The sequence below is a fragment of the Coenobita brevimanus genome, chromosome 96 (genome assembly GCF_032717465.1).
Source record: "Coenobita brevimanus isolate Jiangsu-jjx chromosome 96, ASM3271746v2, whole genome shotgun sequence".
Classification (NCBI taxonomy): Eukaryota; Metazoa; Arthropoda; class Malacostraca; order Decapoda; family Coenobitidae; genus Coenobita; species Coenobita brevimanus.
In genome coordinates, this window is record NC_137049.1 from 15,532,006 (window position 1) to 15,604,094 (window position 72,089).

Sequence of the window (72,089 nt, forward strand, 5' to 3'; positions counted from 1 at the left end):
AATCTCGTGTGATAGCTCAGCATTTAAGATACCGGTAGATGGCAATTTTAGGCCAAGTTAAAGTGGACGGAGTATAGGTCGTTATGTTAAGAATTGGTGCACATCTGTGGTCTGTCTGGAACTCCATTCTGTTTATCATGGTGCATGGAGAACTGCCATGGGATATTATATCTGAGTTGCCCTGGGAGTTGCTGATTGCAGATGGTGAGGTTGTAACTGCTTGTACCAAGGAAGGTGCTGTGGAGAAATATAGGAATTACAATGCTGTGTGCAGTCAGCGGGTTGGCCTGCCATATTCTCGTTGACAGAAGAGAGTTTGTGGCATTTCTTCCCTAGCAGTTTCCCTTGCATAGAACATATTACAGGTATTTCTAATTCATTGTTTATATCCTACTGTTATCAACATGGTTTACAGGAGTATTATACAATAGGATATGGAGGTGTGATGGGCAAAATAAATCACTGAGGGAGAGATGTTATGAAATTTCCCAGGTCAGCAACGTGAATGAATGTCAGGACAGGGTATGGTTGGTGTTGGAGAGGGATGCCCTCATGTGGTGGCACTGATATAACTAAGCTGGTCTGTTGCTTGAGTACACACATGTCCCACAACTCCCCTGATCCTGAAAGGAGGATGGTGAGCTGCAGGAAGAGAGCAGCTTCACTCTGAAGTCCACCAGGTTCACGCTGAAACGATCCTCGGGTTGCGCCAGCTATATATTACTTCTACAGCCTACGCCCTACTTCTGTAGGGAGTAGGCTGTAGCACCAGCCGATCAGGGTGGTACTCTCAAGGGGAATGGGATTGCTGGTGAGGGACAGCTGGAGCCTCTGTTTCACCAGCGACCAGGATATCCTGACCATCCTCCTTTGCTGACCTTTTTCAGTGTGGTACTAACATGGCGGGTATGTGAACATAACTCCCACCATCCATTTCTCAAACTATCTCATGCACTACTCAACTCTATGTGCACTATACATGCCACACAACGTACCCCACAACATACAGGGGTTAGCACCAGCAAGGGCATGCAGCCAGAAAACACTGCCCCCGCTACCAAGTGGTGGACCTGAGGGGAGGTCCACCACCAGAGTTTGGGGGCGGATAAGACTGGCCACAGTCCAACGGCCTGGCTCTGCAACCCAGGCCAAGACTGGCCACAGTCCAACGGCCTGGCTCTGCAACCCAGGCCAAGACTGGCCACAGTCCAACGGCCTGGCTCTGCAACCCAGGCCAAGACTGGCCACAGTCCAACGGCCTGGCTCTGCAACGGTGCCAGAGTAGAGACATTGCGGTCATTTCCTTTTTTCATCATTACCATCATCATCAAAGCCAACCCATGTCATGATTCAACATCATTACCACCATTGTCCATATCATTTGTAAAGAACCAAGATTTTATCATCGTCATCAATTTCAATATAACTGTTTTCATCACAACAAAATAACGAGCATCACAACCACCATCACAGCCATCACCAACACAGTCATCATCATCATCATCATCATCATCATTTTCTTTCATTGTGGTTGTCTTTGCCTCTCCATTATAGTACATCATCACAAGCAACAAGAGAGGCAGGAGGCGAGATGAAGTAAGGTGTAGCGGCCTGGCACTCAACTAAACCTGTACCGAGTTCAACCCTGTTTCGGTCATTTCTTTTGTCATTCACACATCCTTTCTCCTTTTTTCGTTTTTGTTTAATCAGTGTTTATATCTTACTCTTCTTACACGCGTTTTCTCCTTTTCCTCCTTTCTTTCTCTTTTTGATCTTTTTATCTTTTTTTATTTTTTTTACATTTTTCGTTGCTTTCGCATTATTTTTCTTAATTTTGTTCTCTCTCTCTGTTTGTCACCATTTTATTTTTATTTATTTTTTTTTCATTTTCTTTTCCTTATTTTTTTTTTTCCCCTCCATCATATTGTCATAACCTGCCACACGGGCAGCAGGAGGTGAGATGAAGTGAGGTTAACATCATCATTATCATTTCCGTCATGTTGCATAAAATTTCTTGGCGTTCAATGGTATAATAAGACTACTATTGCTGTACATCCTGTCCATAGCACTTCTTCATGACTATCACTATATTCTAGACTCGTTTGTTACAGCTCAGCATTCATGATGGAGAGATGGCAGTGTTGTGCCAAGATAAAATGTACAGAGTATTAAAGCATTATAAACAGCAAGATGGGTAGGAGGCGATATGGAGGAAGGTAGAGCCGCTGACACTACTACACGTGTCCTACCTGCCATCTACGCCGCCCACATCTCCTGCCACCACTTATAACTGTTGACTTTTTACTTGTTCTCTTCTTCCTTTCTGGTTTCACACTTTGAATTCTCTCATTACTGTTTTTTGTTCTTGCCTCTCTTTGGTTCCCTTCTTTGTTTTCTTTTATTCTTTTTCATGTTACTCTTGTAATGTTTCTGTTACACTCGATAGCGTTCGTTTGCCATATTATTTTTTCTTTATTTCTTCTTTCCTACTTGTTCCTTTGTCTTTTATATGCTTATTCGCTTCCCCTTTTGCTTCTTTTTTCTTCATAATTTCTCTTTCTTCCTCCTTAAGTTATTGTTCTTTTCTGTTTGTTTCTCATTTTAGACACTTCCGTTTTTCTTATCCTTTTTCATAGTAACCATTATATTACATCACAGCCTACAAGAGTGTTAAGAGGCGATATAATGTAAGGTTGTCGTTACAGCTAAACTGATATACATCACAACCACCACCATCATCATAACCACCATTAATATCCATGAAATTAGCAATATTCTCAACAATGCTAAACTAGATCAACTTCACCTTTTCCATCATCATCATCATCATCATTACAGCAACTCTCACCACCATGGTCAGGTACTTAGATCTGGGCAGTATATTACATCATTACAAGCTACAAAAGCCAGGAGATGAGATGTAAGGTGGAGCGGCCTGGCACTCTACTACACCTGTACCCAGTTAACACCTTTACCATTCATACTTCAGTTTAATTCTTTACACCTTTCTTTTTTCATATTTTGTTTCATTTTGTCTTTTATTCTGTCAGTTTTGTCTTCCTCTTTCTTGCTCGTCTTTCTGTTTCTCCATTCTTTCTCTCCCCTTCATTAGTGCTGACTTTTTATTTTTCTTTCTCCTCTCTCTCTCTCTCTCTCTCTCTCTCTCTCTCTCTCTCTCTCTCTCTCTCTCTCTCTCAGGTTATGCGTCATTGTTTGTTCTTTATCTCTTTCTCATTGTTCTTTTTTTCTTCTTCCTGTCTTCATTTCATCGCACTATTTGTATATTAGATCTTTTCCTTTGTATTTCTTTTTTTTCCTGTTGTGTCTACATTTTTCTGTTCTATCTTCATTTCCTTTTCTTTCTTGCATTGAGGTCTTTTTATAAAGTATTTTCATGCTTTCTGCGTAGTAAAACATCATCACAAACTACGAGAGGTGGGAGGCGATAGGAAGTAAAATTATCATTAGTACTAAACTATACCAGCGATACCATCACTACCATCGTCATTGTCATCATCATCGCTGGGATCACTATCCCTTTTATCATCATATCCACCATCACAGTCATTGTCATCATCATCGCTGGGATCATTATCCCTTTTATCATCATATCCACCATCACAGTCACTGTCATCATCATCTCTGGGATCACTATCCCTTTTATCATCATATCCACCATCACAGTCACTGTCATCATCATCGCAGCGATCACTATCCCTTTTATCATCATATCCACCATCACAGTCACTGTCATCATCATCTCTGGGATCACTATCCCTTTTATCGTATCCACCATCACAGTCACTGTCATCATCATCATCATCTACAAATATTAAGGCAATAAATGATAGCATCGCAAGCTACAAGAAGGCAGGAGGCGAGATGAAATTAGGTGGAGCGGCCTGGCACACTTCTACAGGTGTAACAAGTTCAAGCCTTTGGCTTTTTTTTGTTTTCTGTCGTCGGTCAGTCGTTCTTTTTTCTTTTTATTACTAAAGATTTCATGTTCCTTCTTGTCTCTCTCAGTCTTTCTTATTCGTTTTCATTGTCTCCCTTCCTTTTCATTTTGTTTTTCACACATTTTCTCTCTTCTGTTTACACATTATTTTTTCTTATTATTTTTCCTTTACTTTGTCTTTCCTTCCTTTCTTTCTTCGCTAATAAGAGAGTCAGGAGGCAAGATGAAGTTAGGTTATCATCAAAGCTAATTACATCACCATCATAATCACAGTAATTATCACATCATCATCATCATCATTAGTGTCCTCCAAACAATTATTATTAACATCAAAGTCAGCTTTATCTTCTTCACTAATACCAATGTCATCATCACAACCACCACCACCATCATCATCCTCCAGTCAGTTAGCATCAGATCGGCATAATCATCTTTACTAACACCATTATCGTCATCATCATCATCATCACTATTATTTTCATCCTCCATTCCGTTAAGAAATCGGCTTAACTCTCTTGACTGATACCATAATCATCATCACCATCATCCTCAATAGATATATCAGATGCCATGCAGCAGTATATCAGGGCATCACAAGGTACAAGAGTGGTAGGAGACAAGATGGAGTAAGGTGTAGCGGCCTGAGACTACCACAGGTGTACCCAGTTCAACCCTGTGCCAGACCACGCACACTCTCCTTCCTTTCCATCCTTTCTACTTCACCTTTTACTTTTGTTGCCTTTCTTTATTATCTGCATTTCTCACTTCTTTCCTTCCGTCTCCTCCCGTTTCCTTTGTGTTCTTTATCGTTTCTCGTGTCTTTCTTTACTATATTAGAACATCAGAAGCTATAAAAGAGGCAGGAGCGAAACGAAGTCAGGTGCAGCGGCCTGGGAGTCTACTACACCTGTACTGAGTTAACACCTTTACCATTTATAACGCATTTTATTTCTTTACCCTTTCCTGCCTTTATTTCACGTTTGGCTTCATTTTTGTCATCCTTTTCCCTTTTTCATTATCTTTATATCCTTTTTGTTTGTTTTTCTTTTCTTCCATTTTTCTTTTCATTTCCTATGTTGTTTTTTCCTTTCATTATATTTTTCCCTCCATCGTCTTTCTCTCCTTTCTTTCTTTACTATATTTTTTACATCAATAAAGCAACAAGTGAAGTAGGAGCCAAGGTGAAGTAAGGTGCAGTGATCTGGGACTCTTATAAAGGTGTCTTCAGTTCCAACCATCACTACTGCTGCGCTCCTCCTAGGTTTTCTTTCTCATTTCCTTTTTTCTTTCTTGTTTTTCGTTTTTTCTCTGTTCTTCTCTTTCGTTTTCTTCTCAGTTTTTTTTTATTTATCCTTTCCAATTGTAATTTTTGTTATTTCATTGTATCTTTTCATTTACTTTTCATTGTCTTCCATCCTTCCTTTCCTTTATTGTCTTCTTTTTCCACTTACTAGTTTTTTTTTTCCTAATGGTCATTGTTTCTCATTCTCTCTATCTATCCATCTTATATCTGTCTGTGTCGATCTTTCTGCCTATCTATCTATCGTTATCACCACCAGCACCACCATAGTTACAAGATATCTAGGCTACAATATTATCACCACAAGCAACAAGAGAGGCAGGAGGCGAGATGCAGTAAGGTGGAGCGGCCTGGCACTCTACTACACCTGTACCCAGTTCACACCTTCACCCTTCCTACCAGATCTCGCCTTTTCTTGCTATTTTTCACCCATTTCTATTTACATACTGTATTTTTTTTGTTCTTGCTCTTATCCTATCTCGTCTTCTTTCTTGCTCATTTTCGTGGCATTAGTATGTTGTCCAATTTACGTTGCTTCTCAGGATGCCATGACTCACTCTGAACTGAATACAATCGTTTGGCGGCAGCTGGAATACAATACTGGAAAGTAAAATAGACACAGTATAATATACAGACAGAATGGCTGAGAGAAACAGAGTAAGAGAAAGTATCATGAGTATATTACGTAAGGTATTATAAAGTATATGATGAAAACAGATATAATTAAAAGAATATGATAAAAGAATGATAGTAGTAGCTTAATATTTGTATCCCCAGCCTTAACATGACCCTGGTGGACTGCTGTGGTGAATATTTTGTTTGATATACAGAACGACACTACGACTACAATTCATGGTAAGAAGTGGAATATTAATATAGGGAAAAACTGCTTTACCTGTAGATGAGCAGTCTAATAAAGTACAGCAGCGGTGCAAGGAGTATGGCTACACTACAAACTTGTCAGGATAAATATTTGTATAGTCAATAAGTAATGGCGTGTGTTTAATGCAATGGAATATACTACAGCAACAGTTGTTAGTGCAAGAACTATAGATACATTACAAACCTGGCTGGGATAAATATTTGTAGACTAGTCAATAAGTAATGGCGTGTGTTTATTTCCAGGCTGACGTGTATCCTGACAACAGTCACACGAGCAAAGTCCTTGGACCTTGCACACGAGTACAGTCAGCCTCGTCTTTCGCGGTACTCCACTTTGCCGGCTCCGGTTTTTCCTGGGTGAGTGAACCATCACAAATGCACAAGTTTAAGCTGTATTGGCAGAATTTAGCAAAGTGTGTTGGGAAATCATCTCAAAATACATTTTAAGAAGTATATAGTAATGTCTGGTGATGTTTATGGCCACTACATAGGTTTTTAGGCCATTACATAGTAAATTATGGCTGTGGCAGACATTTTGTAAAGGTTTCATTACTTGGCGGAAATTAGTTTCTCGTGGGTGTGCATGTAACGTAACCCCCATAAAACACAAGGCCTTACCCTACTTATCTGTGACAGTATTCTGCCTTTGTGTGTGGTCTTATTTTAACAGCTGTAGGTTACAGATTTCATACTGTACTGTATTTCATTTCTGCCTCTCCTAAAGAAACTTTTTTTTTTTTTTTTTTCTTCAACGAACAGGGTATTTTTCTTTCTCCTGCCTTGTGGTCGGAGGGTGTGGTGGGCAAGGGAACGTCTTTTACTGTTCTATACTTTTCTCTTTTTTTTCCCCAACAGATAACCTGGATAGAAGCCAGTAGGCCTCCTGTTATCTGTTCTTTCTATGTACTACTATATTTTAATCTATAGTTATAACCACCACCACCACCACCACCACCATCATCATCATCATCATCATCATCATCATCATCATCATGGTAACTCAGCACCACCACCACTGGCTACATTAGATCAAAGCCACCACTATATAACGCCATCACAAGCTAGGACAGAGGTAGGACACAAGATGCAGTAAGGTGGAGCGGCCTGGCACACTACTACACCTGTACCCAGGCCAACTCTTTGGTCTGACCGTCTACTTTTATTCCTTCTCTTCTCTTTCACATTTTACTTCATTTCTCTTTATTTTGCACATTTCTCACTTTCTTTCTCCTTGTCTTTCTTTCGCCCTTTATTTCTTTCTTTTTCCTTTGTTTTCACTGTAGTACAGCATCACAAGCTACGAGAGGTCGCTGCAACGAAGCCATCGACGTCCTACTCTAGGTGCTGCCTCATTTGCTGATCATCATCATCATTACATGCACAAAAGTCATTATCATCACCACCATAATCATCATCTATACATGCATATACTGTAGGTCGACCTTACCATCATAATCATTACCTGCACAAAGGTCATCATCGCCACCGTAATCATCATCATCATCATCCTTTCCCCCTTCTATATAAGCGATGGGCACTGTGTTGGATCCAGAACTTAAAAGGAAGAGTGAAAACCAGGAGATTATTACACACTTATAAAAGCTGTTCAGTAACACACACACACACACACACACACACACACACACACACACACAGATACCTGTTATTCAGTAAAGCCTCTTCACAAACCTTACCAACACTCACACAACTGTTATTCAGTGACTCATTCACTAAGTGCTGTTAACACACACACAATTTTTAATTGCTGATTTACAATATTCACCAACACCCACACAATTACTATTCACTGATTCACATATATTCACCAAACACCAACACCCACACAGTTACTATTAAGTGATTCACATATATTCACCAAACACCAACACCCACACAATTACTATTCACTGATTCACATATATTCACCAAACACCAACACCCACACAATTACTATTCACTGATTCACATATATTCACCAAACACCAACACCCACACCAGCTCACGTCTGTTCTGCCTCCCAACACTTGCATAAACCATTGTCTTTTTTCGCCTCTCATTTGTTAGGAATCTGTTATGGTTTGTGTACAGTTGCGGACAAAAATATTGATCCACCTGCTTTATATTTATCTGAAACCCAGTGATTTGATCTTTCAAGTCTAACTAGCTTTTCGGAATATTATACGGTATACACGTTGAATAATTGTTCAACTGAAAATTTGAGCGATATTATCAGCTACAAATGTACGGTTGATTAACAAAAAATCGAGCAGGATGGGTGCGATGATATCCAAACTGTTCGATATAGCTTGTGAATTCTGTTTGTCTGTCTATCTATCTATAGCCAGACGCCTTAATCCCTCAAGGGATGGCCACAAACAAATCGCCTCCATGCCCCTCTGTCCCCTGCCATTTCGCTGCCCTGTCCCCAACTTACACCCCCCCTCTCTACTGGACAATCCCTGTCCATTCCATCCCTTCACTTCATCCTCGGTCTCCCCCTCCCTCTCCCCCCTCCACCTTACTCACATACACTCTCAAGAAGATTAATTGCTTATCATCTGAGTATGTATGATAATAACTGGAAATTTGTCCCAGGCAGGTTATGTATGTGGTCTGTGAAAAAAAAAAAAAAAAAAAAGTTTGCCAGCGTTGTGAATAAGCATTAGGTATTTTCCAGTATCCGTCGTCCATGGTGTCAAATTACTTCGTGCTGAGTGTGCACCCATACTTTTGTGATCGACTGTACCTGGTATTTGTTTTTCCAATAGGATTATCATTAGTAAAATATCAGTACTGAATACTATACCCTGTTTACTTTAACTTGGCCTAAATTTACCATCTATCCATCATGAATGCTGAGCTGTGGTAAGAGACTAACACTTGGATATGATGCTAGTCACGAAAAAGTGCTGTGGAAGGAATGTAGAGCCGTAGTATTGTCTTATCCTGCCAGTGAGCTACGGGAAACATGCTTCATAAGGACGAACCTCTGGGCCAAGTTGAGGTGAATGAACTATAGGGACGATGGCATCCAGGTGATTGATGCTTCTGTACTTACTTGCTTAAAAGCAGCCTTCGGGGGCCTCCGCTTGATGTCAAAAGGCCAGAAATGAGTCATAACTCGGGAACCGGTGCCCGACTGGACTGGAAATTGTTTTATTCTCCAAGTTAGGGCATTTTAACGGTACCTTGCTCTAACACAACTTGCGATACGTTGCGCCGTTTTTGCTGTGTTACGGTAACAAACAAACCAACAAACATACATAAACCGGATCATAATATAGTTGGTAAGCGGGTGCGTGTTAATCGCTTACACTCGAGGACACAAGATTTATTTTATCCTTGATGCAAGCAGACGATTTCAGTCAACTAAGGAGATGCTGTAAGTGGTGAAGGAGATAATGAAGCTTATATCTAACCCCTCCATTAGAAAAGGTCGCTACTGTGCTGAGTAAACTTGTCTAGAGAGAGGGAACAGGAAATGAGCCAGGGCGTTGGTTGATCTGGTGACCTGCGTCGCCCCATGAACCCATCAAAGAGCGGGCAGAGTACTGGCCTTGGTGAGCAAAGCAGTGGGTGGGACGGACTGGAATGTTGGTGGGCGGTGGGGCTGGGGCAGGAGAGTGTACCCTGTGGAAATGGCTGTGGCAGGATTACTGGTTGCAGTGCAGCCAAGATTAATGCCAAAGACTCCTCCAAAAATGAAAGACGAGGGGGGGGGGGATAAAGAAACGGGCGTGGTAGATGAAGTTGGTGGGATGAGGTAGAATTGTGGGGGTGGGGAGAGGCCAAGACAGTATACACAATGAATATGGCCGTTTTGACATTAATGTTTTGACAGTAGTATAGGATTATTTCAATATTTTCTTCATAAACATGAGGTAAAAAAAAAAAAAAAGTCATTGCTGTCATTTCTGTAGCGTGTTGAGAAGCAGGTAAAAACCCCTGCTGGGCTGCCAGGTGTACAAATGCTGGTATAGTTTGTTTGCCTTGTGTCCGTGTGGCGCATTTCACTGGCTACTTTGATGGCAGTTTATCCTGCTGCTGTGTTTTACTGGCCCGGGTTCTGCAGCCTGTCTGGTCTGTTTGTCATGGCCAGAAGGACCTTAGTATTATGATGAGGATGATATTTGGCTGAAGTTGATGATGATGATTATTATGATTAAGATCATTCATCATCACCTTCTTTCTTTCTTTCTTTTTTTCTTCTGCTTCTTCTTTATTTCGTTCTTTATTTTTTTTTTCTTTCCCTGTTCTTGGCTACTGCTGAGCCTGTGTACGGAAGACTTTGAGGCGCAGATGCTTTGTATAGGAAACGTCGTTACACATCTTCCTGAGCGATTTAGGTCGCAAATTACGACTCAGTATAATTTTGTATGCTATTTATCTTTATAATTCCACAGTGTTTGCATCAGTATATACAAGAGAATACAAGTACGTAATGGTCAAAATAAATAGATTATGAATAGGTGATGGGAAAGTTGCTAAGAGAAGGAGAATACGACCCATTGCGTTTGTAGACTGAACTGTAGGTGAGAGGCGGGGCACAGATAACGATAACAGCCAGTGGCATATCACCCCCGTAGTGGTGTTGGCACCCGAGGCGGGGCACAGATAACGATAACAGCCAGTGGCATATCACCCCCGTAGTGGTGTTAGCACCCGAGGCGGGGCACAGATAACGATAACAGCCAGTGGCATATCACCCCCGTAGTGGTGTTGGTACCCGAGGAGGGGCTGGCATAATATAGTACATTTAAGGCCTGAGTGTTGGGCGTGTATGACAAAGATCCTTGCAATTATTGACACCATAATACAACATTGCAAGCAGTAATAAGCAGTATGCTAATACGCTGTCACACTGTTGATAAAGCAACATTGCATACAGTAATAAGCAGTATGCTGTTTCACTGTCGTGAATACAACTCCAGTGACACCGATTTGCCAGATGTAATTTTTAAAACTAAACTGTCACGTAACTACTTCGTCTTTGACATGTTTTCATCCATGTACTATGCACAGTATGTGTGTTGTGAACTAACTTTATATTTCAGCACTAAGAAATGCTTTAGATATAAATGTCCCATCCTGTATTTCATGTAGCGCTTTCCATCACCACAACTTTATATTTCAGCACTAAGAAATGCTTTAGATATAAGTGTCCCATCCTGTATTTCATGTAGCGCCTTCCATCACCACAACTTTATATATCAACACTAAGAAATGCTTTAGATATAAATGTCCCATCCTGTATTTCATGTAGCGCCTTCCATCACCACATCCAACAGGAAGTGTGTGCCAAGTTTTGACATGAGACCTTTTGCAATCAGAATATTCGTTCAACTTCAGCCCAACCTCGTCTATAGCCACACAGTCAGGCATCTAACCACGCAACCTTGCATCCAACCACACATCTAACCACACTACTAATCGTTTAACAACACAAGCACGCATCTGACCACACAAATACTTACCTGATCACAACACCATGCATCAAACCACGGAAACAAGCATCTAACCACGTAACTACTTACCTGCTGACAGCACCACACGTCAAACTACACAAACAAGCATGTGACTACGCAGCTACTTAGGCGTATCTGTTCACAACACAACGCATCAACCACACAAACAAGAATCTAACCACACACACACACACACACACAAGCACATATCTAACCACACAACTATTTTTGTTGGGCCGGAGTGTGAACACTTGCTGTTGCATAGTATAAATATCACTCGATCAAGTTAGTAACATCGTTTCAACCAGGTGATCGATGGTTGTACAATGAGCGTTGTTGCTGCTCGCAGTTTTCCAAAGGTAAATAGTTCTGGAGAGTATTTTATGTATTGAATTTCTTCTTATGCTGTACAAAAAAAAAAAAAAATAATAATAATAATAATAAGGCATGGACGTACGTGAAATGTTGCCGGATATTATTTTCAAAAGCATTGTTCAGTGTTTCAAGATGTGAAGTCGGATGTGTCATATATTTCCTTAATAGACAGGAAATATCGTATTGTTTCTTTATTTAACTGACTCGGTGTTATAACAACGTACAAAATATGTAAAATATATACACAACTAACCCATGATGCATGTTTAAATAGACCCGCGGTGGCAATATGAGTCGCTGCGCCGCGCATGTCCAACAGATCAAGAGTACCAATATTTCGGACGGTCTAATAAATCAAGGATGATTATTGCTTCCATTGTACTCCAGCAGATTAGTCGCTTAGGGATGAAGAAATTATATAACAGTAAACCCAGCGTGTAGTAATTAACTAGTACTAGGCGTGACTGATTTATAGACGCTTAGAAAGTTTACGGTGTGGTTTTTGACGCCCTGGCACGGGATGGTTGTCACCCCTGCTTTTCCCATCATCGGCGGGATCTCGCTGCCAGCATGCCACGCTGCGGCTGCCAGTCTCGAGTTCAGAGCAGTGGGGTTGGTGGTGGGGGGAAAATAGCATTTTTTTTTTTTTTCTGCGTTCGTTTGATCTTCGAAACTACGAGTGAGTGGATGTTTGTGGCCTGGTGGTGGTGTCCGTCTCAAGGTGTACAGGAGGCTGGGTCAAACGAAGGGTCAGGTGGTGGACTGATCGGCTTACCCCTACACCATCTGCAAGGAAGGTCAGCCATTTTTATCATTCGTCCATGTTCTGGGTGGCATTGGAAGCGTTACAGCACTTGTTTATTGATGATTCATTTTGTGTATTTCACGTAAGCGTCCTGTTTTATGCCAGGTATGTAGTTTGAATATCGATATACTTTACATTATAACATACAGGAGCATATTGATAATGTAATGGACAGAATAAATAATAAACGAAGTTATGAAATATGCAGTCACTTGGGCGACCGATTATCCAGATACTGAGAGCGTCTGTTATGTTGATGGTAAATGTAGTTTAATCAACAGAAACCTGAACAGTTCATTTCTTATTGTTGGTTTGCTCAGTATTTTTTTCTTTATGGTGGTGAATTTGTTTCCCGATTGTTTTTATTATCCATAAGTTGCTTCCCCGACGCGTGATGTTTCCTGGGCGTAATGGCGGACACACTAAACGCTACGCAGTTTTATCGAAATAAATTTGGTATGGTTATTACCGTTGGATAGTTTAGGCTAGGTTGAGTTAGGTTAGGTTAGGTAAGGTTAGGATGTTTTCTTGGGTTAGATTATTTAAGGAGATTAAGGATAAGCTGTGAATATAGAGGGTTAAGCTGCAACATCTGTAAAATAAATTTCATTTGATACGTTTTAGAAAGTCTGCCATTACGCCGGAGAGAATGAGCATTGGCAAAAACAACAGGGAAACAAAATCAGCAGTAAATCATTTACTATCATGAAAGTCATCAGAAAAATACAGAAAACAACCTGGGAGAGGAGGAAGTGAATCAGTAAGGTATTTCCGTGACTAAAACTAAACTGAATGTTTACCGTGATGATAAACACTTTTTTTTTTACTGTGTCAAGCGTTATTTTGTAGGTAATCCTTAAGGAGACAGGACCACGTTTTAAAAATCAGCCCCCCTCCCCCTTCGTTTTTCTGTTTTTGAAGTAAATCAGTGACTTGGTAAAGATGTACAAAAGTACTTTTTCGAGTACGAATGGGATCCATCAATAAACAAAATGTATGATTACGTAAGGGATAGGTTAGGTTAGGGTAGGATAAGCAAGATTGGGTTTGAACGGAAATTTAGGTTGTTTGGATAAATTGACACCGATAAGGGTAATTTCCTTCAAAAATGACATCGTTCTAAGATGGCGTCCGTCTGTTCTCGCCCCACAAGATGGCGTCCGTCTGTCCTCAGTCTTGTCGCCCCACAGGATGGCGTCCGTCTGTCTTCTCGCCATACAAGATGGCGTCCATCTGTCTTCTCTCCCCACAAGATGGCGTCCGTCTGTCTTGTTGACCCACAAGATGGCGTCTGTGTGACTTCTCGCCCCACAAAATGGCGTCCGTCTGACTTCGGTATCGTTAGGAACTGTAAACAAACCGCTTTAAAAGCTCTTCCCCACTTTTTAAAGAATTTTAAAATATTTTATGAACTTGAAAACGTAGTCATGAAGTAGAATCCCACGGAAAACTTTGGTAAAAACAAAACTGCAAGATAAGGTGGTCTTATGTCCCCTTAAGGATTGCCATTTTGTAGCCGTGATAAATAGCTGGATGTTAAGTGCAGTGGTTGGAGAGGTTGCACTAAAACAACTGGACAAAATTATGGACAAAGCTGGAAGGATTATTAATAACCCTGCAGTTACAAATGAACTTCCTCCCCTACAAGAAAGAAGGAATGTTGCCTCCCTTGCAATATTTTACAGATACTTTTATGGCAAATGCTTAGACAAAGTTGCATCCATTGTGCCACCTCTCCACGCCTTCCCCCGCGTTACATGGGCATCTGGTATCGCTCTTGACTGTCACATTGCCATATTGCAGAACTTATGCTAGTCAAAATTCTTTTATTCCCGGAACTGCATCTCCCTGGAATTCTCTTCCCTAGAATAGTTTCCCCCCAAACTTCAGCGTACAGCAGTTCTTGAAGTCCAGCTGTTACAGTTTATGAATGGAGGACACCTGTAATCTGGTGTAGCTGTGGGTTTTTATTTTGATAAGTTTGTTTTTCCTCTGTTCGTTCCCCTCCCCCCCAAAAAAAAATACACCAGTCATTATTATCGTTGTCCAGTCACTGGGTGGCTCGCATAGCCTATCGAGAGGTTTTGATTCTCTCTCTCTCTCTCAGTTCCATGCACGTCTTTTTTCTACACCGTCTTTTTCTGCAGCTAATATTATAACAAACACATTTTTATGCTTCATTTGTACACACCTTACACACCTTTCCTTTTTTTTTTTTTTTTCCCACATTGATCTCTCCTCCACACATCCTTTTTTCCCCACATTATTATTATTATTATTATTATTATTATTTTTTCCAAAGACTAGCTCTTTTCTGCTCCACCAACCCTTTTTCTGCACCTCAAACACTTATGCCTCCACACTTAACATCGATTTTTTTCCCCTGTACCTTTCGGGTCATAGCCTACATTTCCATCTTTCATCTCATCCTGCATCTTTTAGTTCCTCCTGTTTTAACACCTTCTTCCTTTACATCTTTTCTCCTTACCTCTTTTTTTGTTCCCCCACCGTACATCTAACTTGTAGCTCTTCCCACACTTTTTGTTTACACATTTTACACCCACACATCTCCTCTGTGAAAGCCTCTTGTTTTCCTCACATCAAACGCCAATCCCTTCCAACATCTTTTATTCCCCCCCCACACACACACACACCAAAAAAAAAAAAATCGTGCCTTTAACATGTCTCTGCCCACACTTCCGTTTTCCATTCATTGTCACCTACTCACCACACCACCTTTTCTCACAAACTTCACCCCTTACACTTTTACTTCTTCTCCCACAAGTTACACCTTAACACCACCACATTCCCCTTCCCATCACACCCATACATTCAAACACCTTCACGGCTAAAGCTTTTTCTTTCATTTTCCACCATCACCCCCAAACCATCCTTAATTGCTTTGTCTACAGCCCAGCCATCGTACTTATGTGCTCTCTCTCTCTCAATTAACTCCGTTCGCTTTCTAAGATCTTTGAAACCCCTCCAGTCCGATCAACCCTTGCAAATCACAATAGAATTGATGAAGAATGGTAAAAATATAATGTAAGGACAACCATCCGGTAGAAATAGGCCTAGATGTCTTATCTCAACCTTGAACTTTGACTTAATGACTTTACGACAGGAACTTTACCTAGAGTCAGTGGGTACCAACCTATTGTACAGAAGATTAAGTTCGTCGATCAAGGCTTTTTCATAGTTAGTAGAACAGACAGACAGACACATAAACTATCACGTGTATAGAGGCGACTTAAGTAATTACCTGCTCGTTATGTTGGTGGTAAAAAGGTGTTTATTATGATGCACGAGTTAGTGTTTAACCTTTATCTTTATGATATATATATATATATATATATATATATATATATATATATATATACACACACACACACACACACATACACACGAGGTGCTACCCAAAAGTTCCAGTAATTTGAATATTGTAGGAAAAAAAGTAGCCTAACCTCCCAGTTCTCACAGTTGCCTTGGAAGTAGTCTCCTTGGGCATGTATACAGTGGTCCCATCGTTTTTTCCACGAGTCAGTGCATCCGTGGAAGGCTTCAGGCGTGATGGTCTTGAGCACCTCCTGTGATTCTCTCTGGATCTCCTCAATCGAGTCAAATCGATGCCCTTTCAGTCGTCATTTCCGCTTAGGAAACAGGAAAAAGTCACAGGGGGCAAGGTCAGGCAATTAGGGTGGGTGGGGAATGACTACCGTGTTACTGGAAGCCAGGAACTGCTGGACAACAATTCATGTGTTGGTAGGGACGTTGTCATGATGCAGGGCCCAGTCCTTGTTCTTCCACTGTTCTGGATGTTTGCGGTGGATGTTCTCCCTCAGACGTAGCAAAACTTCACAGTAAAACTTTCCGCTGACAGATTGACCGGGTGGGACGAAATCGTTGTGAACAATCCTTGGATGTTTAAGAAAACGATCATCATCGACTTGACATTGCTGCGCCATTGGTCCGCCATTGCAAAACCGCCAAACCACCTACACACCACGTTACAGTAGTAAGCGCAGCTCAACAACACATCCACTCACAGACACGGCCGGGGCCACACTGACGCACAAGGGGTGCTGCTGACTCCTCCTAGTGGCAAAAGGCAAAACTACAAGCAGTTGGCTCCCCCTGTTGAAATTACATTAACTTTGGGGTAGCACCTCTTATATATGTATCGTAGAGGTACAGGTTAAACACTAACCCTTGCATCATGATAGCACCACCTCTGAGGGTAGGGGGGTTTCAAGAATACTCCCCCAGTATCGTTACTTGTCGTATGAGGCGACTAAAAGGGTTGGTGGTGGGTTAGTGCCCCAACCCGTAAAAGAAGTAACTAAACAAGCAAATAAAACACCTCGGACCAGGACGGACCATATGTTGACGACTAAGGAACGGACAAAGGACATTCTAAGGGTGGGGACATGGAATGTGAGAGGAGTGAATGATGAAGTGAGAAAGAGAATGTTCAGATACTTGAGGATGCAGGAGTGGATGTATGTGAATTGATTGAAACTAAATGGTAAGGTGACAGGGTGAGAGAATGAGAATACGTTTTAGGAATATGTGCGGGAGTTAATGAGAATGAAAGGGGAAGAGAGGGAGTATGTGTGATGAAAAGCAAGAAGTGGAAGGAGAATATAAGAGAGTATGGAACAGTGCGTGCAAGGATTGTATGGGTGAGGATGAAAGTACAATAGGTATACAAGCTTGGGTGATTGTATGTGAGTTTGCGCCGACAGAGGACCGAGTGACGGGTGAAAGATGAGTTTTGGGCAAGTGTAGAAGCTTGTATGGACAAGTTTGAGAGGAGCGAGAGTGTTTTTGATTGGAGACATGAATGGCAAAATTGGGAATGTACGAGTGGATGGAATGGTTGTTCAGTGGGGTGTGCCACCTGAAGTAGATGGGAATGGTAGTGCTTTGGTGGACATCTGTGCAGGTAAGGGGTTGGCAATAGCCAACACCTTTCGGCATAAGATGATCCACGGATATACATAGTCATGAGGAGGAGGAACGGTGAACTTGTTGAACGAAAGGTAATGATAGATTACGTGTGTGTGGATGAGCGAATGAGAAGACAAGTGTTGGATGCAAGAGTGTGGAGAGGGTGGGGGAATGGAATCTCTGACCATCACTTAGTGATGACCAAGGGAAGGCTGCAAAGAGAAAGGGTGAAGAGACGAAGGGGAAGACAGGAGGAAACAGCTCCTGTGGAAAGAGTGGAGAATTTGCAAGGTAGTGTGAATATGGCAGAGTATAAGAACATAGTGGAAGAAAGATTGGGAAGGTATGAGTCAGAGCAGATAGTAGGGGTAGATGTATGTGAGATACTTACGGAAGAGACAGGCGCAGCATGTGAGGTGGTTTGTGGAGTGAGGAGGAGATGCAGGGGTGTGCAAGGGTCAGCATGGTGAAATGAGGTGAAACGAGCTGTGGAACAAAAGAAAAAGGCATATAGAGAATGGCTAGCGAGTAGAGGTAGTGGAGATGAGAGAGAGAGATGTGTGAGCAGGAGAAGGGAGGTGAAGAGATTGGTGAATGAGTGTAAGAAGAAAGTGGATGAAGAGTTTGGGAGGGATCTGAGTGTAAAATGGAGGAAGAATAAGAAATTGTTTTGGAAGGACATAAAGAAAGTAATTCAGTGTGACAGGGGAAATTGTAGGTGAGTGAAAGATGGGAATAATGGATTGCTGGTGGAGAAGGGAGAGAAATTGAGGGGATTGGAAGGAGCACTTTGAGGATTTGTTGAATGTAGAGAGTGAGAGCAGTGCGAGTTTAAGTGGTTGGGAAATGTCTGGGAGAAGAAGAGATGAGAGGAGGGAGGAAGAGATCAGTAGGGCGGAAGTAGTGGAAACAATGAAGAAGATCAAGATGAGAGAGGCCCCAGGAATTGATGGAGTGTGTGGTGAAATGCTGAAGTATGGGGGTGAGATTGTTGTGGAGTGGATATGGAAGTTGTGTAGATTGGCTTGGGAAGAGGGAAGGGTTCCAGAGGACTAGAAATCAGGTATAATTGTTCCATTATACAAAGGAAAAGGGGAGAGAGAGAAGTATGTGGTAACCATAGGGGTATTTGCCTTCTTAGTATGACTGGAAAATATATGGTAGAATACTCATTGATAGGGTTAGGCATATAACAAAGAAGCTAGGTGAAGAACAAGTGGGATTTAGGAAGGGAAAAGGATGTGTAGATCAGATATTTGTTCTAAAATGTTTAGTTTAGAAGTATTTAGAGAAGGGAAAGAAAGTGTATGCTGCCTTCATGGACTTGGAGAAAGCTTATGACAGAATAGCCTAGATAGGCAAGGTACCATATGTGGAAGGTATTAAGAATATGTGGAGTGGAGGGGAAGTTGTTGAGTGCTGTGAAGAGTATGTACGACGGAGCTAGGGCTACAGTGCGAGTGGGTGGTGAACTGAGTTTTTTTTATTTTAATTTGGGACTGAAACAGGAATGTGTGATGTCTTCATGGCTGTTTAATATATACATGGATGGGGTTGTAAAGGAGGTGCAAGGTAGGGCAGTGTATGTGGAGGTGGCTCTAATGAATGAGGGTGAGATGTGGAAGATTCCGGTGTAGCTATTTGCTGATGACACAGTATTGTTGAGTGAAGATGAATGGGAGTTGCAAGGTTTGGTGAATGAATTTGGGACAGTGTGTAGGAAGAGGAATCTGAAAGTGAATGTAAACAGGAGTTAAATTGCGGTGTTTGAGAGAAATGAAGTCACAGAATGCACAGTGAGGTTGGATGGTGAGGATATGTAGAATGTTAGTGCATTCAAGTACTTGGGTAGTGTGATGAGTAAGGATGGAACTTTTGGAGATGAATTTCTTGAAAGAGTAGAGCAGGGAAGGAAGGTTGTTGGTTTAGTGAAAGCAGTGATGAGAAATAGGGAGGTGAGTATGGAGGTTAAGAAATCACTGCATGATAGTATTGTGATCCCTACCCTGACGTACGAAAGCGGGGCATGGACCTTGCTAGAAGGGAAGAAGTCAAGAGTGAGAGCAGTGGAAATGAGTTACTTGAGAGGAGGATGTGGAGTAACATGGAGGGACAAGTTGACGAATGAAGAAGTGAGGGAACGTTGTGGAGTGGATGTGGATATGGTTGAGAAAATAAGGAGAAATACACTGAGGTGGTTTGGACATGTGGAGAGAATGGAGAATGAAACGCTGACTGAGAGGGTGTGTGTAGGTGACGTGGAGAGAGGGGAAGACCGAGGATGAGGTGGAGGGATGGAGTTGAGAGGTATATGAGGGCGGGGGTAGAGCAGTCAAATGGTGGGTGACAGAGACTTGGAGGCGTTTTGTCTGCGGCCACCCTTTGCGGGATTGGGGCGTTGGGCTACTGTATAGATACATAGATAGTGTGTGTGTGTGTGTGTGTGTGTGTGTGTGTGTGTACATAAGGCCGTGTTATGACTTGGTGCTAATTCTTCTTTATTTCTTCGTTTAACACAACGCAACACCACGCCAAGGAATACAGCACAACGCCACACTATACAGCACAACACCAGTCTATTCTTGCTACCCTGGTGTACCGTAGACTTCATACTGTGTTACCTCCACTCCATGCCACCGCCCTCATATACAGCAGGTCCTCTCCATTGCCACATGACCAGTCACACTCTGAGTGCCTTTGGGGATTTCGCAACACCCCTTATTAGCTGATTTATTCCGCACATTGCACCTTAAGGTTCCTTTTTGATGTTGTTGATGCAAACAACTCTTATATCGATATAAATATAAACATACTATACAAGGGAATGTGAAGGTGTCCTATGCAAGGTAAATCGCTAAGGCAAAGGAGCCACGAAGCCTGCTATGGCACTCATCATACGTGCCGTTGTGCTATAATGTCATTGTAGCCAGTCATAAAATACACTGCTTCATAACTCTCCATTGTGGTTCATAACTCTCCATATAATCTGGCTCCACCTCATCACATTATACTATTACCTCACTCCATATTACCACACTATTAAGTCCACCGTACCACACATTTGCCAGTATTACTCCACTGCCAACCTGACTGTATCTTCCCACAATTTATCTATTACTTCAGGAATTTGCTACTTAATTTAGCTCCACTACACCCCACCACATCCTAATTCCATCCACAATCCTTTGTAACTTAACTCCAACTCACCACACACTTCAACGGCCCCACTTAACCGCTCCACAATCCCTTAAACCCCACTCCACCTCACCACAATCCCTGTAACCCCACTCCACCTCACCACAATCCCTGTAACCCCACTCCACCTCACCACAATCCCTGTAACCCCACTCCACCTCACCACAATCCCTGTAACCCCACTCCACCTCACCACAATCCCTGTAACCCCACTCCACCTCACCACAATCCCTGTAACCCCACTCCACCTCACCACAATCCCTGTAACCCCACTCCACCTCACCACAATCCCTGTAACCCCACTCCACCTCACCACAATCCCTGTAACCCCACTCCACCTCACCACAATCCCTTGTAACCCCACTCCACCTCACCACAATCCCTTTAACCCCACTCCACCTCACAGAATCCCTTTAACCCCACTCCACCTCACCACAATCCCTGTAACCCCACTCCACCTCACCACAATCCCTGTAACCCCACTCCACCTCACCACAATCCTTGTAACACCACTCCACCTCACCACAATGCTTATAACCCCACTCCACCTCACCACAATCCTTATAACCCCACTCCACCTCACCACAATCCTTATAACCCCACTCCACCTTACCACAGTCCCTATAACCCCACTCCACCTCACCACCATCCACTATAATCCCGTTCCACCTCACGACAGCCTATTATAACTTGGCTCCACCCCACCTAGCCTGGTCCTGGTCCCTTCTACCCCCCTACCAAGCTTCCTGTCACTCTGCCTACCACAAATTCCACCTCACGTCGTCACATTCCACACTGCCATAAGGGTCTGTGTGATCTGTGTATCTGTTTGCAGCACTTTAACCAACCACACATCCTCACCACGGCATTATACATTTGACCTAACACTAAAGCAGGTGTTCTTAAAGTAGTGCCTCGATACCCCCAGGGGGTATCGAAATGGCTTCTTGGGGGTATCCAGAAAGGTATCCTGGAAAAAAAAAAAATCGTGTATGGTAACTACTAACTAATCTGTGTATGAACGTTATTTTGTTGAAAATATAAATAAACGAATCTATAGAATTCAGCTGTCTATTCATAGCTTTCTCTCTCTCTCTCTCTCTCTCTCTCTCTCTCTCTCTCTCTCACTCTTTTTAACGGGAAACTGAAAGTGGATGGAGTAACAGTATTAGAGAGGGAGTATCGGGTTGACTCGCAGTTGAATTTTGGGATGTCGGGTCTGAAAAATTTAAGAGCCACTGCACTGAAGGATTACACTACCTTCCCCTCCACACCACACCACACCTAACACCAAAGGATTCCACACGACATCACATCACACCTGACACTAATGGATTACACTACCTTCCCCTCCACACCACACCACACCTAACACCAAAGGATTCCACACGACATCACATCACACCTGACACTAATGGATTACACTACCTTCCCCTCCACACCACACCACACCACACCACACCACACCACACTTAACACCAAATGATTACATTACCTTCCCCTCGACACCACACCACACCACACTTAACACCAAATGATTACATTACCTTCCCCTCGACACCACACCACACCACACCACATGTAACACTAAAGAATTACACTACCTTCCTTTCCACACCACAAAACACCTCACCTAACACTAATGGATTACAGAACCTTTCCCTCCACACCACACCACACTGCACCGCACCACACCACGCCTAACACTATAGGATTACACTACCTTTCCCTCCACGCCACTCGTCGTTACACACCACCACTGCACACCACAGTAAACCACACCACACCACACCACACCACAAAATAAAACTGGCCCCACCACACAACAACCCACCACAACCCCACGCTTTAGACCACACCATCCTTTACAGCAGCCTCATATACCCCCATTCTTTATAATAGTACATCTCACAACGCATCACAGCACGGCACACCACATAACACCACATACCACACGACATCCCATCACACCACACATCTCACCAGCCCACCACATAACACCACACCATACCAGATTTCATCAGTATACCCCACCCCACCAGACCTCACTCCACCACATCTCTCCAGCCTCCAGCCCAAGTCCCAGCAGCCACACCTCTCCGCATTCAACAACGGCCAAATTCCATTCCAACCACTCCCAAATCCCCCCAAACCCCCGTCTGTCTTAGATCCCACGCCTAAATCCCATTCCCAAACACGCCCAAATCCCACTCAGCCCTACCTGAATCCTGTCTAGTCCTCATCCATCCTCCCAAACACGCCCAGATCCCACGCGCAATTACCAAGCACAACCATAGCCAAATCTCATACCCTGCCCCACCCAAATCCCTCGCCCCACCTCACCCAAATCCCCCTCCCCACCCCACCCAAATCCCTCGCCCCGCCTCACCCAAATTCCCCTCCCCGCCGCACGCAGATCTCACGCCCAGCCACATGCTCCGCCACATTCAACTCTCAGGCCCAGCCAGAGCCAAATCCTACACCTAGACACGCCCAATTCCAGCCAGTTCTAGCCACGCCCATATCCCACGTCCAGCCACACTCAAATCCCATCCTGTTCTAGCCATACCAGTATCCCACATCCAGCCACGCCCAATCCCAACTAGTCCTAGCTACACCCATATCCCACATCTAATGCCGCCCCAAATCCCAACCATTTCTAGCCACACCCATATCTCACGTCTGACCATGCCCAAATTCCAACCAGTCCTCTAAACCCGGCCGGCTGCGTGTTTTATCTGCAGATGTAACGTGACATTAGCTTTGAGACAATTAGCCACTGGGAAATGCAACAGTGCAGTGCTGATGACAGCATTGCATACCGGCTACTCTGGAATAAATGAGTTGCCACAAATGTTAGTCCTGTGCGCACACACATAGGCCTACAATGTATTTTCTGAGGGAATGAATGAGTGAGGGAGTGAACGAGTGATGTGAGGTACATGTGTACAGAAAGGTAAGTCTCTTGATACAGGTAAATAATTTGTACTTCCACTACTACCATACCCAGCAATAAATATGTTATCATTACCTGTATCAAACATAGTCTTATTTTCACAGAATAGCTGAAATTTGTATTAAAAGAACATATATGTTGTCCCCACCTGTCTTAAAGCTGCGATCATTTCTGTGAAGAATATTATTAGCGCAGACTTGTTCCAACAGCTTTCGCCATTCCACCAGTAATAGTTATGTGTTGCACTCCCTAATCGAATATTTACTCGTCTGAATGATATTTATAGCATTCTTAAATTGTGTATTTGTACAGAGAATGGATAACATGAATACATATCTTATATAAAGTATTAAAGTGACCCCTTCCGTAAGTCATATTTGCATGTCAGTACCATTAATGTTATGACATTTGTCAATAATTATGTATTGCCATCCAGTTAGTGGATCAACAAGTTGTATTGTCATACCACTGTACCCAACCAATGGATTTCTCAACCCCAGTCAGACATAGGGCTGAAGCCACCTCTTTGGCTTCCAAGCCGAAGCCCTTCAAAAGTCATGAAGCCGAAGCCGACGGCCCTGGAAAGTCGTGAAGCCGAAGCCGAAGCCGAAGCCAGGTAAACATTCACAGAGACAAAGCCGAAGCTGTCAGAATTTTATGAAGCCAGTAATCAGCTTCGTGTCACAGTATGCCAGTTGTAACCAGCCAGTAAGAAAATCAGAACTTCAAACGTAGTGAGTCCTTGCAAGTGAGTGAGTGCATAATACCTTGCATCTTACCTAGGGGCAAATAGGTACAGTACCATTGTCTCTTACATACAAATGTTGACCCTAGGAATCGTCAGCCTGGAAATAAAGGATTCTGTATATAATATATGATATTTTTATTGAGCTGAAGTGGATGCAAAGGAAAGGACTTGAAAATATGAAAATCAGGCAGTTTTTTTGCATTTTCTGTTCCTGTAACGAATTTTCTGGGTCTGGTGCTTTAGCCAGCAGTTGGGGCTGAAGCCATGCCCTTGGCTTCGAAGCCGAAGCTACGACCTAAAAACCATGGCTTCATGAAGCCGAGGCCGCGACCAAAAACCATGGCTTCATGAAGCCGAAGCCGCGACCAAAAACCTTGGGTTCATGAAACCGAGGCCGTGACTTAAGAACCATGGCTTCGTGATGCCTAAGCCGCGACCAAAAACCATGGCTTCGTGAAGCCAAAGCCAAGACCTAAAAACCATGGCGTCTTGAAGCCTAAGCCGGCTTGAGCCCCATGTCTGACCCCAGTCTGAATAATGTGATGAGCGTGATATTGCCCCACATAAAGACCTGGCTTAATTTCAGCTTACCCAGGCGTGACCGATTAATACATTACTTCAACTGGGCAATTCTGGGTGATGCTGATAACTTGGGCTGCTGGAGCTGTCCCACCCCTTCCCCCATCCCCACAACCCACCCCACCCCCCAGAAAAAATGAAAATTATAGTTGACATGCTTTTATTGTAATATATATATATATATATATATATAGATAGATAGATATATATATATTCCCAAGTCCCAGTAGGCCTCCTACATCCCCACATGTCACCACTTCGGCGCTAACACACCATCCATATTGAATGCATGCTAGGGCTGTCTCATACGAGACTGGTGTACTGGTATTAGCGGGGGGAACTTTTATGACATGTCGGTGGGTCTCTGGTTGATCAGAAATGTCTGCTTTTTATGAAATTCAAATCCTTAAACTGTTCCCAGCCCCAGCTGGGATTCGAACCTGGGTCCATTAGGACTGCAGGCCGCCTCTATACCGACTCAGCCACCGCCATCCGCATACCATAAAGTGGTGATTTTTATATTAATGACCTGCATAACAGTTGCAGACAGAACAAAGCTACATTGCCAAACATTTATGTACTGTACTTCATGTATGGATAAATGTTGCACATATTACCTACTGTTCCCCTTATGTATTGTGAGTAACAGTATAGTTTGTATTAATTGGCTCTACCTCCACAGGCGATATGTCAATCGAGGATCCACCATTACATCCCGCTACAAGTGCTGAAGATTGTCCTTCCATCAACGTCCATCCAGATGCTGTTGTACATCATTAGTTGACACCAGCAGACTATGGTAGATATTCACCCATTCCTCCTCCAGGATTGTATAATGATTATATGTAACACATTCAACTTGATGGCAATGACTAATTTTGTAAAAGGGGCACAAATGGTTGACAGACGTTTCCTCTGGTACGATGTATGGATGTCCATAACATGTTATAATACAGAACACATTATGGCATATAGTCATAATATACAAGTATCATATAGCCTTATATACAAAATATGATAGCATGACCAATTTGTGATGACATTATAGAGTAGCTGCACTATGAGTTAGGCAGTCTCCCCTGTCCCAGTGATTATTGTGAAGATAATGCTTGTAAACTGTCTTTTTATCAATGCACTCTCCTTATACTGATGGTGTCCATATTACACACATATAGCAACACTATTGGTTAGGTATGTCTCGTTGATCCGAAACTATTTATGACATTACACAGATGGTAACATCCATTCCTTCAACCCTGATGGTCAGACTCCCGTAGAAGAGGGCAGAGATAGAGTACTACAGCTGGAGAAGACACTGCATGGTGAAACTCTCCTGGAAGTGAACAGAGATGGACTACCACAGCTGCAGATAGCATTGCATGGTATGTTGAATGGCTAGTCGTAATGCATAGTACACAGTTTAATCACATAATAGTGGTGTATACCAGTTTATCTGTACAATTACTGTAAAAGAATATAGTGTAGGCACTACAACAATAACATTCACACACGGTGTTATATAATTGTCAAACGTATTTATAAAATGATCTTGTTATTGAATTCAAGTAAATATGAATGTTTGCGATGAATAGGTATAGCTTAATCGTGCACTCTCTAAAGTAGAAAAGTATTTATACTTGTATATCCACGTAGGCGAATATCTTGTGGTGTTTTAACATGTTGTTGGAATAATTAGTATGTAATATATTTGATGCCACAAGATTATAACCATAATATTCTTTACGCTTGGCATTTGTCACATGCATAGTCCAGGGTACAGTACAGACACTCTTTGGTTGGGTGAGATGGGCATAAGCCGTACTAGGGGGTGGTTCAGACGCTTTTGGGTAGGGTGAGATGGGCATAAGCCGTGCTAGGGAGTGGTACAGACGCTCTTGGGTAAGTGAGGTGGGCATAAACCGTTCTAGGGGGGTGATACAGACGCTCTAGGGTAGGGTGAGGTGGGTATAACCGTACTAGGGAGTGGTACAGATGCTTTCCTTTACTCCCTATTGTGCCTAGAATAGTAACCGCTTAAGAAGAAGAAAACGCGGCAGGACAGCTGGGCCGCCTGGTAGCGCCATGTTTACATGTGGAAAGCTGGATGTGGGAGGTGAGTTTTCAGTTTTTTGGATGTCTGGTATAACATTTAGCACTGCTGATACATCGTATACGACAATGAATACTGGTAGATTCTGATGGTAGGGCATTCTGTCGTAATTAGAGTCTGTCTACTTAGCTGCTATAATATATATGAAGAAATTGATGACCATCGAATCCCGAGGCCTGTGTCGAATTTATAAATATTATGGCGTGGGTAGTGGACACATCATACAAAATAAATACCTAGAAGGTACCTGGATACTCACAGAACATTACTGCTAGCAATCCAGCATGAAATTATGTACCTGTGTTTGGTGCAACATGATTTTCAGTCATATACGGTACGATTTTGTTGCAGGGATGTATGTATAATTTTGTTGATATGGGATATGCAGTTGAGCCTTGCAGATTGAATTATTTGGCCTATAACCCAATAAAGATATTGTCATTTTATTTTTACCGATAGTTGTAGGGCGTACAATACCAATTCATTTCTCTACGGTCCACCACAAATTACAAAATACAGTATTAGTAAGGTGATTTGTGTGTGAAGAACTCACGTAATATGTCTTTCACAGGTTTATCAAGATGCCTTGCAAATGGGGGGGAGGTAAAACAGAGGCTTGCCAGAATAATTAAATTCAATGTGGCTCTAACTCAGTACAATATGAAGTAGACTTGTAACATCAGGTTAACATGCTGGCATAACACCCGAGGTAGATTAAAGAGTGCAGTGTGTACCTTCACCTTTATTTATGTACTGTTATAGCATATATCTTTTTTAAATAATAACAGTCCTACGTCTTAACCTGGCCTGTTTTTTTCATTCATGACAAATATATTTCTGTAACATGTGGCCAACATTTTTGTACTGGGACAGCATATGCCCTTTACTTTTACAATAATTTAGCACCACATTTCAGTATTCAGCCAGGTTAAACATTTAATAATGGAATATTAAATTTTTGTGTTGCTTGTAAGGCAATATGAAAGTCATGGAGTAGGTAAATGTCTCTGCTCTGAATTCTTACATTGCCTACTTCATATATAAACTTAGATTTACTTTGGTAAAACATTAAAGTGTTCTCAAATAGGATGTAGGCTTCACCCCCACTATCTATACACATGGCTACCTTTTTGAAAAAAAAACACTTTTAAGATAACTTATCATATTTCAAAAGAAGTGATAACCATACCAAAGATAGCCCTATTCCTGAAGCTTCTTTTGATATTTACATTTCATAATAAAATCTTTATCTGAATGTTTGGTGTAATATTTTGCCACTAATAGTAGGGTTGACCCCCACCTCACCCTAATTGTAGCTGAAGAGAGTTCACAGCATCCATAAATTGTTTGATTTTGTTATTAAAAGCACCATTAGTAGCCACAGAATCTGGTGCTTGAATGTTTTTCCCTTATACTGTAATTATCACCAATCCAGCTGATCAAAGTAAGGCCTTTAGGAGAAGATAGAGGAAAGTAAATAGTGACGATAATAAACTCTGTTTACTTTAACTTGGCGTAAAATTGCCATCTAACCATCTTCAGTGTTGTGCTGTAATAAGAGATTAGCACTAACATAGACTGTGGTGCTAGTCACGAAGAGGTGCTACGGAAAGGATATGGAGTTAGAGGCCAGTAGGTTAGTATTGTGGTAGGTGTCATAACTATGCATGATATTTTGCAAGGAGGTTGGAGAAGTCTTTATGAAACGTTATTTTTTATTTATTTCTGTCTTCTTTGAAGAAACAATAGTTAGGAAATGAAAAAGGAAACAATAACATTCACAAAACAGTATGGCTGGTTTATGTTGCCTTTGCTGTGGTGCATTCAAAAATACAAACGCCGATTTGAATTTAAGTTGATACGACCGAAAAAAAGGTAGTCTCGAAAATATTATTTACTTGACCTTTCTTATTATTCGTTTTAACACTGTCAATCATAATTTATTAAAGTTAAGAATACGGATTTTGTTTTTTCTTAAAATTTGTAAGTGTAAAGGGATTGAATGGCAGAGGTAATTATGGAAGAAAAATAACGAAATATTGGCAGCGCGAAGTATTCATAATATCCACTTCCGGCGTCTTGGGGCTATAAAAGGTGAGCACCTGCGTGAGCGACTCTAGTGGACGAGTTAGCGAGAGGGTGTGTTGTCCGCTCTCTCGCAGTTTCATTGTGACTCGTAATTTTATAACGGTTAGTAAGGTTAAAATTAATCGTACTGTGTAGTACGATATTGGATTGTGATATAGCTTACGATTAAGTTTTGGTAAGCTCATCCCAAAATGTCCCACACAGTTGTACACATGGACAACGGGGTCTACCGCCCCACCACTATCCCCGTCAACACTAACGGGATTCGACCCCTCCTCAAAAAGATATTGTTCGTACTCATAACTTGTTGGTTCGTAATTGTGTCACTTACTGATTTAGGTTTCACCATTTTTGTCAAAACATGTGTTTCCTATTTCCGTAAGGATATTTCTGATATTGTTTCCAAATTTGTTGAGAATGGTGTTCCTCTAGACACAATTTTGCGACATAATATTGAGCCATCAAGGCTTAACTGGGCAATTAAGTCCTTAGGAGAACAATATAGTCACTATCCCGGTAGGCTAATGTTGTCTGAATTGACCGGGATGGTAATTTCTTCACAATTGCGGTATGAGCTCAACGCGGGTCTAACTTGGCTTATTGTTTATCACTGTTGGTTCCTCACCACTTGGGTTGGCTTTTGGTTTGTCAAAAATGACGTGTTTCAGGTTGTGCTGTTGGTGCTGAGTGTAATTCTGGGTGTCAGTATGCTGAATTGGCAGCTGGCACTGAGTGCCATCTATTGTGCCCAGCTGCTTCACCCCCTGGAGGCCATAGTTGGGGTGATAGAGGTGTGGGAGGTGTGGAATGGGGCTTGGGTGGGGGTGGTGGCGTGGTTTGTGGTCAAACTGTTCGTCAGTGTCTCGGCCCTGTACCTGAACCACCGCTACCACCACCCCACACAGCGGCAGGCCCCACCGCCACACCTGGTGTGATTTACCACCACCCCACACAGCGGCAGGCCCCACCCCCACACCTGGTGTGATTTACCACCACCCCACACAGCGGCAGGCCCCACCCCCACACCTGGTGTGATTTACCACCACCCCACACAGCGGCAGGCCCCACCCCCACACCTGGTGTGATTTACCACCACCCCACACAGCGGCAGGCCCCACCCCCACACCTGGTGTGATTTGATTCATCTTATAAGTTTTTGTTTTACTTTAATGGAATCTACATTTTGTTTTGTCTTTTTGCTTAGTGCTGAGAATTATCTCTATGGACAGACATTACTCTCTGATGTTATTTGTTACTCTCAGTTTACTCTGTCTTATTGGAGGGACATTTACTTTCTTTGATGTTACTTGTTACTCACTTTTTTACCCACTTTGTTACTTTTTTTAATGGTGGCGTGGAGGTAGAGCCCTCGGGTCAAAATGTGCTGTGGTTCAAGTCCCAGAGGTAGCCAGAGGGAGTATACTTTGTGTGCTGAGTTATTTGTTACTTTGTTACCACTTTTGTTACCTTTTTAATGGTGGTGTGGTAGTAGAGCTTTTGGGTCAGAATGCACAGTGGCCTGTGGCTGTGCACTGTGGTTGGAGTCCCACAAGTATTTCTGTCTTGTAGACATTACCAGGGGCGTAGGTCAGCCTCCTGTCCTTAAGTGTTCTGCACTACACCAGCCCAGCCTCAGGCCCCTCTGCTCCAAAGGGGAAAAAGGAAATGTTCCTCCGAGCTATACCTTATTAGATCATATAGCCCTGCTAGGTGACAGGAGGGCGCTACCCCTCCCGGCATGGGAGCTACCGGGCATTGCTCTATCACACGACCCCCCCCGGTCCCGAGTCCGACGCTCTACCACTGAGCCACTCTGCCCACCTGCTCTAAAGGGGGAAAAATACAATTTGCTCTCTTTATCTACGTACAATTCCTCCTGTGTTGTTACTTTTCTCTGTACTATTTCTTTTAATGGACACTCATTTTGTTTTCTTTCATTATTATTATTATTATTATTATATTTTTTGATTCTGTGAAATGGGTGTGGCGATTGCAACTGTCTTCTTACAGTCTCATGAACTTCGGAAAAGTAATTACCATAGGCAACATAGATAGTTATCTTGTTATTTTAGACTGCAAAATGCGTAGAGTAAATAAAAATACACTTTTGTGATATTTAAGGAAGCCGCCAGTTTGCCTGTGGCAGCCTGTTTACTGACGATGCGTTGATTACTGACTGTCTTGCCGACGGGACGTGTTAGTGCATCAGACATTCAAATTTATAGGATGCCTAATGATCCAGCCTAACCTAACCCATCCTTAGCTAGAGTATCCTAACTGGGTGCTTCACCCCCTCACCCCTCTGATTTTAAGCACCTAGGATTGCCATTTAACCTTACCTAGACACCCCTCAGATACCTGCCAGTCCAAATCCCAAGGTTGAGTCTTACTAAACCTAATCTAATCTGTCATAACCTAACTTATTCCAACAGCCAATCCAATCCTATCCTAATCTAACCAATCCGTTCCTAATGTAACCAAGCCTAACTTAACTGAAATTTTCCAAACCTAACATATCATTTGGGAAATTCAAATTATGCCAAAAGTAAGACATGCATTTGGAGAGTTTAGCAGCAAGACTTGCTGTTGCTGGTACTTTCGTGGGAGTGAGGGAATGTATGATGTTTATATAAACAAGTCTATATGTATTTCACAGATGTAAAAAAAAATAATCCCTGTGATTATGGTAATTTAGGAAGCACAACAAGTAGCCTGTGAAAGACTGGTTTCAATAGAAAATATGGAAGGGCTGTGTCCTTGTGGCAAAGTATTAATCTTTATATATATATATATATATATATATATATATATATATATATATATATATATATATATATATATATATATACAGGGTGTCCCGAGAGTTAAGTCAAAAACTTTGGGAAATGATAGAGGAGGGAATTCTAAGGAAAAAATGTTATATGAACATGTGTCCAAATCCCAACCGTTACAGAGCTACAGTTACTGATGGCCTTATGGGCGAATTATGAAGGAGACCATTTTCGCCCATAAGGTCATCAGTAATTGTAGCTCCGTAACAGTTGAGATTTGGACACATGTTCATATAACATTTTTTGCTTAGAATTCCCTCATCTGTCATTTCTCAAAGTTTTTGATGTAACTCTAGGGACACCCTGTATATACTGTACCCTTAAGGGACAGCCATAGTTTGTGATAATATTCGTTACTCAATAATGTTTATGTTTTGTGAATGTGCTAAACCAAGTATAACTTTGTGGTCACATCACCACTACCTGAATTAGGCCAACAGCACACAAGCAGCAACGGTTGGTAAGTAGTGATGATAAAACTAGGTGGTAAAAGACAGGGCATGTGGAAAGCAAGAAGATTGACAGTCATGTGTACAATAATTACCGTATGTGCAACGCCAACACTTAACTACCCAAGCACCACACCAGCAACCACAGTGGATCAGATGAACTGTGTTCTGTGGTGGTGAACTTGGTTAGTTAGGTTAGGTGGGGAACCGGTACACTCGTGTACCGTATACTGCACACAACGCCAAAATGTGAGTTACTCCAACACAGCACCAGCAGCCATAGTGGATCTGCTGTATAGACTAAAGCCACGTCCACACTAGGGGTCACGCTCTGTTGCACGTCATGTTGCCCAACTCGGGTTTTCGTGCCGCGGAGGGTCTGTGCTGCATACTTCGGGCAAATCTGGACGAGGGACATTTCATGGTGACAGCGCGCTACAATGCCCTCACAGTAGCTGTCTGGCTTCCGTTACCGCTATGTTTGATCTGCAGTACGACGCAGTGTCAGAAGATAGTACTGGTATTGAATGGTCAAGGGGCAACGCCCTACATTTTATAGAACTGCTGAAGATGCATCCATGTGTCTGGCAGATGAAAAACAAGCAATACAAGGACAACTTAAGGAGTGCAAGTTTAAAACAATGACGAGACAGACATTGCTTGCACCACATCTTCTTTTTCCTATTCTTTTTCATTTTGTCACAACATAGTACCACAATGCTCCACATCACAGTCTCTTGAACTGCTTCAGTGTTTGTATCTATCATCACCCTCTTGCAGGTCAATGGTTACTGGTGTGTTCTGCCCATTGTAGTACTACTATGGACGTCACCGGCATCAGCAACATGACGCGGAACAGAGCACGTGGCACGACCCTGGTGTGGACGGGGCTTAACACTGCACTGTGGTGTAGGTAAAAAAAAAAAAAAAAAATGTCAAGCACACAACAAAATGGTCCTGTTGGTTCAGTATCGTCTGTGTATCTCTCTGTCTATCAGTCTATCTATCTGTAGCCAGACGCCATACTCCTATAAAGGGTGGCCGTTTGTCTTTGAGTTGTTTCACGGGGAGGGGCACTAGCCATCCGCCAACCCACTTGGTTACAGGAAGGGAACACGTGTGGGTAGGTTATATGGTTACCACCCAGCTTTGCAAATAGTTTCCTGGCTTACAGGAAACAATTAGGCTTGCAACTCAATGTAAAGCCACCTGGAAAGGAAAGAAGACTAATAAAAAGTGACAGGAAAGATGGGAGAAATAGGATGAGAGGACGACAGACACTGATCAAGATTGATAAAGGTGAAGGAAGAAGCAGGCGGTAGTACATCATGAGTGGATTGAGAATTTAACTGTAGCCTATTAAGATATATAATTTGTTTTCCAGGCTCATGGATCAGATTGAAAGCCACCTTCAGTAAAACAAAACTCCATTTTTTAAAAATCCAAAATGATGCAAAACCAACCAGGATATTTAACCAAGAATGTCTTCATATCTCAGGACATATTGTAGTTTGCACGTCAAGAAAATGTTTTATGGTTAATATTACACACAAATCATTTGTTAAGTACCTCAGCAAAAATGTTAATTTAGGGTTACTGTTGTTGTTTGACACCAATATCTTTGAGAAATTTTCTGTACATTTCTCTTGGCAGATGCCAGTGTGATCCAGCAGTATACTACACACTCACACCAGTGACCTCAACCAAGACACAGGCATTAAGGAGTAGTGGTAAACATTACCAGTAGCTTCCAGAGTAAAAATGAAAATATTCTGATGTTGAAAAGTTTAATGCTTCAATAAGTTATTATCCTTAAAACAGTTCTTTCTCATATTTTACTACAGTCCAGATACCAGGGTTGTGCAGTGAATAGATAAAATATACAGTATCTGTAACCTAATGTCCATCTATCTATAACCAGACGCCGTAATCCGTAAGGGGTGGCTGCAAACAAATCGCCTCCTTGTCGTCCTGTCTCCTGCCATTTCACTGCCCTCCACCCAGCTCACACACCCGTATCTCATATACCTCTCCACTCCCTCTCTCCATGCCATTTCACTGCCTTCCAGCCAGCTCACACACCCCTCTCTCATATGTCTCTCCATTTCATCCTCGGCCTCCCCTTCCCTCTTCCCCCATCCATCTCATTCACACACGCCTCATTAGTCTCTCTCTCTCCATTCTCTCCACATGGCTAAACCACCTCAGTGTATTTATCTGAACACTCTATCTCATCCACGCCCACAACCCACTTTCACTCCCTCATTTGTCAGTCTCTCTCCTTGTAACTCCACATGTATGCTTCTTTCAAATATCTCATTTCCGCTGCTCTCACTCTTGACTTGTGTCCTTCCAGCAAGGCCCAAGCTTTGCTTCCATATCTCAGAGTTGGTAACCTTATACTGTCATGCAGTGACTTTTTTTTTTTTTTACATCTATGCTCACTTCTCTGTTTCTTAAAACTGCTTTCAAAGAACCAGCAACCTTTCTTCCCTGTTGTACCCTTTCGAGTACTTCATCCTCTAAACTTCCATCCTTACCCATCACACTACCCAAGTACAGTATAATCATTCAGAGACTGCTTATCCTTTATAAAGTAAACAGTTTCCCCCTGTGGCATTTCCACCTCCTTTTCCTTGTTTCCTCCTAAACCCATCAGTAGTAAGTTGTGGTCTCATATGTCTTTTGTTTGTTTCTCTTTGTCCATTGACACCTCTAGAAATCTCTCATATGTTATATGGTTAGCAAAGCAGTCTGACACTTTTTTTTATGTAATTTCTCTCCCATGTTGTTATCCCTCTACAGTTCTGATCACTGTTTAATAAAATTAGGTATAATTTCACTCCCATGTTGTGATCCCTCTACAGTTCTGATCACTGTTTAATAAAATTAGGTTTTTTTATCCATCCATTCAAAATCTAATTTTCCACCTTCATCCAGCAGCTGTTCCAAGATAACCCACACGACTACAGACGTCTTCTGTCGCTGTCAGTGCCTCATTTTTTTTTATTTTTTTTCCCCGTGGTATTTCTGCCTCTTCCCATATTTTTGACATATTTCCTTATCTTTTCCACCCACAGGGTTTATATGCCTCAGGTACTTTAAAGTGAAAAAAAAAAAAAAAAAAAAAAATATCACTACTACCTGTTTCTTTTTATTTCATTTTGTACTTTTTTATACAAAGTCATTATTATTCCTCCACCCTTTTTGTGTTTTCCTCACATTCTGTGGAAACATTCAAGAAAATACTTTATTTTTCCTAGTTTATTCAAGAAAATCACTTAGCTTTATTTTTTCTAGTTTCAGCTATTTGAGAGGAGCATGTGGAGTTACATGGAGAGGCAGACTGACAAATGAGGAGGTGAATGAACGTTGTGGTGTGGATGTGGGTGTGACAGAAAGCGTTAGGAGAAATACATTGAGGTGGTTTGGCCATGTGGAGAGGATTGAGAGCGAGAGACTAACGAGAATAGTGGATGTGAGTGAGGTGTAGGGAGGGGGGGAAGGGACGGGGAGGCCGAGGATGAGAGGGAAGGATGGAGTGGAGAGAGGGGGGGTGTGAGCTGAGGTAATAGGGCGATTTGTTTGTGGCCACGCCTTACGGGATTATGGCTTCTGGCAATAGACATATACCGGTAGGTAGTTTAGTTTCCACTGCACATCATAATGTTTTCATCCACCATGCGTTCTTCTCGTTTTATATTTGTAAGATCTTGTACAGTGCGTTTACTAATTAAACCATTATGGTATAAGCGGACGTATCCCAGCATAGCTGAGCATGATTAAACCCAGCCTAATGCAGGTCTCATATTACGGATTGAGATGGGAGCCCGAGAATCTCTCCCTTACCATTGATTACAGCATTAACTTCAGTTTAAGAAGCATTTCAATTGTATGATTATGGAAGAGAAGTTGCATCAATTTCATAAACCAAGCAATATATTTCTCTGTACACTCGCCCAAATAAGTGATGACTGTTTCTTAAAGTTTCGGACGATCTCTCTGGGTCTGGCAACGTTCACTTGATTGGGAATTAGCAGACGGAAATAGTCTTTGCCTGCCCTGTAAACATTATTTATGATGTAAAAGAAAACTTATCTTACGAAAGTATTAGTTAAATTCAACGTTTATTTGTTTTAGGTCAATGAGAATTAAGTGAAAAAGCGACATTTGGCACGTTTCCACGAGGCACGATTCATGCCGGCAGTTACCAATGTAGCATTTTTCCCTGAAATTTTGATGAATCTCCAGAAATCCAGAAATTTTTATGGATTTTGCCATTATCTCCCGAAATTTCGGTCAGTGCTCCAGAATATCTACAGAAATTTTGCTGAATGGTAGTTAAAATTCACAGATGCTAACTTAAATGTCAGAGAGAGAGAGAGAGAATTCCCCTTGTTGATGGTACTCCATTAATGACCTCAGTTCCCTACCTTGTTACCTCTCAGACTGCACAAAATATAGACACAGGACGAAGGCTGCTCAGAAACAGTAATGCACTGAGCTGTGATCTCAGCATCTCAGCACAACTCCGTTTTGGATAAAAGTGTGTGACGCAAAAAGAGACACTGAGCCTATGTTTCCATACCTGTCCGACTTCATGCTAAATTAGTTGTGTTTGCCTCACTCGAGTGCAACAGCTGAGAGAGTACTTTCATATATAAACCACATGAAAACAAAGTTGAGAAATAGGGTGTCATCTCAAACTCTTTTTGGAACGTTTCACAAACGGTTTTTTTGTAATTTGATAGCTGTCATAATTTTAAAGTAAACAAGAAATAAGGAAAAGACTTGTTCCATGTATAAGAAAATAATATGTTGGCCGAAAAGCTGCTGATGGTTCTGATGATCTCATGGGGGGTGATGGTGAAGAGAGAGATTAAAATTTGGGTATATCTTTACATGTTTAAAGATAGTTGTTTGATTTTATGACTGATACGGTAATTTTCATGGCACTATTTTGTTATAATTTTTTCTTTAATTTCATTAATTTCTTCATTACTTAATCTACCCATTATTGCAAGTGCCATAAAATTTTATAAAAAAAAAATGTTGAACTGAAATATTGTTGCAAAAGGTTAATTTCATTAATTCCTTCCTTATTTGATCTACCAGTTATTGTAACAAAGTGAGTAGTGTACGATATGTAATGTATTAAAATGAGAAGCTCCCGAATTTATACTAGTTTCTCCTGAAATTTTCCGTCAGAATCTCTTGAAATTACCTCCGAACGATCTGGCAACACTGCTATAATCATCACGCAGCGGACTGGAGTGGATGCATTGGCCTTTGTCACGAGTTCCTCCTCCCCCCCTCTTATTTTTTTTTATTATTATTTTTTTTTTCACTGTCGCACGCTTGCTTTTGACAGTCGCCCTGTCCCCCTTTAGTTCTTTCATGGAACTGTCCTACACAATTTATCACATGCTGGAATTTCATCGTGTGAATAAAAATGACCAGTTATCCTCCAGTAATTGCATTGGTTTCACTAACTTCACTGAATATTGTCTGATTAATTTGCTTGATAACAATATAAATGGTTAGGGGCTGTTGGACACATTCCATAATTTGTCTGTCTTGGTCTTGTGTTACGAGGGGCTCCATTTGGCAAATTTTCTATGTTCTACCTCTCCATTTGGCAGATTTTCTATGTTCTACCTCTCTATATCGCTTATCTGTGCCTTCACTGTCTTCTTGATGTTAAGCTGCCTGGATATCTGTCTTCCTGGAATATTTACTGAATAAAGAGCAATACTCTGCTTGCACCGACAGGCTGTAGTAACGTGTTGACCATCCTGTAGCGGCTAGCGCTCACTGGTTTTCCCACGTAATTATAATCCCGCATAGAGAATTAAATGTGGATAATAATAAGCATTTAGATGTTTATTTTTCTGATTTGATGGCACTCGTGATTTCAACATTACCATTATCTGTGGGTTTTATGTTATGGGACGTTTTTCCACCTGTGTTGTTAATTTAGGATGTAAAGTATTACGAGAGTTTTTCCGCATTTTAACTCTGAAACCGTTGAGCGATAGGGCGTGCGTTTCACATTCTTTCGTACAGATAAGCCTCATCTTTATTATATGGTTTCCTCTTCCGTATTGCAAACTTTACACTCTTATATACTGCTTTTTGGAGCTGTTTACCTAAATACTGCTTTTCTCGGTGTGCATTTTTCAAAATATAACTAGGCCGTGGCAGTTGCCAGATGCCACTTTCTGAGCGAAAGGTACTGGGAATCGAGTCATCACTTATTTGGGCGAGTGTACAAGGGAAAAGGGGAAAAAATGTGTGGTAATCATAGGGGCATGTGTCTTCATAGTGTAATAGGAAAAGTGTATGATAGGATACTTGACAGAATTAGGGAAATAAGAGAGGAATCACTCATCTTAAATGCCAGGACCAACTTGCCTAGCCCCGGGCTCCTACGATCCTCATGGGGCAACGTAGGATTAGATGATAGATGGAATAGTTGAAGAACAGGAAGGGAAGAGTTGTGTATCAGATATCCTAGGGTGTTTAGCCCCTTAACCGCGGGGCGTCACTTTCGTGACGCTCGGGTGCAATGGATCATACTGCGGGGCGTCACTTTTGTGATTCTGTGTTATTTTGAATTATCCCGGGCTTTTAAGTGGTGGCTTGTATCATCTATCAGTACTGCCAATGTCCAACACTAGTCAGCACTCCAAATCTCATCTGTACTCCCATCCATTGTTGACAATTTAGCCATTTTTCCCCGTTCCTGACTCCCCTCCCTACCTCCCCTCCATTACCCTGTCCTCTCGCCTCCCCGGCCACGCTGCGCTAAAGCAAATTTCCCCCGGAATTATCCACTGATTTCATCCATTGAAATAAGCCCTATGCCCTATTCTTATACAAAATAATATATACCAAAAAGAAATAAGGTAATTGATAGTGCTATACACCTTGTTTGGCTAATTATTACCTGACAACACCTCACGTGCACTCATTTGCTTATTTCCCATGGAAAATCCCCTTTGAAATATGCTGTATAATCTATTCGCGTAAAAAAAATTATATAAGAAAGGAAGGGAGAAGCCAAAGTGACATTTACATTCACCTGGAACTACCTACTTTTTTCTGTATTTTCGAGATTTCTTGCTAATCATTTTTTAGCATGTACTGCTACTGTCCGCCAATAGTCCGCACTCCTAATCTCATCTGTACTCCCATCCATTGTTGACAATTTAGCCATTTTCCCCCGTTCTTGACTCCCCTCCCTACCTCACCTCCTTTACCCTTTCCTATCACCTGCCCTGCCGCGCTGCGCTAAGCAAATCTCCCCCGGATTTTTCCACAGATTTCATCCATTGAAATAAGCCCTATGCTCTATACTTATACAAAATAATATATACCAAAAAAAAGTAAGGTAAGTGATAGTGGTATACACCAGGAATTGGGTAATTATCACCTGACAACACCTCACGTGCATTCATTTGCTAAATTCCCACGGTAATTTCCCCTTTGGATTATGCCTTGTAATCTATTTCTGTAATAAAAATACATATCAGAAAGGACGGGAGAAGCCTAAGTGACATTTACGTTCACCTAGAACTACTTATTTCTTTATGTATTGCCGAGATTTCCTACCAATAATTTCTTAGCATGTAAGTTAGCAGCTTTCAGCCCCATTGTCACTGTCAACCCTTGCCTTCTCAGATAAGCCACGCCATTTAGTTCCTTGTCCTCCTCTGTGGTCAAAGCATGTCGCACTTGTGCCCCACCATTTCTGCCGCTTCTGCGCCCATTGCAAAGGGCCCCGTGACCTCTACACCCAGAAAAACTCGTGAGGGAAGCAGGAAAGGACTAAGTGACTCTGCAGTGGAATGTGAACTAGCCGAATTATCAATGATAATGATGGATAGTGACTATGACCCTTCGGGGGATTCGTGTGATGAGCCGGGTGAGGAAATCGTGCCAGAAACTACTAGTACGAGTGCTTCAGTGTCCCCAGTTATCCCTAGCTCCAAGGGAAAGGAGCCGTTAGTGCAGCAAGGGAAGGAATTTGGAAAGGGAATGAAAAGGTGGCGGGTTAGCCGCAGAACAATGACACCACATGACCCAGCCCGCCATGAGTCCCAAGGTGAATCACCTCCCCGTTCCCCAAGCCCCACTTCACTCATTTCTTCCTCTTCTTCTGCTGAATTTTCTCCAGAGTCTTCATCGTCGGAATCACCACCAGCATCAACAGTGAAGGCAGGCCGTAGAGGAAGAGGTAAATCCCTGACCCGTAAAAGTAGAGTTGCCAGTAGAGTAAGGGCTGCTAGGGCTGTACGGCAACCCAGGGTCAGTGCGAGTGACCTTGAACCTGATAAATCTGCCTCAGCCACCCTTAACCCTCAACCAACCCTACACCGCCACGACAGGGAATCCTGGACGCCTTTGCGTGGACGGAAGGGTCCGATTTTGTCCCAGAACATCTTGATTTCAATGAGAGTTCCTCAGGGATACAGCCTGCCTTCAGTCATGACGAGGATGCTGAGTGTGTTGACTTCCTTTTGGCCTTCCTCGATGATGAAGTCATGCAGCACATATGTGATGAGACCAACAGGTATGAATCACAACGTGCTGCAAGTGGTACAGGTGCAGCCAAGATGCAACAGTGGTCCATGCTGGGAGTGCAGGAGCTTTATGTGTTCTTCGCCCTCATGCTTCTCATGCCACACTCAAAGAAGCATGAGTTGGAAGAATACTGGTCCATGGACCCCTTACTACCCTCACCCACCTTCAGTAAGTACATGGCCAGAGATCGCTTCCGGAACATCATGGGAAACCTGCACTTTGCCAACAACTATGTACCTTCCCAAACCGACCCACTCTGGAAGATCCGGAAGATTCTGAACAGAATGAAGGATAAGTTTATGACATTCTTCCACCCCTTTCAGAAGGTTGTCATTGGCGAATCCTTGGTTTTGTTCAGAGGACGTCTTAGGTTTGTTTAGTACATTCCAAGCAAACGCCATCGCATTGGAATCAAGTTCTTTGTACTGTGCGACTGTAAGACGGGGTACATCCTTGACTTCGTCATTTATTTAGCCAGCACTGTCGATCTTGATAAAACACACCCCCTTGGCTTCTCAGGCTGTGTAGTGAAAGTGCTCCTTGAAGGGTATTTTGGTGGGAATCATGTGCTGTATACAGACAACTATTATACAGCACCGAAACTTGCCAAATACCTTTCAGAGCACGGCATCGGCTCCTGCGGCACTGTCAAGAGGAATCGTGTCCACTTCCCTAAATTCCCAGAGGCAGGAATCTCGCAGCGAGGAGACGTGCACCTACGCAAATCTGAGAAGATGCTGGCAATACGGTGGCATGACAAGAGGGTCGTGCATATGCTCACCACCGTACACAAGGGGGAAATGAAAGACAGTGGGAAGGTCGACCGTAGGACAGGCGGACCTGTGAGGAAACCTGATGCTGTCTTAGACTACAATATCAACATGCGGCTGGTGGACAAGTCCGACATGATGATTGGAGAGATCGACTGCCTCAGGAAGAATACTAGGTGGTACAGGAAAGTTTTTCTGCATCTCATAGACATGACGATGCTGAACGCCTTCATCCTGTACAAGATGAAGGTCAAGCCACCCAAGTCCTTCTCCCTGAGGTTGTTCGCCAGGATTTGTGTTCAGCAGCTGCTTGAAAGATATGGTAAGGTGACATCAGCAGCTCCAAGGCGCCATGCAGTAAGACTTCCCGACAGACTTGAGCAGAGGGCGTACATGGATCGGCACAGATTGGTGCAAATGCCTGCCACAACCAAGAGGAAGGCTGCGATCCGCAGATGCCAGGTGTGTGCACATACCACCCGACGCACACCTGAGCACAAACGCACCTCTTGGCAGTGCGCTGAGTGCCAGGTTCCCCTCTGCGTTACCTGCTTCTTTGATTACCACAGCCAGAAGCAGTTCTAAAAGTGCAAGTGGGAAATGAAAATAATGTGCAAATAGCAAGTGAAAGCAATGGATGTACATATGATTGAACAGTGTAATATAGTTTTATGTTACTGCAAGTGACAGTGAATAACAGTGTAAGTAAAATAGAAGTGTAAATATTGGAAATACAATAGAAAATGTAAATAGAACTGTAAATAATTAGTAATATAAGAATATGAGTACAAATACAGACTGCAGATATATATAAGTGTTATATAATAATAGGAATATAAAGGGTGAGTGTTTGTTTGAATAATAAATGACAGAATACCAGCAGCGAAATAGGGCAAGTGGGAAAGTCATACGCGCTCGTAATTTTCATTGCTTTCACAGTTTTTTTTTTTTTTTTTTTTTTGGAGTATGGATCCCAAACTACTTGATAATCATAGAATAGTGTTTCTAGTTATAATATCTGGCTGTGGTAATCATATTACGGGTTGTCGGGAAGTGTAAAGTGGAGACTTTGTTACACAACTTCAGAGGTCTCCACAAGTCCTACGGTAATCGACGAAGGCTCAACAAACATCCCAGGAGAAAGCTGAAGGTATGTGCCATACGCATATATAATTTTAGTATTCTAGGATTAATAACTGATTTTTGGCAAATATTTTTTGAGAGTCTGTCGGAGCCTGAATATGCCCGCGGGACACGCAAAACAAGCCCGCAGTGTAAGGGTTAGTGGAAAGGTTTCTAGATATGAGAAAGAAGTTGTATGCAGCCATCCTGGATTTGGAAAAGTATATGACAAAGTGGGTAGACAAGGAATGTGGAAAATACTGAAAAATGACGGAGTAAATGGAAAGCGTTAAATTCCGTGAGAAGTAGGTTACGAGGGTGCTACGGCTGCAGTGCGTGTGGACAGCAAACTGAGCGAATTTTTCTGTCTGAATTTTGGATTGAAACTGATGTGTCAAGTCTCCATAGTTGTTCAGTTTGTATATGGATGGAGTTATAAAAGAGATACAAGGTAGGGCAGTGGATGTTGGAGCGGTCCTAATGAGAGAAGGCAGCGTTTGGAACCCCTGTTCTGTTGTTTGCAGATGATACTGTATTGTTAAATGAAGACGAAGGAGAACCTCAAGGTTTGGTGAGTGAATTTGGGGGAGTTTGTAAGAAACTGAATCTAAACTCTAAAGTTGAATGTAGGGAAGAGTAAAGTTGTGGTCTTCCAGAGAAATGAAGTCACTGAGTGCACACTGAAGCTGGATGGTGAGGAAATGGAAAATGTGAATGCAGTTATGTATTAGGATAGTGTGATGAGTAAGGATGGAAGTTTGGAGCATGATCTGCTGGAAAGGGTACAACAGGAAAGAAAGGTTGCTGGTTCATTGAAAGTAAGAAATAAGGAAGTGAGCATGGGAATCAAAGTCACTGCGTGATGGTATTGTGAACGTTTGGAAGCGATGCTTGGACCTTGTTGGAAGGACACAGGTCAAGAGTGAGAGCAGTGGAAATTCATTTCCAGTAACTCAAATAACTTGTGAGTTATATGTTTGAGAGGAGCATGTGAAGTTTCATGGAAAGATAGACTGATAAATGAGTAAGTGAAGAAGCATTATGGTGTGGATGTGGATGTGATAGAACGCATTAGACTGAGGTGGTTTGGCCATGTGGAGAGGATGGAGATTGAGTGATTAAGGAGGAGAGTGTACAGTATGTGAGTGAGGTGGATAGGGGTGGGAGAGGTTGGAAGACACTGATGATGTGATGAAGTGATGGGGTGGAGATGTATATGAGAAAGGGGGGTGTAAAGGCCCGTCCAGACGATCGAGCAATGCCCGCGGGCACAAGCGAGCAGTTTGCCTGTTGACGGGCTCACCGCTTGTGCCCGCGGGCAAATGTGTAAATTGCCACGGGCAATTTACGCATTTGCCCGTGGGCATAAGCAGTGAGCCCGTCAACAGGCAAACTGCTCGCTTGTGCCCGCGGGCATTGCTCGATCGTCTGGACGGGCCTTAAGTTGTAAGGAGGGCATGGAAGTGGCAGAGGTCAATGGGACAGTGCGACATGGAGGTGATTTGTTTGTGACCACCCCGTGTCGGATTAAGGCGTATGGATATAGATAGATCGCAAGTAACATGTTAATTCCAGTGTCCATTAGATGGATGTTATTCTGAAATAATATATCAATTTCATTGTCCATTATATGGATGTTATTTGAAATAATATGTTAATTCCAGTGTCCATTACATGGATGCTATTCGGAAATAATATATGAATTCCAGTGTCCATTTAGATGGATGTTCATCATCATTATCCGGACCTCCTTTCTCACCCTAGGGCAGGATGAGGAGTAGCAATGTCCAGACAACCCAGATTTGCCCAATCCAATGGGCCACGCTTCCATTCACTTATCATTCAAGCCCCCGGAATCTTGGCTCTATCGGCTACGCTAAAACGATTCGCTACTTTCTGTAGCTTCACAGAAACGTATTGAGTCAATCCGGATGCTGCCACATTACAAAGAGGTGCCAAATCCCCCTGATCATGCACTTCTCCTCACAACATTCATCCAGCCAGCTCGACCTCTTGTCAGTTCCCTAGCCTCACCGACTTCCAAACCTTTCTTCCTCACACATTCATCCGCCATATCTCTCCTCCTTGGCCCACCTCGCCTCCTCTCTCCTTCAGATTCGCTCTGATATACCTTTTTCACCACTCAGTTCTTATCCATTGTCTTCATGTGACCACAGCATTTCAGTACACTCTTTTCGGTTCTGGTGCCCACTTCCTCACTCCACATCTTTCACGAACCACATTATTTCGTACCCTATCCACCCTCTGTACTCCACATAAATTCCTCAGCAGTCTCATCTCCGCTGTTCTTAATCTTGATTTTTCATTATCATGCAAGCCCCGTGCAGCTGTAGCACTCAAGCCTCTGTTTCTTCTCAAGGCCTTCATAGCACCAACTACTTTTCTTCCTTGTGCCACTCTACTTTCAACTTCTTTTACACATTTTCATCTCTTTTCTGTCACTGTACCCAGGTATTTGAACTCTCTCACCAATTCCAGTCTCCCTCCATTCACTGTAACATCGCACTGGGAGTCACCTTCTCTCTCAGTAACCATGACTTTACTCTTTTTTACATTTACTCTCAAGGCATGACGCTCACAGACCTCAGCAAAACTCTGCACTAGCCCTCCAAGTTCTTGTTCGGTACTTGCAAGCAGTCCTGCATCATCAACATACAACAAATTTGAGATATTCTATCCATCACCATTCATTACCAACGCCATCCCTCTCTCCATTATTCGTGTTATTACTTCTCTCATCACCCCATCCATATATATATTAAACAACCATGGGGACATCACAACCTTGTCGCACACCCACAACAACCGTGAACCGTTCACTTAGATGCCCATTAACCCTTATACATGCTTCACTACCATCATAAAAACTCTTGGCGGCACCTAACAGCTTACCATCTACACCATACATGCGCAAACCTTTCCACAATCCTTCTCTCCACTTTCTCGCATGCTTTTTCCAGATCCATGAATGCCATAAACACCTTATGGTCCTTCTCACGAGCCTTCTTTGTTATCAGTCTCACTGCAAATATTTGATCCACACATTCTCTGCCACTCCTAAAGCCACCCTGTTCGTCACTAGGACTCCTGATATCTTTCTTTTTCTATAATAATTCTTCCATATACCTTCCCTACCACACTCAAGAAACTTATGCCACGATAATTCTTGCACCTCGCTCACCTTTATTTTTGTACAGGGGTAAAATCACAGCCTTTTTCCACTCTGTAAGCACAATTTTACTCATCCATGCCTTCTTCCATATCTCCAACAAGCACTTTATTCCACTCTCTCCACTACACTTAAGCATCTCTGCCTACACCTCATCAACCCCAGTTGCTTTCCCATTTTTCAGCCGCTTCACAGCACTCTTCACCTGTACGAGTGTCACGTCTCCTGGTACTGCATTCCTTCTGTGCACAGCCCCCAAACCATCATGTTTACAGCCTTTCTGCTCTCTCTATTCTAATTCATCAGGCTGTCAAAATATTCTTTCCATCTGGTCCATACTTCATGCCCATGGGTTACTGTTCTACCACCTACATCCTTCACACCATCACATTTCTTTCCCCTTTCACTTCTACATTTCGGCACCTCTTTCGAGATTAACTTCCTATTTTCAGAGTAGATTGCATTCATATTTCTTCCTAGATCATTATTACCTCCTTCTTTTTCCTCTTCACTTGTCTCTTTATGTGCTTCTTGCTCTCAATATATTCAGTCCTGTAGCCACTTTAGCCACTTCTTTCAGAATAACATCCATCTAGTGGATGGTATTCTGAAATAATATATTAATTCCAGTGTCCATTAGATGGATGTTATTCTGAAATAATATATTAATTCTAGTGTCCATTAGATAGATGTTATTCTGAAATAATATACTAATTCTAGTGTCCATTAGATGAATGTTATTCTGAAATAATATATTAATTCCAGTGTCCATTAGATGGATGTTATTCTGAAATAATATATTAATTCCAGTGTGCATTTGATGGATGCTCTTCTGAAATAATACCCTTAGTGGTTAGCATAATTTCTTATACAGTATAGCTAGTGTAAACCATATTTGGAATTTAAATGTTATATTTTCTTTCATTTACCTGTTAAACCTCAATACATAATTAAATGATCATTTACTGACAGATTGTCAAATTATGTTTTCAGAGGCGTAGGTCATCTAACAGTAGAGGAAGTGACATTTAATACATTCTTAATGTAAAGCATAATGTCATTCAATCAGCCAACAACCAAGGATGCCACCTGCTCTGCTTCTGTCAAAAGTCATTCTGGTATGTAAACTTGCTGTCTATATGCCTCATCATTAGTTCAGATGAGGTATGAAAAAATGCATAAATTCTCAGAAATGACCTCACAAATAATCTGTATGTTGATCTCAGTTACTGTCTATTTACTCCCTGATGTCTAAGGCTTCAGAGGAACCCAAGTTTTTACAAATTTGTCACAATGGATCAGAGATACTCTCTTATAATGAAAACATCTTGCAAAGCAGATTCTGAGGAATCAAGCTCCAAAGCGCAGCTTTTTGATACACATTCAAGACTGTTGTACAGAAATGTCTATTTTAAAAACATTTAGATATTTTCGTTTTGGTTCTGTTGCTTTTTGCAGTTTAAAAATCTGTTTAAAAGTATTAGTTATGGATTCTGTTGGAACTGTTTGGTGACATTTTCTTGTTGCAGTGAGTGACCATAACAAGTAAAAAATACTGTACAGTACTTTAAAAACGCCATGCCCACAGAAATCCACAAATCTCTGAACTGATTTTCAAAGTTCCTTTTCACTATTAGCAGGCAACACAGCATCATCTGCACATCATCATATTTAAGTTAGTACCCTTCACTGTTCACTCTCAGTCCCATCCCTCTCCCCTTGACTCAATTTTAGTCCCACTCATAACCTTTGTCACACACATGTTGAATAGTCATGGTGACAACACTCACTCCAACACTGACATTGAAATACTGTACCTACCCAGACAACCACCTACTTTTACTTGTGCTTTGTTACCATCTAAAGATTATCCCATTCAGCAGCTTTCCATTCATGCAACACAGTAGCTTGTACTGTTTTCCACAGTCACCTTGTTTTCCCTGCCATACAGTGTTACCTGGTCCATTAATGCCATAAAGTGTGTACAATCTTTCTCACGTGCACTATTTGTCACTGCAAATATTTGATTCACACAGCCGCATCCATATTTGTTACTCACCACTTAGGATTAATGAGTTGGGAGCAGTTGGTTTTGGAAAACTAGTGGAGTGCATACAGAGAGTGTTTGGTTGGGACTTCTTGTGTATGGTGTAGTGAGAGTGGCATCTATCCATTCATCATCCAACCCATTTTTTGACTCTTCAGGAGTGTAAGGGCCTGGGGCTAGGCAACTTATTCTCAGCATTAAGCACGAGAGCGACCAGTTGCACCTCCCTTGGTGGGATTTTGTAAGAAACCCCAACCACCCCTCAGATATAAGCACTTATGGGCCACATCCAACTGGAGTACCTTAACCCACTAGACCACCAGGCATCATAAAGAAAAGAGAGAGAGAGAGAGACCAATAGGTGGTTTGGACCGAAGCATATACATGCCAATGCTGTTCTGATAACAGGTTGTTGATAGAGACTCAGTGTTTTCTAGATCTGCTGTAATCATCCTCATATAGTTGACAATATGGGTATTTTAAAAACAAAATAGAGTTGTTGTCCCAAGTATGATGAGCCAGAAGAGAGATCAGACTCATGCTCTAATCATCCTGTTGTGTGTACAAAATGAGAAACCAGGGCTTTGTTCACCCTCGCTGATCATGATAACTTTGCTGGCATATCAGCGAAGTGGTGCTTGTTAGGCCAGGGTGAGCAGCAGTGATTACTCCCGTCACACCATCTGCTGTGGAAACAAAATCAATCAAAATACTGGAAACTATGTTTGGTGCTGGCTGACAGTGACTGCTGAATTATAGTAAATGACATCATGGACTCTGTTATTTACCTAAGACTACCTCCTACAGAACTTCAGTCATGTCTGAAAAATACTGTGAAATTCTGGTTTTGAGCCTGTACTTGGTGTTGACAATAACCTTGTTTTTCTTATCGTTTTTGCTAATAGCCTATAGTGCTTTCATTCTACGGTAAATTTATCACAGATGAAACAAAATAACACCAAGAGAAAGTAACTACACCCAAGATTCAGCAGTGGTGAATGAATTTCCATTTGTGACGAAAGTTTGTTTATGTTATGGAGGCTGCATTGTCTTGGTATCTTTTCACATCCCAGCATGATTGTTGGCATGTGGACTGATATTGGAACAACAATGATTGCCAAACAGAAGGCAAGTAGTGCACTTACCAATGGTGATGATAACTTGCTAGGGTAATGTGAATGCAGCCCAGGACAGGATGTGGATGATTAAAAGAAGCAAGTATAAACTGTACTACTGATATTGTTTGCATAACACCGCATTTAAATTATCATATATTGTAATTTATTGGAAGTAAGAAGTTAGGTGTTTACTCTCAAATCTTGTGAACTAGTAACCGAGCTTCAGGCCCAAACAAGTTGTTGTTGTTGTTGCCCTAGACTCATCTGAATATGATTGTGGTGAACTAGACTGAAGTTGCCTTTGTCTTGCAGTCTGTCATCCTCTTGTCAGGGGATAGGAAGAGAGTCAAGGGACATTTGTTCAACCCATATTGGTGCCAGCACATGAAGGCATATCTCTCAGCAGCCTGAAGAGGCACTGAGCACTATATATGGGAATGGCTGCTGCTGTCTTCCCCAGATTCATACCACTAGCTTAGACACTGGTAAGGACTAAGATGTATGGCACCTAAGACATGTTTTCTCCTCAGAAATATATAATCAGTCTAGTGCAGATATGATATTGGAGTAATTGTACCAGCAGTTGTAAGGTTGTTTTGGGAGATACAACACTTTCATCCCCTTAGTCTCTATCCTTACACCTGAAGAGACTGCAAGTCAGGCCATTACTTCTCCCAAGTAAAGTTTGACCTAATCAAGCTTTTTTTATTTATTTTTTTCAGTTGCAAATATAATTTTTCTATCTGAAAACAGTTTATTAAACTTGTTACCAAGTCATGCTGTGATATTGCCTTCATGTTTTGCATATTACTATTTTTCCTATATGCGCTATACTGTAGCTAAAGTGTTGAAGTAGTATGGGTGTATGTAATGCATGAGGAAAGAAGTGTTAACAAAGAGTGTAAAAAGGTGAAGTTAAAGGACGACTGAGGAAAGGAAAACAAGAATGTGGTGGAGAGTTACCATGGAGGAATATTTGAGTGAAGGTGGGATGATGGAATAGTGATGTGTTGTGATAGTGTTGGTGGTATTGGAGGAGTGTATGAGAAGTGGTATGAAGTGGCATGATGGAATGGTGGTGGGTTGTGGTTCCCTTGACAGTAATTTTGTTTAAGCTGTCTTGCATGAACTGTGGGTTCGGCACCTGGCATTAGAAAGAAGGCTAGATATCCTTTGTTAACACAGAATGTACAGCAATTCATACATATAACTCAGGGGTGGGCTCAAAATAGTACATCTTTTGATATAGCTACAACTGGTACATGAACTGTGAGTTGGGAGAAACTAGCATATCAGCTTTTTAGATGGCTAGCAGTGGAGATTTATAGCATAAAAGGCAACATATAAGTGAATTACTGTATGGCATAATAAGCTTACTCTTTATACACAGGGCTGTGAAAATCATCCATCTGGTGAACAAGGGACCATTGAGGAAGGCATGTTGCAGATAGGCCAGGACAAGGTGCAGTTGGAGTGTGGTGTCACTGGGCTAGTTTGTACTGTACTCTACTTTCTTTCCGTTTACTAGTAGGTAAAATAATTTAATGCCTACAATGTTTTGTTTCTGTACAGTGCCTAAATTAGGGTTCCCTATCTCCTAATCATTGTGGACAAAATCACATTGATGTTGGTGAACTACATCACCTAGACACTTAAAATACCCTTGGAGTGAACATTGCCACTCATCAGAGCATCTATGTAAGCTAGACTTACCAGTGCAACTTGCATGTCAGCTGCTGCTGAATCTCATTATCTGTAGTTTACCTTTAGAATGTGGATTCATAATTTGGGAAAAATTTCTTTCAAGGGGAAATTTGGGCATTCTCTGGAGGTTGTATGTATTGTGAAAAAAATGAAAAGGGAAAATTCATTTGAATGTGTGCACAAAACGAACAGAATCTTCCGTCTGTCCTGTGTTGTGAGTCAGCATCATAAACATCTGTAGTAAGACTGTAACACTGAGGAGTTTGTAATGGTGCTTGAGCTGTTAGGTATAGTGCCAGTGCCATTACCTTCCCTGGCCTCAATTGTGCAAGTGTATTCATGAATAAAAGCTATTAATTGCTTGTGTCTGGTATTCAGATTAGGAGTGGGAAATGTCATAAGCAGATGGACTGGGTGAAACTGGCAGGTTTTAGAATAAAACCCTCTTTATTGGCACAAACGGTGTGGTGCTGTATACCTGAGCACAGCCTAGAATGTGTTAACTTTACATCGCTTAGCAGGGAAGAGAATTGTCAGTGTAAAATCATTGGCAAGGCATACACTTCCTTGCCATTAACCTCCTGTGGGATGGTCTTGTGCATTCGAACACAGTCATAAACTGTAGGTGCATAGCAGTGTTCACTTATATGTTGTGTTGGCATCTAGTGCAGCTGCCTTTTTTTTTTTTCTTTTTTTTTCTTTTTTTTTTTTTTATAAGATGGGTTTCATAGCTTTTTTGTGTTAGGACATCCGTCACATTTCACAGTTTTCTTTTATCATCCTTTTGAACTGAGTTCCTTTTTTTCTGTTTCTTCCATTTACTTAAGGACAGACTGCTTGTCCTTGCTGATGTAGGCCATGTAATATGCTGCCTCATTTTTGTTGGTCTCCCCTTCAGTTAGTTCTTTTCCTTTGTAGTTTGTTACTTATGTTTTCTGATTGTTTTCCATATGTTTTTACCATGTTTGTCTTGCATCTTACCATAGAGATGTTAGTTTTGCTGCTTTCACTCGGGTTTGTGTTTTGCCGTCGGCGTCATTTTCCCTAGACTGTCTGCTGGGGAAATGGACGCCAGGTGTAGGTTCTCCATGCCTTCCTTGTCCGTCTCTCTCATTGCTCATGTAAGTAACTGGCCGAGTCACATCTTCCTGTGTCATCTCCCTGGTGTAGGACTCCTTTGATGTTTGGTCTCCAAGACACCTTTGTTATCCTTAAATTAATTCCACCCAACAATGTAAATGATTTCCTGTCTTACATGAAACCATTTGACTTGTCAGTGTAAAGCCACCTGAAGTAATAAAATGTGACTGGAAAGATGGGAGAAATAGGAAAAGAGGGCAGGGACAGGAAAAGAGTGATAAGGGCGAAGGAAGAAGTAGGCAGCACTACATCAAGTGAGTGGATGGTGGTTACCCCCACCTACCACCTCCCAGAATAGCAACCGCTTAAAAAGAAGAAAACGCGGCACGACAGCTGGGCCGCCTGGTGGCGCCATGTTTACATCTGGAAAGCTGGATGTGGGAGGTGAGTATTTCAGTTTTTTGTGGTGTCTGGTATAATATTTAGCACTGCTGGTATAGCATATATCGACTATGAACACTGGTAGATTCTGATGGTAGGGCATTCTATCGTAACTAGAGTCTGTCTTCTATGGAATTTGAAGAAATTTGTGACCATCCAAAGCCGTGGCCTGTGTGAGGAATTTATTATATGGCGTGGGTAGTGGGCATATACAAAGTAAGTACCTATAAAATATAGAAGGTACATGGATACTCATAGAACATTATTGGTAGCAGTCCAGCATAAAATTATGTACATGTGTTATGGTGCAGCATGATTTTGAAATACGGTTTGGTTGTAGGTGTTGCAGGTATATAATTTTAATTGGTGGATGCATTTGAGCCTTACAAATTGAATTGTTTGGTTTATAGCCCGGTAAAAATAGTGTCATTATATTTTTACCGGTATTTGCAGGGCGTCTACTACCAGTTCATGTCTGTACGGTCCACTCCCACAGGTTACAAAATATTTATAAAATCATCTGTATACGATGGACTCATGTAATATGTCTTTCACAGATTTGTCAAGGTGCCTTGTTTGTAAATTTGGGTTGGCGGGGAGGTAAAACAGGCTTGCCAGACAAATAAAGTATAATGTGGTTCTAACTCAGTACAATATGAAGTAGACTTGTAACTACAGGTTAATATGCTGTGTTGCTTGTAAGGCAGTATGAAAGTCATGGAGTAAATAAATGTCTCTGCTCTGAATTCTTACATTGCCTACTTCATATATAAACTTAGATTTACTTTGGTAACTCATTATACTGTTGTCAAATAGGCTTCACCCTCACTATTTATACACATGGCTACCTTTTTGAAAAAACACTTTTATGTCAACTTATCCCTTTTCAAAAGAAGTGATAATGAAGCTTCTTTAGATATTTACATTTCATAATAAAATCTTTATCTGAATATTTGGTGTAATATTTTGCCACTAATAGTAGGGTTGACCCCCACCTCACCCTAATTGTAGCTAAAGAGAGTTCACAGCATCCATAAATTGTTTGATTTGGTTATTAAAAGCACCATTAGTAGCCACAGAATCTGGTGCTTGAATGTTTTTCCCTTATACTGTAATTATCACCAATCCAGCCGATCAAAGTAAGGCCTTTAGGAGAAGTTAGAGGAAAGTAAATAGTGACGATACTAAACTCTGTTTACTTTAACTTGGCGTAAAATTGCCATCTAACCATCTTCAGTGTTGTGCTGTAATAAGAGATTAGCACTAACATAGACTATGGTGCTAGTCACGAAGAGGTGCTATGGAAAGGATATGGAGTACAGGCCAGTAAATTAGTATTGTGGTAGGTGTCATACCTATGCATGATATTTTTCCGTGTCAACCAAGGAGGTTGGGTAACTCATTGTGTAAATAGTTCTTTATCCCAGTATTTGAAGAGACTTTTATCAGAACAGTTAATTAATATATTATAATATGGCTAGTTTATTTTGCATTTACTGTGGTGTATTCAAACGTGCTGTACGAACGCAGATTTGAATTTAAATTTCTACGACCGAAAAAACAATTTCGAAAAGTTATTTGACGTTTCTTAAAATCTAATATTAACACTCAGTCTTATTTACAGATATTACTTTTTTTTTTTTTTTTTTTTTTTTTTTATAGTGAAAAGGGTCTGAATGGCACTGATGTAATTATGGAAGGAAAATAACGAAATATTGGCAGCTCGAAGTATTCATAATATCCACTTCCGGCGTCTCGGGGCTATAAAAGGTGAGCACCTGCGTGAGCGAGTCACTCTCCTTAGCGTTGTTGAAGTGGTAAGTCGTATACATTTATCATTGTCTTATTAACCGCTAAGGTGTAGTTTTATCGGATTTTTCGAGACATCAAAATGTCTTCCTCTGACGTGGAAAAAGGCGGTGGTGACCGCGGTGAAGAGCGGTTTTATGTCGGAAAATGTTGGATTCCCAAACCCTTTTGGCAATGGGTAATTGAACTAGTCTATTTGTCAGTGTTTGTGTGTAATGTTGTTTGTGTTTTTATCCTGGAGTTTAATATTCTTGCCAGTAATCCCGATGAAGTGATTGGATCCCCGCCTGAACTTCACAAACAGGATTGGCTGGGTGGACCTGTCCTGCCTAGACTCAGGATGGAAATTTGGTGTTACTTTATCATTGAAATATTGATTGTAATGTTGGGATGTGTGATGAAGTGTTTTTGGAATGTACTTTATCTGTTGCCGGTGATGGTAGTTGGTGTGTTGCTGAAAATCCTTCCGTATTTTGCCTTGCAGTGGGCAACAAGCTCCCTTTTTATGTTGAAGTGTTGCTTCCCCACCAGAATGAAGTGGGTGATTTTGGCACGCTATGGAATGTTAAGGTAACGTATGTGGGTTGGGTGTTTGTGTGGTCTTTTGTTCAGTATGGTGTTTGTATTTTGGTGTTCTGGTCCGTATATCGTTGGCAGCGGGATGTGGAACGCCTGACAGTGTGCTACGAGATCAGAATGAGGCAGGCAGAAAGGCAGTTTTGGGAAGCTGTGGAGCAGATGGCCGGCACGGAAAGGTGTGTTATTGAGAAGGAAACTGAGGGAGGCGCGGCTTTAAGGCAAGTAGAACCGGTAGTGGTAACAGGTAACCCATTCCTGACAGTTACCTATGGCAAAAATGACCACCTCTTTTATGATCACTATCCCTGAGCGGTTGGTTTTGATTTGAATTGTTTTCTGTCTCACCTTAGTTTCTGAGAGGAAATTATTCTTCATTTTATCGTATACGTTTTGGAGTATTTTTTGCTCTTGCTTTTCTTGCATGAAGTTCTTTGACAAGGAATTGGGTTGTAAGGAATTGGAAACTGAGGAAGAGGCCCATCCCTGGCTAAACAAAACCCTCAGATTGATGATAATTCCTTACGCGAACCCCCAGGGGTGATGGATTGTGCAGTACTGTAGTAAGGCAGTACAATCCAGCCAAAGGCCTACCACTTGTATGTTTAGTCTGGGGTTAACTTTCGGAATTACACCCAACTGACGGCCACTGAAAATTATTAGCTCAATACTCAGCTTGTAATTTAATGCACTTTTTCTTACATAAATGTTAATGTAATAGTTTAGTTCACACTTTAAAATTAAAAGATAACTTTTTTTTTAAAGTTCGTACATGGGAATAGAATTCTATTTTATAGGCTTAAACTTCTTGCCTCCTTGTCTGTTAAGTGGAACTCGATGCCTTTCCCGCTTGCATATTTCCTTTCTTATGGGTAATCATCACCAGGAACCCTCAGCCAGGAACAACGCTCGCCCCGTCATTTCCAAACTAACCATAGGTTTTTCACGAAAATATGCTCAGTGTGTTTCCCAGGCTAAATTACCTTTTTCACATTTCACTGAGGCTGCTTGGCTGAGGTGGCTGGCTGTGGTACTGAGACGAATACCCATACAAAACGGGAATATGCTTCCCGCTTGTGGTCATGGCATCAATTGTGACCAGTGCTGGCGCCAAGTAACCAAAGTGAGCGGCTGGGGTTCACGAGTTTCCGATATTTAACGGGGGAAGTATAGGTAAATATAGAGTAAATGTATTTGTGTAGCATGTAATATCTTAGGTGTGATAAAGTGTTTGATAGCAAATACTCAGCAATATGTAACCTTTGGTGCTAAATTACGATGCTAATATAAGCTGATATATACCTACAAATGTCCTGATTGCGGGTATTTCTCGCCTCTACAGTTTTACGGCCAGTATGCAGCTATAGAAATAAACTGCTACAAGGATAGAAGAAGTGGTTTATCTTGACCCAGAGTGTATGGTGTGTAAAGCATCCCGTGTATAGTGTATGGTGTGTAAAGCATCCCGTGTATAGTGTATGGTGTGTAAAGCATCCCGTGTATAGTGTATGGTGTGTAAAGCATCCCGTGTATAGTGTATGGTGTGTAAAGCATCCCGTGTATAGTGTATGGTGTGTAAAGCATCCCGTGTATAGTGTATGGTGTGTAAAGCATCCCGTGTATAGTGTATGGTGTGTAAAGCATCCCGTGTATAGTGTATGGTGTGTAAAGCATCCCGTGTATAGTGTATGGTGTGTAAAGCATCCCGTGTATGGTGTGTAAAGCATCCAGTGTATGGTGTGTAAAGCATCCCGTGTATAGTGTATGGTGTGTAAAGCATCCCGTGTATAGTGTATGGTGTGTAAAGCATCCCGTGTATAGTGTATGGTGTGTAAAGCATCCCGTGTATAGTGTATGGTGTGTAAAGCATCCCGTGTATAGTGTATGGTGTGTAAAGCATCCCGTGTATAGTGTATGGTGTGTAAAGCATCCCGTGTATAGTGTATGGTGTGTAAAGCATCCCGTGTATAGTGTATGGTGTGTAAAGCAGCCCGTGTATAGTGTATGGTGTGTAAAGCAGCCCGTGTATAGTGTATGGTGTGTAAAGCAGCCCGTGTATAGTGTATGGTGTGTAAAGCAGCCCGTGTATAGTGTATGGTGTGTAAAGCATCCCGTGTATAGTGTATGGTGTGTAAAGCAGCCCGTGTATAGTGTATGGTGTGTAAAGCATCCCGTGTATAGTGTATGGTGTGTAAAGCATCCCGTGTATAGTGTATGGTGTGTAAAGCAGCCCGTGTATAGTGTATGGTGTGTAAAGCAGCCCGTGTATAGTGTATGGTGTGTAAAGCAGCCCGTGTATAGTGTATGGTGTGTAAAGCAGCCCGTGTATAGTATCCTAAGGCCGCCATAATAAACATCCGTGGTAAATATTTTTGTACGTACTGTACTTAGTAAATAAGGAGGAGGGGAGAGTCTCATTCTCCTAAGTCTTTTATTGCATCAGCGTTAAAATAAACTAACCTATCCTAATTTAACCTAATCCAACCAAACCTGATTTTAACCAGATGCGATAGATGTGTAGAAAAGAGAAATTGCTTAAAAACATAAACTGAATAATGAACATATTAATTGCAGTGTTTGTTAGTTGGTGTAATTCCAATACAATAGCACTATGGTAAGTAACTGTTATATAGTGGCGCCTATGAAGTTACAAGGATTATTTATGAACCTCAGGACAGGTGTAACTCCAAACCTTGTCTCTCAGTCCATTTAACTCTTTACTGTGCTGTATAGTGTATAGAAGCTATAATTATAACTCAAGCCTCTCCCCCCTTACCCCCTCCCCCAAAACAAATATATATTGCCTAAACATACTGACATGATTCTTAAAACATTATACTTGTCCCCTTTTCATTCGCCGATAAAACACGACATAAAACAGTAACATCATAAGGGCATAAAGCAACAAATTGTGTCAGTCACCTTGATAGACGACAATGACTGGCCTGCCCTTCTTCCTGTGGTAGAAAAGTACAGTATAGAGGAAAGCAGGCACTTCCAGAATAGCCCAATTTTATCCATATTGAAAACCTTGGCTTTTTGTAGCCACCTTCCTATCAATGTCTTCACAAGAGGAAGTGTAGTGACAGGCAGCAGATGCTTTTACTGATCGTAGTGATACCCATTCTGTTTGACAAACTGGTTCAGCCATCATTTACTCACACAAAACACCTGGATTGACTGTACTTATATTGTACATCTTTACCATAAAATTTCTTGTTCTTTTGACACAAGTGAATGTCTTGGATGTACTGTACAACTTTACCATAAACTTGCTTGTTCTTTTGACACAAGTGAATGTCATTGATGTACAACATTACCATAAACTTGCTTGTTCTTTTGACACAAGTGAATGTCATTGATGTACAACATTACCATAAACTTGCTTGTTCTTTTGACACAAGTGAATGTTATTGATGTACAACATTACCCTAAACTTGCTTGTTCTTTTGACACAAGTGAATGTTATTGATGTACAACATTACCATAAACTTGCTTGTTCTTTTGACACAAGTGAATGTTATTGATGTACAACATTACCATAAACTTGCTTGTTCTTTTGACACAAGTGAATGTTATTGATGTACAACATTACCATAAACTTGCTTGTTCTTTTGACACAAGTGAATGTCGTTGATGTACAACATTACCATAAACTTGCTTGTTCTTTTGACACAAGTGAATGTCGTTGATGTACAACAACTTGATTATTCTTTTGACACAGCTGAGTGTCATCGATGGGCAGATTATGTTCACGTTGGGCACAGATATACTTCATTAATATATTCTCTTAACACATCATCCCTCACATGGCATCTTTCCACACGTTGCAATCCCATCCGAGTTGCAACATCAATCTTGTCACGGTTCCTTCTCTGTGCAAACTGTGCACTCGTTGACACCACTTGCATGAGCACCATCAGCCCCTTATTGTGTTGCCTAAACACCGTAGCTTTTCCTTTATAGTGTGCATATTAAGGGTTACACACACACACACACACACACACACACACACACACACACACACACACATTTTCTGATCAGCTATCTACTTAAATACATTGCTATACGTACACTCAGTAAACAACTGTATTACCATTATGTGTAGAGGCCATGAACCATGCTGGCACACACACGTACCTATCCACACACACTTTCATCATTTTTCTGATCAACTAACTAGTTAGTTGACACGAGAGTTAACAGTTGCTATTCATACACTTAGATAAACAACTGTATTACCATTATATCTAAAGTCCATGAACCATGCTGGCATGTATAGGTCTTTTCATTTGATGGCAGCTCTTTCGTGTTACAATATGGAGTCATTTCCATCCCCAAACCCACAATGCCGACATTTCCCCTGCAGAACCTCATCCTAAGTCTTTAATTGGTCTACCTCTGGCCATGTTTTCCTTCACACTGATAGCTGTGACCCTCCTCATATCCGTTTATTGCAGCTGCAACTTGTGGCATCAATCATCCCGGTTAGCATAAGTCTTAGGCAATGCCAAGTAACACGGTGAGTCCAGAATAATGTGAGTCTGACATTCCTTCACTCCATTTGGAACGGAATGATGCACAACATTACACTTTGTTATACTGAATTTACTGTTGATGTATTCAGCTAATGCGTGTTGTGAGTGACATTCCTTCACCCCATTTGATACGCAGTGATACACAACAACATTACACTTTGTTATATTGAACTTACTGTTGATTTATTCAAGTACTACGTTACTGAACCCAACAGTTTCGTCACTTTTTTTTTTTTCTTTTTTTAATTTAACTTGTCGTAGATTTGTTTGTCATTCAGCCTTATTGCTTGTAGCTTAGTGGTAAAATGAGATTATGTACTTTGAATCCTTTCCGTAATGCTTCTTTGTGACGTAGCATCATATTCCAGTGTTAGTTTCTTGCAGCTCCAGAGAGAGAGAGATGGCAGTTTTAGGTAAAGGTAAAGAGTATACAGTAATGAGTGTGTGAGGTGTGAAAGGACAGATGACAGTCGATCAGGGCACGTGTAACAAATCTCGTGGTTTTATTCTTTATGGGGACCAATAGGAAGTACAGGTAGTCTCGTTCGGTTTACGGAAAAGTCGACCTTCTGTATTATTGTTTTTATTAGTAGTAGTAGTGTTTGTGGGGCAGAGATGTTAGAGTTCTCGTGTCTTCGTTTTAATGTTATTGCTGATATTTGTGTGTTGGCAAGAGGAGCAGATGAAACTGCAGCAACTGGTTGTGTATTACTGGGTAAGACATTGATTGGTTTATTGTTGTGAAGATATGAAGAATACGTGTGGGTTGCCACACACCCTTCAGCAAACACATTTATGCACAGTCTGTGGTTACAAATGTGTACGAACAGTGTACAACAAAAGGAGATGGTGGGTCTTGCCACACACACCCAACAAACAGAGATGTTGTAGCATACGTTTAGTAGGTATATACTATAAAATGTGAAGGAATCCATAAGATATATCATTTATACAGAACAGAAAAGTAGCACTGGAGAAGTTTATGGTGGATTGGTGCATCAAATAAGTCTGATTGGTGCACAGGGAGTGCGATGTAAACAAAGCCAACGCAGTAGTAGCATTGGTGGTGGTGGTATGCTTAACTACCACCACCAACATTAATACTACTACTATTGCCACAACTATTGCTACTACTACTACTAATTATGATTATAATTTTGTAATAATACTAATCAGTATCATCATCATCATCATCATCATCATCATCCGGACCTCCTTTCCCTCCCTAGGGCAGCGTGAGGAGTAGCAATGTCCAGACAGCCCAAATTTGCCCAATCCAATGAGCCACGCTTCCATTGACTCATTCAAGCCCCCGGAATCCTGGCTTTATCGGATACGCCAAAAACATTCACCACGTTTTGTAGCTTCACATAAACGTACCCGATTGAGTCCATTCGGACGCTGCCACGTTAAAAAGGGGTGCCAAATCCCTGATCATGCACCTCTTCTCACAGCATTCATCCAGCCAGTTCGATCTCTTGTCAGTTCCCTAGCCTCACCGACTTCCAAACCACTCTTCCTCACACACTCATCCACCATATCTCTCCACCTTCTCCTTGGCCTACCTCGCCTCCTCCCTCCTTCAAATTCGCTCAGATTTACCTTTTTCACCACTCTATTGTTATCCATTCTCTCCACGTGACCATACCATCTCACTATACTTCCGTCGATTCTGGTGTCCACCGATTTCCTCACTCCACATCTTTCTCGAATCACATTATTTCGCATCCTATCCACCCTCTGTACTCGACATACATTCCTCAACAGTCCCATCTCCACTGCTCTTACTCTTGACTTTTCATTTTCATGCCACACCATAGTCTCACATCCGCATGTTAAAGTTTGCACTAAGACTCCTTCATGTAAGCCCCTTGCAGCTGCAACACTCAAGCTTCTGTTTCATATCAAGGCCTTCGTTGCACCAGCTACTTTTCTTCCTTGTGTCACTCTACTTTCAACTTCATTTGCACATTTTCCTCTTTTTCTATCACTGTACCCAGGTATTTGAAGTCTCTCACCAATTCCAATCTCTCTCCATTCACTGTAACATCGCACTGGGAGTCACCTTCTCTCTCAATAACCATCACTACTCTTTTCTACATTTATTCTCAAGGCACGACGCTCACAGACCTCAGCAAAAATCAGCACTAGCCTACCAAGTTTTTGTCTGGTACTTGCAAGCAGTACTGCGTCATCAGCATACAACAAATTTGAGATATTCCATTCATCACCATTCATTACCAACGCCATCCCTCTCTCCATTACTTGTGTTTTTACTTCTCTCATCACCCCATCCATATATAGATTGAACAACCATGGGGACATCACACAACCTTGTCGCACGCCCACACCGATCGTGAACCATTCATTTAGATACCCATTAAGTCTTACACATGCTTCACTACCATCATAAAAACTCTTGACGGCACCTAACAGTTTGCCATCTACACCGTACATGCGCAAAGCTTTCCACAATCCTTCTCTGTCCACTTTGTCGCATGCTTTTTCCAGATCCATGTATGCCATAAACACCTTATGGTCCTTCACACAAACCTTCTCTGCTATCTGTCTCACTGCAATATTTGATCCACACATCCTCTGCCACTCCTAAAGCCACCCTGTTGATCACTCACTAGGACTCCTGATATCTCTCTTACTTTCTCTATGATAATTCTTCCATAAACCTTCCCTACCACACTCAATAAACTTATGTCACAATAATTCTTGCACTCACTTCGCTCACCTTTATTTTTGTACATGGGTATAATCATCATCATCATCCAATCCTGTGCTGCCCCATGAGGAGTGTAGGAGCCAAGGGCTAGGCAAGTTGGTCCTGACATTTAAGATGAGAGTGACCGACCTCACTCTTCCCTGAGTGGCATTACGTGAGCAATAAACCCCAACCACCCGCTGGATATAAACCTTCACCGGCTCAATCCGATTGGAGCGCCGTAATTACCCAGTAAACCACCAGGCGCCAAAGTTTGGTTATATGGTTACCACCCAGCGTAGTAAATGGTGTCCTGGTGTAAGGAAACCATTTGGCTTGTCACTCATTGTAGTCACCCACAGGGAAGAAGGAAGAGGAAAGAATGAAGGGAAAGACAGACTGAAGAGGGGATATAAAGTCACCCGTAGGCAGAAGGACGGGGAAAGAATGAAGGAAAGAAAGACAGGAGACAATGTTTCAAAATGCGAAGACGGAAGTGCCATATATTTCTTTGATAGACTGGACATGTCATGTAGATTTTCTTTATTTCTTTAACTGACTCGGTGTTATAACAAAGTACAGAATATGTGAAGTATATACACAAGTAATCCGTGAAGCATGTTTAAATAGACCCGCGGTGGCAATATGAGTCGCTGCGCCGCGCATGCCCAACAGATCAAGAGTACCAATATTTCGGATGATTATTTATTGCTTCAGTTGTACTCCAGCAGATTAGTCGCATAGGTATGAAGAAATTATACAACTGTATGTTATTATACCCTATGTGTAGTAATTAAGTAGTACTAGGCGTGACTGATTTATAGACGCTTAGAAAGTTTACGGTGTGGTTTTTGACGCCCTGGCACGGGATGGTTGTCACCCCTGCTTTTCCCATCATCGGCAGGATCTCACGCTGCCACGTAGCTGCGGACTGCGGTTGCAGTTCACTTCAGTGCCGTGGGGCGTGGTGGCAAGGGCAAGTAGTATTGTGCGTTTTTTTTTTTTTTTTTTTTTTTTTTCGTGTGTCTCCCCGTGATCTTCAAAACTACGAGTGACTGATGTTGGTGGCCTGGTGGTGGTGTCCGTCTCGAGGTGTACAGGAGACAGGTGGAGGCTGGGTCAAACGAAGGGCCAGGTGGTGGACTGATCGGCTTCCCCCTACGCCATCTGCAAGGAAGGTCAGCCATTTTTATCATTCGTCCATGTTCTGGGTGGCATTGGAGGCGTTGCAGCACTTGTTTATTGATGATTCATTTTGCGTATTTCACGTAAGCGTCCTGTTTTATGCCAGTTATGTAGTTTGAATATGGATATACTTTACATTGATGACACAGGATATTGGTATGTAATGAGCAGAGTAAATAATAAAGGAAGTTGGGACATTTGCGGTCTTTTGGGACACCGATTATCCAGTTATTGAGAGCGTCTTTTGCGATAATGGTAAATGTACAGGTTAATCAGCAGAGAAACCTTAACAGTTCACTTACAGTATTGTTAGTTTGCTCAGTATTTTTTTATTTATGGTGGTAAAGGGCTACTTTGTGGTGAGTTTGTTTCCCGATTGTTTTTATTATCCATGTTTTGCTTCCCCGACGCGTGGTGTTTCCTGGGCGTAATGGCGGACACACTAAACGCTAAGCAACTGTACCGAGATAAGTTTGGTGTTCCTTTCGGTGCCTCTGGTTATTATCGTTGGATAAGTTAGGATAGATTGGGTTTGGTTATGTTAAGTAAGGTTATGTTAGAGATTGGATTAGGTTAGGTTAGGACGTTTTGCTAAGTTAAGATTAGATTAAGGATAAGCCGAATATGTAAGGTCAGGTTGCAATACCTGTAAAAATAAATTTCAGTTGATTAGAGTACGTTTTAGAAAGTCTGCCATTACGCCTGAGAAGCCAACACGAGTGAATCGGATGAGCATTGACAGAAACAACAGGGAAACAAAATCAACAGTAAATAATTTACTATCATAAGTCATTAGAAAAATACAGAAAACAACCTGGGAGAGGAGGAAGTGAATCAGTAAGGTGTTTCTGCGGCCTAAACCGTATGTTTACCGTGATGTTATATAAACACTTTCTTTACTGTGTCAAGCATTATTTTGTAGCTAATCCGTAAGGAGACATAGATAGGACCACATTTAAGAGATTACCTTTTTTTTTTTTTTTAACCTCTGAACTGAATCAGTGACTTGGTAAATATGTGCAAAAGTGCTTTTTCAAGTACGATGGGGATCCATCAGTAAACATAAGGGATAGGTCAGGTTAGGGTAGGATAAGTAAGATTGGGTTTTTACTCTAATTTAGGGTAATTTTTTTTTTATGGTAATTTCGTTAAAAAATGACGTTCTAAGATGTCGCCCGTCTGCACTCGCCCGACAAGATGGCGTCCGTCTGGCTTCGGCATCCGGGCATCGTTAGGGACTAAACAACCTGCTTTAAAAACTCTTCACCACTTTTAAAAGAATTAAAATGTGGTAAAAACTTGAAAACGCAGTCATAAAATACTCAAAGAATCCCATGGAAAACTATGGTAAAGAAGGTGGTCGTATATAGGCCTACCCTTACGGATTAACATTGTGTAGCCGTGATAAATAGCTGGACGTTAAGTGCAGTGAAGAATTTTTAATAACCCTGCATTTACAAATGAACTGCATCCCCTACAGGTAAGAAGGAATGTTGCCTCCCTTGCATTATTTTACAGATACTTTTATGGCAAATGCTTAGACGAGGTTGCATCCATTAACAACCTCTCCACACCTCCTGTACTACACGGGCATCTGGTAGTGCTCTTGACTGTCACATTGCCATATTGCAGAACTTGTGCCTATCAAAATTCATTTATTCCCCGAACTGCACATCTTTGGAATTCCCTTCCCCTGAATAGTTCCCCCCCCCCAAACTTCAGCCTACAGCAGTTCAAGTCCAACTGTTACAGTTTAATGAATGAAGGACACCTGTAATCTGGTGTAGCTGTGGGTTTTATTTGATTTGATTTTTATTCATCTTCACTAAAAAAAAAAAAAAAAAAAAAAAGCCAGTCATTACTATTATCGTTATCCAGCCACAGGGTGACTCATATTGAGGGGGTTTGATTCTCTCTCTCTCTCTCTCCATGCCTCAGTTCCGTGCACGTCTTCTTTCTACATCGTCTTTTTCTACAGCTAACATTATAACACCTTTTTCCACACTTTTATCACCCAGCCTTTACACCTGTACACCAAAACCTTCCCACACCGAGTTTTTTCTTTTTCTTTTCACAAGTTATACATCTTCCTTCCCACGCCTGAGTTATCCACACGTTATTCTTTCCCACACCTCATACACCTACACCTCCCCACACCTACATATTATTTTTACACGTAATACACATCGGCCCTTCCCACACCCCGTTGTTTTCATGGTACTCGTTTTACACACATCATTTACACACATCTTTATGCTTCATTTTTCACACTTTTTCTTCACCCATTTATTTATTTATTTATTTTTTCACTTGATGCATCTCTCCTCAACACCCTCTTTTCGCACCAATTTTACACACTTAACATTCACACTTTTTCCCATAGACTAACTTTTTTGCCACACTACCCTTTTTCTACACCTTAAACACTTACACCTCCACACTTAGCATCGATTTTATTCCCTGCACTTTTCGGTCATACATTTCCATCTTTCGTCTCTTCCCACATCTTTGTTTCAGTTCTTCCTGTTTTAACACCTGCTTTTACAAATCTCTCCTCCCCCCCTTTTCCCCCACAATTATACATATAACATCTACCTCTTCCTTTAGTTTTTGTTTACAGTACACCTACACACCTCCTCTGTGAAAGCTTCGTGTTTTCAACACATCAAACTCCTGTCCCTTCCAGCATTAAAATTTTTATCCCACTCCCCTCACATTCACACGTCTCATTTTTTTTTTTTTTTTTTTTTTTTACCGTGCCCTTAACATGGCTCTATCCACACCTCCGTTTTCCACTCATTGTCACCACACCACCTTTTCTGACAGACTACACTGCTTACACTTCCTCCTCCTCCTCCTCCTCAACACCACCATACTCCCCTTCCCACAATATATACACGTCAACACCACCACACCCATACATTCAAACACCTTCACGGCTAAACCCTTTTCTTTCATTTTCCACCATCACCCCCAAACCACCCTTAATTGCTTTGTCTACAGCCCAGCCATCGTACTTATGTCTCTCTCTCTCTCTCTCTCTCTCTCTCTGAACTTCGTTAACTTTCTGAGATCTTTGAAACCCCTTCAGTCCAATCAGCCCTTCCAAATCATAGTAAAATTGACGAGGAATAGTAAAAATATAATGTAAGGACAATCATCTGCTAGAAATAGATTATTTTATCTTATAACCTTGAACTATGACGTAACGACTCTACTGTAACTTGACCTAGACGTCAGTGTATACAACCTACAAAAGATTAGGTTAGTCGATCAAGGCCTTCCTTAGTTAATAGTAGCCACAACAGACAGACACACGATCACGTATATGGAGACGACTTAAGTAATTACCAGCCCATTATGCTGGTGGTTAAAAGGGGTTGTTATGATGCTTGAGTTAAAAGTGTTTAACCTCTTAACCTTTACAATAGTCTCTCTGTCTCTGTCTCTCTCTCTCTCTCTGGGTATATATATATATATATATATATATATATATATATATATATATATATATATAATATATATATATATATATATATATATATATATATATATATATAATATATATATATATATATATATATATATATATATATATATATATATATATATATATAACCAAATTTTGGCTTCTGGTGGTTTAGTGGGTAATAAAGGTGCTCTAATCGGATCGAGCTTGTGAAGGTTTATATCCAAAGGGTGGTTGGGGTTTATTGCTCACGTAATGCCACTCAGGTATGAGTGAGGCTGGTCACTCATTTTAAATGCCAGGACCCACTTTCCTAGCCCCGGGCTCGTACGCTTCTCATGGGGCAACGTAGGATTTGATGATGGATGGATGAAGTCCACACTACACCACACCGCACCACAACACAACACCAAAGGATTATACTACCTTCCCCACCACACCACACCTAACACTAAAGGATTACACTAACTTCCCTCCACACCACGCCACGCCACACCACACCACACTGCACCGCACCAACCACACCACACCTAACACAAAAGGATTACGCTACCTTCCCCTCTACACCACACCACACCACACAACATCACACCTAACAAAGGATTACAATTCCTTCCCCTCCACACCAGCACCGCACCACACCACACCAAACTTAACACTAAAGGATTACACTACCTTCCCCTCAACACCCCACCACACCACACCACACTGCACTGCACCACACTACGCCACACCACACCACACCACACGTAACACTAAAAGATTACACTGCCTTCCCCTCCACACCACACTGCACCGCACCACACCTAACACTAATGGATTACACTACCTTCCCCTCCACACCACACCACACTGCACCACACCTAACACTAAAGGATTACACTACCTTCCTCCACACCACACCTACCGGTAACATTAAAGGATTACATTACCTTCCTCCACACCGCACCACACCACACCTAACACTAAAGGATTACACTACCTTCCCTCTACATCACACCTACCGGTAACATTAAAGAATTACACTACCTTCCCTCCACCCCACACCACACCACACCTAACACAAGGATTACACTACCTTCCCCTCCACACCGCACCACACCACACCTAACACTAAAGGATTACACTACCTTCCCCTCCACACCACACCTACCGGTAACATTAAAGGATTACACTACCTTCCCCTCCACACCGCACCACACCACACCTAACACTAAAGGATTACACTACATTCCCCTCCACACCACACTGCACCGCACCACACCACACCACACCACACCACACCTAACATGAAAGGATTACACTACATTCCCCTCCACACCACACTGCACCGCACCACACCACACCACACAACACCACACCTAACACTAAAGGATTACACTACCTTCCCCTCCACGCCACACTGCACCGCACCACACCTACCGGTAACATTAAAGGATTACACTACCTTCCCCTCCACACCACACCACACTGCACCGCACCACACCTAACACTAATATAAAGGATAACACTACGTTCCCCTCCACACACCAAACCACACATGACACTAAAGGATTACACTACCTTCCCCTCCACACCACACCACACCTGACACTAAAGGATTACACTGCCTTCCCCTCCACGCCACTCATCGTTACACAACACCACTCCACACCACATTAAACCACATCACATAAAATAAACTGGCCCCACCACCAACAACCCACCACAACACCACGCTTTAGACCACACCATTCCTTAAAGCAGCCCTTCATATAACCCCATTCTTTAGGTAATAGTACATTCTCACAACGCATCACAGCACGGCACATCACATACCACACCACATCTCACCAGCCCACTCACATAACACCACACCATACCAGATTTCATCAGTATACCCCACTCCCACCAGACCACTCTCCACCACATCTCTCCAGCCTTCCAGCTGAAGTTCCAGCAGCCACACCTCTCCACATTCAACAGCGGCCAAATCTCCACACCAGCCACGTGCCCAAATCCCCTTCCAAACCAACCGTCCACTCTTAGATCCACGCCTGAATCCCATTCCCAAACACGCCCAAATCCCACTTCCAGCCCCTACCTGAATCCTGTCTAGTCCTCATCCAGCCTCCCAACCACGTCCCAGAATCCCACGCGCAATAGGGTATTTTCGATTGACGTCACAAAACATTTGTGACGTCATCATCCTTGGTGCATTGTGGGTTGAAGCGCAAGGAAGTGTGAGACCACCTAGGCTCCTGTGTATTTGTTTTGGTTTGGTACGGGGTGAATATTTTCAGATTCTTGGAGACTTATACGTGGTGCGTGTACATGTCTTGTAACGGAATAACAATGCCACACTTCTTGCTGCATTGTCGGCTGTGGAAAGAAGTCCAATAAACACCCTAATCTCTCCTTTTATGGTATACCGAAGATCCCAAGTCGGGGAGAAGCACCAAAGAAATTAACTGCAGAAAGGAGAAAATTATGGTTAGGCAAGGGATTGCTTGTGCCAAGACCTCAAAACCCTGACATCTGGAAGGTCTGGTAGGAAGCACTTTATAACAGGTAATTAAATCTTTATACATAGTATGATCCATCAGTGAAGAAAGTAACACAGACGTCAAAGTTTTTCTTGTCTGCTTTAAGCCACAGGTTCTGATAATACAGTCCAATATTATTATCTCTGTGCAAGATAGATTTTGACTGTAGTAAAAAAAGTGGGAGTTAAGGGGAGGGAGCTTCTGGGGTTGGTGATAATTGAGGGGAAAAAAAAAGTATAGAGCAGGGGTAACGTGTTAATAAGTAGTAGTGGTGGGTGTGAAGGTGGGGAAGTAAGAAAAGGTGGTGTAAAGTTAATTTTTGGGAGCAGTGAGGAGAGGACAAGCTGCCATTGACTGAAGTTGTTTCAGGTTTGTCAAAAAGACTAAAGTTGTAATGGAGTGAAGAGTAGGCATCTGTGAATTAATGGGTGGATGGGGGAGGTGGGGTGTGTACATAATGTAACCAATAAGGTGGGAGTTTGGGGGAGAAAACTTGTGGGGAAGTAGAGAATTGAAATGGAGTGTGGGGGTGGCACATTAGAAATGCACCTTTGGCTGACTGTGAGCTGATGAGCATGGTGTGCATGTATTGAGAGGGGAAATTAGTGTTAAACAAGTGATAAATAGGGAGATAAAGAGAGGATAATGAGTAGGTGGATGTAAGAAGACAGGGTGGAGAAAGTGAGGTGGTTGGATGAGTGCCATGTGAGAACTCCAGGTTTGGGTCTATCAAGAAAAGTAAAGTTGTGATGGGGTGAAGCTAAGGCATCTGTAGATTGAAGAAGGTGGATTGGGGTGTGGGAATTGTGGAAGGTAGCACTCAATAAAGTGGAAGTAGTGGAGAGAAAGCTTGTGGGAATAATGGGAAGGTGCCCAGTGAGAGAGAGGAATGTGTTAAAAAATGATGAATGGTGGGTAAAGGTGGGAGAAACTGAATGGATGAATGTAGTAAGATAAGTGAAATAGTGGGGTGGCTGGGTGAGCTATGTGTGGATATTCAAGTTCAGTTTTGTATTAAAACTGGAGTGTTGGTGGGGGAAAGTACAGACACCTGTAAGTTAAAGGGAGGTGGGTATTGGGGTAGAGTGGAGCATGTGAAAAGTTGGATAACAGGGATGAAAAAGGGGAAATAAGGATGGTAGGTGTAAAAAGTGAAAAAAGTGAGATGGCAGGTGTGGATGCTGGTGTTTAAGGTAATTTGGTTTGGATTTGCAAAGAACTAAAATTGTATTTGGAGGTAAAGTGGAAGTATCTATGAATTAATGTGGGTGGATAGGGAGGGTAGTGGGGTAAAAGGTGGTCAATAAGGTGGAAGTTAATTGGAGAGAGCTTGTGGAAGTAGTGGAATTGAGACTGTGAAGTGAGGGTGGTGAGTTGGAAATGCATTTTTTGGCTGGCTGTGAGCTGGAGAAATGGGTGCATGTAGAGAGGTAGGGAAATGTGCTAAAAGGTGATGGAATGGGAATGAAGGAGAAATGAATGGGTGGAGGTAAGGTAATTGGCAAAGTGAGGTGGCTACTTTGGTAAGTTACATGTGTGGTGATTTTGGGTTCGGGTTTTTCAAAGAAGATCTGGATTTATGGTGGGTGGAAGGTGCTGCAGAGATTAATGAATAGAGTGTAGTGCAGAGAAAAAGTGTACCAGGAAAGGGGAAAAAGAATGGTAGATGAAGAGAAGGTTATGTTGGGGTTTCAGGGGATTGTGTGTGTGTTGTGGGAGTGGTGAGCTTGAAAAAGCATTTTTTATTTTTTAGACTTGGTGGCAGGGTGTTGGCTGCTTGTAGTGGTGGGGAGAATAGGTAGGAATGGGTAGTGAATAAAGGTAAAAAAGATTAGAAAAGGTGTGAAGAGTGCAGTAGGATGGGAGCATTATGGCTGAAATGGGGTAGAATGAGTACTGTCAATTCACAATGGGTTTAGTTATTGGCAGGAAACTAAAGTTGTTGTGGTGGGGGGACAGAAGCATTTTGTAAATACTGTTGAATGAATGGAGGGGTGGGACAGGTGGTGATGCACCCAAAAAGGTGATAGTTGAGGGGAAGGATGTGTAACTGTTGTAGAGAATTGGATTTTGTGTTCAGAAATGCCAACTATTGTAAGAGATAAGAATCATGAATATAAAAACAACATAATTGAACTACTGTCTAATAACTATAGAAACCACATAATAATATTGCTTCCTGTGTTTTGATATGAATAATATTCAAACAAAAATATTCTTCACCTTGATAGCCATGCAGTCACAGTGTGTTGTTACTGCTACCACACCATCATGTGTAGCAACAATCCAGCAGAATGCATTGCTGTAGCACCGAAGGAGATTGGGATTGTAGAAACTTGAAATAATCATCATGTATTAAAAAGTAAAGCACTATGTTGTGGGTACTAACTATCTTCACTAAGATGACACTCTAATCACATATTGTGTTTATAAAGGACAGGTAGGGCTCCCCATGATTGGAAGCACCATTTCATCAAGGTAATCATTCAAGTAAATCCAACATATCCTGGCTCCCAAGAATATGA